A 62,839-nucleotide genomic window follows, 5' to 3' on the forward strand; every position below is an offset into this window, starting at 1 on the left:
AGAGTGACTAAATTAGTAGACCAGTGAAATACTGTCAACATAATATACTTAGATTTCAGCAAGGCATTCGACAAAGTAGACCACAACCTACTTCTTCGAAAGATAGAAAAAAGTGGGATAAATAGCTTCACCACTTGATGGATTGGCAACCGGCTGACAAACCGTACTCAACAAGTAGTCCTTAATGGGGTCTAAGTCTACATGGAGAGAAGTAAGCAGTGGGGTGCCACAAGGTTCTGTCTTAGGCCCAGTACGCTTCAATATCTTCATAAACGACTTAGATGAGGGAATAGAAGCGGAACTCACCAAATTTGCAGATGATACTAAGCTGGTAGGAATAGCCAACACACTAGAAGATAGGCTCAAGATCCAGATGGATCTTGACAGACTTGAACACTGGGCCCTATCTAACAAAATGAAATTCAATGTAGAGAAAAGTAGAAATGTAGAGAAAAGTAGTCTCACTTAGGTGAGAAATACCAAAAGCACACATATAAACCAGGCTTAATAGCAGTGACTGTGAGAGGGATCTTGGAATCTTAGTGAACAATCAGCTAAATATGAGCCAGCAGTGTGCAGTGGCAGCTAAAAAAGCCAATGCAATCCTAAATTGCATTAATGCAGGGATACAATCAAGTTCAAGTGAGGTACTAATACCACTCTATAAAGCCCTAGTAAGACTACAACTAGAGTACTACATCCAGTTTTGGTCACCCCACTATAAAAAAGATGTTGAGACTCTAGAAAAAGTGCAGAGGAGAGCAACCAGGATGATTAGGGGACTGGAGATTAAAACATATGAAGAACGGTTATAGGAACCGGACATAGCTAATCTAGTGAAGGGAAGGACCAGGGGAGACAGTGTTCCAATACTTGAGGGGCTGCCACAGAGAGGAGAAGGTCAAGCTGTTTTCCAAAGCACCTGAAGGCCAGACAAGGAATAATGGATGGAAACTGACCAAGGAGAGATTCAACCTAGAAATGAGGAGGAACTTTCTGACAGAACAATCAACCCATGGAACAGCTTGCCTTCGGAAGTTGTTGAAACTTCATCACTGGAGACTTTCAAGAAAAGATTGGACTGCCATTTGTCAGAAATGATATAGGGTCTCCTGCTTTAACGGGGGGGGGGGGGGGTGGGTTGGACTAGATGACCTATATGGTCCCTTCCAACTCTGTTAATCTGTCACCCAAACTGGCTCTCATGCCTAAGGCAGGACTTGAACTCAAAGTCTCCCGTTTTCTAGCCTAGTGCGATAACCATTAGACTAAACTGGCCCTCTATTCTGGTTTATTACAGTGTGTGTTTTCTTCCTGAAGAGTATTCTCATATACTGTAGCTTTTTTATCTAGTACACGGCTGAATTGTTGCTCTTAAAGTGCTTGATTGGTGCTGGTTGCTTTTGCAATAAAATGGATCTGTAGTTTGCTATTGCTTTCTCTGCTCATACGAATATCCAGGAAGAGGAATCTGCTTTTTTCTCTTTTCTTCTGAATTTAATTCCATGAAAGGAATCAAATTAGGGAAAAGTAGGACCCTAATGGTGATGCAGCAAATGGATTGACTTTTAGTTGGTATCAGCAATTTAGGCTGCTCAGAAATGAAGTGCCATATAAGTTACAATAAATGAAAGTTTAGTATATCAGTAATATTTCCTAACTTTTATATTTGTACACATATACACACACATACAGACATACTGAAGCAATACATGAAAGTTTAGATAGATTTCTGTCCACTTATTTGCTTTTATCACTGAATAAGGGGGAAGTGGTGGTCCGGAGAGTCAGCTACAGTTACTGGATCTTAGGCAGTTGGTCCCACTGCATAGCAAAACTGGTACAGAATGGCCAGAGAGAGCTGCTGTAAATATGTTTCCAGCCAAAGGGGAGTAGAGGCACAGCAGCCTTGCTCAGGAAGTGGCCTTACAGGGTTGTGTTAGTGCTCTGATCCTCTGTGGTGGTGCAAGGGCCCTGAGCGGCCCCTCTGGCCTGGGGCAGCGTTGTTGAAGGTTCCTCATTCAGGATGTTGCGCAACACAGCACTCAGTGAGCGCCAGATTTTAGCCTTGAAGTCTTGGCCTGCAATGACATAGATGATGGGGTTGATGCAGCTGTTGGTGCTGGCGAGAGCCACAGTCAGAGGGTCCAGCTGGTTCAGGGAACGGAAGAGGGGGCTCCTCTGAGTCTTACTGGCCAGAATCAGGCCAATCCCATGATAAGGAGCCCAGCAGGCAAAAAAGCCCACCACAACCACCAGGACCATTTTCAGGGTCCTCTTGGAGCGTGTGAAGTGACTGCTGCGCACACGCAGAACCAGCAGCCCGTAGAAGAGGCTGAGGGCTACCGAAGGGATCAGGAAGCCAGTGAGGAAGCGCGTGACCGCCACAGAGACCTCAGCAATTTGGTGATTTACACCAAAGAGGCCATAGTCAACCACACAGATCGTCAGATGATGAAGCTCGTAGTATTGTGTTCTTCTGGTCACAAAGGAGGGCAGAGTGAGGAAGGTGGCAAAAACCCAGGCCGCACCACACAGTTTCCAAGCTAAGTGGGTCGAACGGTGATTCTGGCACCAGACGGGCTTCACCACAAGGGCACACCGATCCATGCTTATCAGGGCCAGCAGCAGAATGCTGGCAAACATGTTGAGGATGACGATAGAGGGCAAGAACTTGCAGGCAAAATCTCCCAGGACCCAACGATTCTCAGAGCCAAGGGACACAGCCAGAACAGGCAAAGACAGGCAGCAGAGAAGGTCTGCTACCGAGAGGTTAAGGAACCAGACTGAGCTTACTGTACGCCGCATCTGGAATCCCACCACCCAGATGACAGCCCCATTGCCCAGTGTGCCCACTAGAAACACCAGGGCATAGAGAACAATGGCCACCAAAACAATGAGACTCAGGCTGCTCTTCTCTACGCTGAGAGGTTCCTCTGTGAAGTTTGAATAATCGTAGCCAGAAATGTTAGGAAGACCTTCCATAAAATAATCCATCTCCAAGTGGTGGGGAGTTCTGCAAAGGAACAAGAAAGAGAGGAGGTGAGTGTTGCCCCCCAAGAGATGGAGACCAACTTCATCTGTTTCAGGAAAAGGCAATTGTTTTTTAAACCCAGTTTAGACGTTTCTCTATTCTGGTGAGTTGTCAGTTGTTGATAAACTATTCTAAGAAGTTTTTAAATGGTTATAAAAAGCCGGTAAATGGTAATGGGGAAGATGAGAAATAAAACTGATAGAGAAACACATACTCAAAACATGTCATGGTTGGAAAAAAAAACCCTCAAGCAGCTGAAATAAGGTACAATTAAAGTAAAATGTATGGTTTAAAAAGCATGGACTAGTCTGAGAAGAAGTCAGTGACACAGCAAGAGGCAATGTCTCCATATCTAATATTTAGAAATAGTGGCTGAATACATATATAGATATTTTAATCCCACAAACCCACAGTTCACATAACATGCTAAATCTAGATCGGCAAAGTAGAATTGCAGGGTTCCTAGAAGCCGCAGCATGCAAGCAAATACACTGAATTGTGGCTTCGTAGAACATCCTGGTCCTCAAAGACAGCTGCCCTCCTACAAACAGCTGGACTACACACGATCCACCGCATCTTGGTCTCATCAAGTGTGCTGGCAAGTCCAACTATTTCAAAAAACTGTCACTACATGTTCCACAAACAATATTCCACTCCTTCACAAACTGTTTGCAGGTCAGAAGATCTGTATGGCAGAACAAAATCAGAACTGTACAAGAATTTCAGGCAAAATATAGCGCAGTTGCCCTCTTCCTTCCACTTTTGTTTTTAATTGCCTTTTAATTTACATCCTTTTAGGTTTTGAATGGCCGCAGTGCCGCTGCCTAATTTGTATATGGTTTTCATCCAACATTTTATCTGATTTTATTATATATATATTTATTTCAATTGTAGATTTTAGTGCATTTTATTGTAAATAGCCCAGAGAGTTTCAGCTATTGGAGAGCTTTTAAATATTAATAAATAAACAAACTTTGGCAAATTGCTTCTTCTACCATCTTTACCAAGGCCCAGTGAAATGACAGTCTTAGTTGACAGCACAGCTAACTGTGCTGTGAATCTCTTGACTATTTTCTCATTGCTTATTTTTGTTCTTATGTTCTCTGTAATTTAAAACTCAGAATCTTTCTTTTTTAGCATTTAGTGGAATCCTAAGGAAAAGGATATCCAACTTTAAATTTAGAAGACATTTAACTGCAAATGGCTTCAGACAGCTTACTTTGGTACGTAGGATCTAGTTTCCGTCAAAAGTTCTGCAGTCATGGATGGGAGGGAACAACTAGAAAGAGTGAGCAAATCTAAAAATATTAATCTACAGATTTTTTTCCCCACAAACATTGCCCAATCTGACAGCAAATGGTAAAGCAAATGGACGCTTTTCTTCGGTGGTGTGTTGGATGTATATATTTGAAGCCCAAAAGATCCCAGACAGATGAGAGTAAGGAGTGGGTGTCTCCTAAAGATAACTCCCACCACAGTTTTAAGAGAAGATCTTTGACCCAGTTTTAAAAACTAAATCTGACTCATTAAATCTTCTCAATTTCTCTGATTTATAGCCAAATTTGCCATTAGACTAGATGAGATTATTGGGGTCAGTAGGGGCAGTTGCCAGACCTGTTTTGCTCAGGATGGCCCAGGAAGAAGCTTTGCTGCCCAGGAATGGAGTGGTCACTCTATTTGGTCACCCTGCATTTAGCTCCTTCTTCTCCTTGGCTTTGGGAGGGGGGAGCTCCCTCCTGGAATTTCCCTCAAGCACTTGGAAAGAAAAATCAGTGCAGACAAACCCCACTTGGCTCTTGTTAATCATTTGTATTCAAAGGACCGGAAAGATCCCTTGCGATTCAAAAGTGCAAGCGGATTACCAAACAAAGCAAATACACATCCTTCAAAGATACAGAGTTTAACAGGAAAATTAATCCAATGTGTAAAGGCCTGAAAGAAGAGGTCCCCATCCTCCCTCACCTCTACATAGTCCCAGGTGGGAAAAAAGACAGAAACTGCACTTACGGTGGAGACGTTGCTGTGATGCCTCTGCTCAAGATGGCAATTTTGCAAGAAGAGGCTTGGACACCCAAAAAGAGGAAACTAGACTTTATAAAAAAAGGCTTCCCTAACCAGAGGCACCAAATTAAGTCAAATATGAATAGGATATCCTTGTGGTATTTATTGAGTACCTTCATCTCCTAAATATTGATCCTACAGATCTCTGTTAGGTCAGAAATGCTAGTTGGCCCCTAAATAACTACACCTTCAGGGCTCTGGGAGAGCAGATGAGAGACATGCCTTCCTTGGCCCCTAATGACCCTCAGGTTTATGCGTGTGTCCTGCAGGCTGCAGAATGAAAACAGGCACCTGCCTATTGCTGAGGCTATCACCTTAAACCTAGCCTCTGGCACCAGCTACTCCAAGTCAGAGAAGGGCACTCTAGGGTCAGAGTGGGGTTTTCCCAATTATCCCAACACAAGGCATAGCGTGCACGGAAGAGCCACCTTTGGGACCAGCCCTATTGCATCTTTAGGAGCCTGGGGACTTTGGAGATTTGTAAGCAACCAGAATGGTGTGTCTACGCAACAAGTGTGGTACAGAATGATCACACCTTGCCAAAGGGTGGCCAGGAACCACGTTTCATACGGCCAGGCGGAATCCTAAGAAAAGAGGATTCTCCAATAATTTGAAACACCCACCCTGGTCCCAGTGGGACATTTTCTTGTAGCTATCATCCTGCTGAGTTCTTTTTCTGCCAGCTCCTTTTCAGATGACTACAGGGTATTACAGTGGGGATGTGTTTCTTGGATAAACTATTGCCAGCCATGTTCTGGGGATGTCAGCATGCAAAATGCCGCACATGAAAGTAATCCTGTGCCTCTTAAGAATGCATAGACCAGTGATGGCTAACCTTTTTGCCATTGCGTGCCAAAAGTGGGGGGAGCGGGGGGTTCACACGCACGTGTGCCCACATCCATAATTCTATGTGCCCCGTCCGCCCATGCTCCCCCTGCTTTTGGCATGTGACAGCACGTGGGCCCGGTAGGCCCATTTTTCGCTTTCCCCAGGCTCCAGAGCCTTTCTAGGAGCCTGGGAAGGGCAAACACAGCCTTCCCCACCCCCCACAGAGGCCCTTCAGAGGCCAGAAACAGCGTGTTTCCTGACTTCTGGTGGGCCTAGAAGGCCCAAAAATCAACTGGCTGGCGCACGCATGTGTGCCAGAGCTGAGCTCATATGCCCACCAATATGGCTCCACGTGCCACCTGTGGCACCATGGGCATAGACTGTCATTGGGGTAAAATGTTCACTGAGCTATTTTTCTACCAACATTGCAGGTACAAGAAGGAAGTGTGGAAGGATGTCACTCCACAAATAGCACAGAGCATTACTAGGAAAGAGACAACTCCTGCAAGCCCAGCTACCTTCCAGTACATTTGTTCACCCCTTAGGGCCACCTGAACAGAATTGCTGCACCCCTGGCTGCTGCACTAGGCAGCAGACTACCTGTGGATCAGGTATAATTAAGGGGAAAAGTCAGTATGGACTCCTGACATGAGGCCACTTACACCACTGTACGTCATCTCACCCTGCTGGAGCACATATTTGAATCGTGGCTGTACTCATTCTCTCCTGGCTCTCTGCCCAAAGCAGCCTGCGATGCCACGTGCATCAAGCCTTGGCCTTCTGCAGAGGGAGAAGAGTCTGGCCCAAATCAATCCATCTCTGCTCAGATTTGCTTCAGGTCTGTTTGCTTATTCATGCCAGAAGCATGACAATTAAGATAAGGCACAATACGCGACATAAAATTTAAAATATAAAATATAAGATTAAAGTACGTACAAGTTAAACAGATCCTGCCCAGAAACTAGCAACATTGTGTTGTCGCACTGCCATGAGGTCCTCAAGTGTGCATTGGTGAGGGCACAAAAGACAGGTACCCAGTACGTATGTGTTGTTGTCTGCATGTCACCACAATCTGCAAAGGCAGAAGCCACCAAATAGCCCCCTTTGTTCAGAGTGCCTCTGGATCTTCTTCTACCCATGCACAGTTTGTTCAACAATTTTCATCTTTTCCACTTTCGGCAGACCCAGATGTCAGCTCCATCACGTGTTGGTTCTTTGTACCTTTCCATGTGTCCTCACTGCTTTTAAGTTCTTTTAAGTCTTCCATCGACCTAAGGAAGCTTTTCCTAGATTTTAGTCTCAGCTGAGCTGGTTGCAGGCCATAGACAGGGTGTTGACTGTCTAAATATGGATGTTTCGAGCCTCTCTGTTTGCTGCTGCTTCCTTGCAAGCAGCAGGCAGGGCAATGCTGGCTAAGTGGCAGATCTTATCTAGAAGGGTAGGTTTAAGGCATCTGGTAATTTTGTTAGCTTCATTCAGAACAACATCTACTTTCACAGCAGGTGTTGATTTAGATTAGACCGGGCAGGTGCATTCGCCTGCTGAGTAGCAAAGAGCCAGAGTTGTTGCCTTAAGGACCCCTGGTTTGGCAACCCAGATGGAGCTTGTTAATTTCCTGAGGCTGTTATTTCATCCACCCACCTTTCAGTGGTGAAATCAAAAATTTTTTACTACAGGTTCTGTGGGCATGGTGTGGCTTGGTGGGCATGGCAGGGGAAGGATACTGCAAAATCTCCATTCCCACCCCTCTCTGGGGCCAGCCAGAGGTGGCATTTGCCGGTTCTGCAAACTACTCCAAATTTCCGCTACCGGTTCTCCAGAACCTGTCAGAACCTGCTGGATTTCACCCTTGCCACCTTGAGTTTAATGTTAGCTGTCTGCTTATATGTTAGGGTCCTATTTAAAATGGTCCCTAAATGTTTAGGGTTGTAGCAATGCTCCAATAACATCCCTTTCCATATAACAGGCAGCTTCCTAGCAGCCTGCTTATTGTGAAGGTGGAAGGTCCATAGCTCAGTTTTTACTGGATTTGGCCTTAAGTGGTTAGCAAAATAGTATCGCTCCAGCTCTAAAAGGGCTTCAGTTAAAACATTGTTGAACCTTCTCAAATGTTTGTCCCTGTATAGTCATTGCTTGATTGTCAGCGTACATATCATCATTACCTACAGGAAGCAACTGATCATTGGTGTAAATATTAAAGAGTGGGAGACAATACACTATCCTGTGGTAAGTCATTCCTTTGATTCCTCCATCTACCTCACCTTCCCTGGAAGTCCACAAAAAAGTGGTTCTGAAGCAGATTCTTAAATGATATTTGTAAGTTTAAAATCTTTAGTCAGATCATAAAATTCCTGCTTCAATGTTCCAAGATCGATGATACTGCATACAGCCATGAGATCTATGAAGTTACGTTGCCCTTTTGGAATCCATTTTCAAAATACAGGGTTAAATTAAGGATCTGTGCAGGGCAACTTTTTTGGGAGCAAAATCCAACCTGCTGTTCTATGAGAAGGGGTTCTTCAGCTACAGTGAGGCAATTTTGTAGGTATTTATTGTTTATTTATTTATTGGTTCAATTTATATGCCGCCCTTTCTCCGGAGACTCAGGTATGGCACAAGAGAGAAATTGGGCAGTAGTTCTTAGGGAGATTGGCCTCTTTACCTGGTTTTAAAACTGTTCCAACTGTAGTCTTTTGTCAGACACCAGGAATCTTACATTGTTCCAAGCATTTCTCGTAACCACCGTCTCACTTTCAATCCAAATTGCTTTATCTGTTCAATAAAGATGTCATCCAAGCCTGCAGCCTTCCATGGCTGAGTCTTCTTTACAGCCTCTCCATTTTTCTGTAGTAAATGGAGAGCTTTTCAAAAGACAAATGGACTCTTTTGGTTTTCAAGACCAAGAAAGTCCAGTTCCCTGTTGAAAAGCACCTTTGGGGCAGCCGTGACCTGAATGATTAGAAAACCTCCGTAGACACTTACATTGTTCCATCCTCATTTCTGTTGATCTTAATCGTGTTTTGGTGGCCTTTGATCTGAGTTGCCGTTCTTAAGAAACTACCTGGTTGTTTGATTTGCAGTCACCTTGGCATAAACTCTAGAGCAAGTTGGATCATTATTCAGGCGATCAACAACCTCGATGCTTTGGACTTCCAGTGGCTCCGCGGACGTCGAGGATGGTCTCCATTGACCGCCAGTTGCGTGATGTTAAAACCGCCCTGACAGCGCTAAACTGCTGTCCAGCGGTTTGAAAAAACTCTCCTTCGGGAAAAGAAGGAGAGGAGAGCCGGAGGGGTGGGGAGAGCTCCCCGAAAGTCCCTGGATTAATGCCAGGGGCTCGGAGGGTGAGAGCTCCCCAGTTCAGCCCTCCCATCGCTCTGGATCTTTGGTGTCTCTGCTAGCCAGAGCCAGACGTCGCGTCCAATTCTGCCGGCAAACAGTGAGTTTTAATGATTACTAAAGAGGCAGACAGAGCGGAAGCAAGAGTGCAAGCACTTTAAAAGAAACAGAGCTTAACTCCATGTATACATTGTTGCAAACGGAACTTTCTTGAGCTGGAGAGGAAGCCTTTGTTATGGGCGGAATGGAAAGTGAAAGTTAAAGGGAAATTGCCTGTTTAGAGCTTTCCGCTTGAAGAGAAAATTGCTGGGGACTGAGAAAAGACTGGAGAGAGGATTAACTATTTTTAAAAACTTTGAAATAAATATTGCAAGACTGTTTACAAGACTTTGTGGCTGTAAAAGGAATAATTCATTTTAAAATAAAATGGCTGCTAAACAAGTAAAGCCACCAACTTCTAAAGGGGGAGGAGGTTCCCCTGTAGTGACTCAAAAGCAACACTTCCGGCTGATACACAGTCACAAGATCTTAAAGAATTTATAATGGGTGCCCTGAACAATCAGGCAGTAATGATGAAAGAATTCTCGGAGGAGTTAAAGAAAATTAAAGATGTGGTGGAAGAAAAACATGATGCAATAAGAGATGACATTGTTTTTGCAGTTTCAGGATTGGCTAATCATATGCTAAAGATTGAGGAGAGAGTACGGGAAGTTGATGAAGCTAATTTGGAGTTAGCAACTAAATTAGGAGAGGTTATGATAAAAACAGAGAAAGTGGATGATGAAATGGTCATGCTACAATATAGATCAATGGAATTTGCCCTGAGACTGAGAGGCTTGAAAGAAAAGAGTGGTGAAAACTTAAAGGACATTTGTTCCAATGCTCTAGCAGAGCTGATTTCAGAAAGGCCAGAAGATGTGGCAATTCAAACTGACAAAATCTACAGGGTTAATTCTTGGCTGGCAAAACAAAGGCAGCTGCCAAGAGATGTGGTGATTTACTTTACAACAAGGAGAATTAGAAATGATATCTTGCAAGCTTCTTACAAAAATAAGATTCAAGTGGATGGACAGGAGCTGGTGGTTTTGAAGGAATTCCCTCCTAAAATGTTAAGAGACAGAAAGCAGTTTGGTTTTTTGGTGAATGAATTAAGAAACCAGCAGGTGCAGTACAGATGGGATGTCCCATTTGGTATAATAGTGACATATGCTGGGCAAAGACATCGCTTAAACACAGTTGGGAAGGCAAAAGACTTTTATGCCAATGTTTTAAAGGCTGGACGGCCACCCTCACCAGGGGGTGGTAGAAAGCAATTGGAAATGACACAACAAGAGAAAGATGGAGGGCAAGTACAAACCTATGCTCAAGCTCTAGCTGAAGGATCTAACCTGGAAGAAGATTTATTGCTGAGTAGGGGTCCACCACCAACCCTTGAGCCATTAAAGAAGATAGAGATGCCAAGAGAACAACGACTGACAAGAGCCACTTACAAACAGAAATTGACACAACAGCCTCAAGATCTAACCCAAGAAGTCCAAAAAACACAAGCAGTGTGAGGAGCTAGGCCGAAGACCAAAATGGCGGAGGAGGTTCAGCTGATGCTCTCAAAGCATGGAGGGCCTAGAGATGGCAAATAAATTTTTATCTTGGAACGTTAACGGCTTAAATTCTCCACAAAAAAGAAAGAAAATATTTCACTACTTGAAGCAATTTCAGAATGATGTTATTTGTTTGCAAGAAACGCATATTAAATTTTCAGATTAAAAGTACTTGATAAATTCGAAATTAGGTACACATTTTGTGGCATCAGCACCAGAGAAGAAAAATGGCCTAGTTATATATGTTAAAAGAGGCCTATCGGCCAATTTAATTGAGGCTGATGCTCAAGGTAGATATATTGCAACTGAATTAACAACACAGAACGGGAAGTTGCTTGTAATTGGAATATATGCACCTAACCAACAGCAAGATAATTTTTTTAAATTTTTACATACTAAAATACTACAATGGGATTACAGATCTCTACTTTTAATGGGTGATTGGAATGGGGTAATAAATACCCAGAAAGATAAGAAAAGTTTATCCAAGATATCTATGCGTGCTAAGCTGCCTAAATCTTTTTTTGATATTTTGGAGGATATGGAGCTGAGAGACATTTGGCGAGAAAGGAACATATTGGAAAGTGATTTTACTTTTTTTTCAGATAGACATCAATCCTTTTCTAGGATTGACTTTATATTAACTACAAATGATCTTTTTTCTAGGGTGAAGAAGACAAAGATATGTCCAAGAACGTTAACTGATCATAGCCCGGTTTGGGTGGGATTAGAACAGGAAAGAGGGGAAAGGAGGTGTTGGAGGTTAAATGAAAATTTATTTAGATATGAAGATAATTTGAATGAACTTAAAAAACAAATGAAAGAATTTTTTTGTTAACAATATGAATAAAGGTACCTCTATGGAAATGGTATGGGATGCAAGTAAGGCTTATATGAGGGGAACATTAATTTTTCTGAACAATAAATATAGATTAAAAAAACAAAGCAGACGGAAAGAGATAGAGGAGAAAATAAAAAAGAAAGAACAATTGCTTATAACTAATACAGGAGATAAAAAGGCAAAAGATATGATAAACATTTTAAGAGAGCAATTTAATATGTTAATGGCTGGGCAAGTAGCAACCAGTATACAATATGCTAGACACAATACATTCTGTAATGCCAATAAACCTGGGAGATGGCTGGCTTACACGATGAGGAAAAAGCAAAAATCACGTACTATAGAAAAGATAGAATTTAGAGGTATGGAGATTTATCAACAAAATTTAATTTAAAAGGCTTTTTTGACTTTCTATACAAAGTTATATGCTAAAGACTCAATTCAAGATGTTGATATTGATAGATATTTAAAGATAGATATTCCTGAATTAACGCTGGAACAGAGAGAAAGATTGAACCAGCCAATAACTTCTGAGGAAATTGCTGGGGTAATTAAACAATTAAAAATAGGTAAGGCTCCGGGAATAGACGGATTAATAGCTGTTTATTACAAACATTTACAATCTGAAATGTTAGAACCACTTAAAATTCTATTTAATAAAATACAGGTAGGGGAAGGAGTACCACCCTCTTGGAAAACAGCTTTTGTCTCACTAATTCCAAAGGAGGATCAAAACTGTATTAAACCTGAGAATTTTAGGCCAATTTCACTTTTGAATACCGACTATAAGATTTTTGCTAAGATATTAGCTAATAGATTAATGCCAGTTATGCAACAAATAATTCATAATGATCAATCAGGGTTCATAAAAGGGAGACAAATGAAATATAATGTTAGACAAATTGTAAATTTACTGGAATATTTGGAAAAAAATAACCAAGTCCCTGCAGCGTTTATATTTTTGGATGCAAAGAAGGCATTCAATCGTTTGAACTGGCAATTTTTGTTCAAAATAATAGAGAAAATGCATTTTGGGGAGTATTTTACACAATCAATTAGAGCGATATACCAGCAGCAAACAGCACAAATAATAGTTAATGGAGGTTTAACAGAGGTTTTTAGAATCGAGAAAAGAACAAGGCAGGGGTGTCCTCTGTCCCCATTGTTATTTATCTTGACTTTGGAAGTGCTACTCAATAAGATACGTGACTCAGAAAAATTGAAGGGTATTGTAATCAGACATCAAGATTATAGATTAAGAGCATTTGCAGATGACTTGGTTGTTACTTTATCTCAACCCATAGAGTCGATTCCATATATATTGGATTTAATTGATCAATATGGGAAAGTATCAGGATTTAAAGTCAATTCATATAAGACAAAGATGATAACCAAAAACATGTCTGTACTTGAAAGAGATGAACTAGGAAGAATAACGGGGTTTGAAATAGTTAAAAAGGTTAAATATTTAGCAGTGTATATAGCAGCTTCAAATACAAAATTATACAAAAATAACTATGAAGATCTCTGGCACAAGGTACAGAAGGATATGGAGAATTGGAAAAAATTACAGCTGTCTTTATTGGGAAGAATTGCAGCAATTAAAATGAATGTGTTACCCAGATTTTTATTCTTGTTCCAAATGATACCAGTGCTTAAGAAAGATGAAAATTTGAGAGAATGGCAGAAAGGTGTTAATATTTTTATTTGGGCTGGGAAAAAACCCAGAATAAAGATGAAAAGTATACAAGATACACATGAAAGGGGGGGGTCTTAAAATGCCTAATTTAAGATTATATTATGAAGCAGCGGTCTTATCACAAATTAGTGATTGGTTTAATTTAACTGAGGGGAGAATGTTGAATCTGGAAGGTTATGAATTACTATATGGATGGCATGCCTATTTGTTATATGATAAAAAAGTGGATAAAGTATTTAAGGCCCATATACTTAGAAATGCTTTGTTGAGGGTTTGGAAAAAATATCAATACAAGTTAAATTATAAGATACCTGTATGGGCAAATCCTAGACATGCAATAGAAAATATAAGTATAGAACAAAAACAGGAGGTGATTACTTATAAAGAGCTTCTTGTTATGGAAAGGGGTGTATTATATTTGAAATCTTTAGATAACATTGAGAGAAGAAGATATAATTTACACATGGTTTCAGTATGGTCAGCTTCAAGCTAGATGGAAGGAAGATCAAAAAATTGGCTTTGTGCAAAATGAGGAAAATTTGGTAAAACAAATTAGAGATCAAAAACAAATGCATATCAAAAGGTTGTATAATGCCTTATTGGAAATAGATTCTGAGATGGAACTGGTTAAAGATTGCATGATTAAATGGGCACAAAATTTTCAAGAGCCAGTGATGATGGAGACTTGGGAAAAGATTTGGATTAGAAATGTAAAATTTACACAAGCACAAAATTTAAGAGAAAACTTTTGTAAAATGTTTTATAGATGGCACTTAGATCCCAAAAAGCTATCATGTATGTATCCTAATGTGCAAGCTAAATGTTGGAGATGTGATTGTGATGATGCAACTTATTATCATATATGGTGGACTTGTAAAAAAATCAAAGCATTCTGGATAAAGATTTGGTGGGTGATGCAGAATATTTAAAAAAAAAGATTGAAATTTACTCCGCACTTGTTTCTACTGGGTATAACTACGGACTGTACAGTTGCAGAGACTAAACTGATCCTGAACTTAATAACAGCAGCAAGATTGTTGATAGCACAACATTGGAAGGACTTTTTGCCTACTATTGATGCTTGGATACTGAAAGTAACTAACTTAGCTGAAATGGCTAAAATTTCAGCATACTTGAAGGATCATACACAAGAAAGATATATACAGGACTGGAGAAGATGGATTGATTATATTCAAAATAAATATCAGATTAAAAAATATCAAATAGCTTATGAATGAATCTTTAATTGTATAAGCGCTACATGAGTGATTTTAGAAGTATTATATCCAAGAAGCAGGATTTTATCTATGGGGGGGGTTAAGAATTTTTTTTTAGAGGGTGTTAGTTTAGTGGATAGTTAAGCAATTTAGTTTATTGTTAAAAGTTAACTGAAATACCTTGTGTTCTGCTCTGGGAAGTCGGGGAGGGGGAGGGGGAGTTGGATGGGAGGGTTGTGGGAAAATTGTGTTTTTTCTCTAATAAAACTTTTTAAATAAAAAAAAAAAACCTCGACGCTTTGAGGCTACTTATGCTCATGTCGTTTCTCTATTATTTTAATCCAGCTTTCTTAGTTTTAGCTATAAAAGTAACTAGTCAAGCTTTAGGCACCACCATGTACTTCTGGATGCCTATTGCAGGACCAAAACAACCAGGGAGAGAAAATTCCTCTGCAATTGAGACTATCCGGAAGCCTCTCCTTGGCTCCCTATTGTTGGTTTGCACGGTGGCAAGCCTTGGCGGAGGGCAGCTGGTTTCACCAGTACAGGCCGGACTTCCTCCCTTCCAAGAAATGATTCAAGCTTTTATCATTTCCACTCCAGCAAAGATCCTCTGCGCCCACAGCCATTCCGTTCCCGAGATATGTCCACAAGGTCTCTCTTCTCTCCCCACTTGTACTTCTGAGAGGACCATGTGGCAAGCAGGAAGACAAGACACACGCAAGCTTTATTGTCAAGAAATTATTTACTTCATACATAATAATGGAGAAGTCCATGATAGGAAGGGCCTCACACTCTCCCAGGGCCCAGGTCACTCCTACACAAAGGACTGGGCTGGAGAGATGACACTACTTTTCCCATCCAAGGAAGATTGCAGAAGGCTTGGGAGCAGAGCTGCAGGCCCCACTTGTCCATGATTTGTGTGTTAAGAGCACTAAAGGGTGATGGGGGGGGGAACGGCAGCCCAAACTCTGGAGAGTGTTCAAGAGTGGCACACACATGCAGAACGCATGTGCATGGCACAACTGTACCCACAGCTCTGAAGGTCTGGCTCAAGTTCTCGGCAGGCTGCCAGTTGCATTCCAACCAGCCTTGGAAAAGAACCATCAGGGTGCAGCCTCTGGTGCCTCAATCTCCAAGTGCTCCTGGTGGGCAGGAGAGAAAAAGTCACCAAGCACGAAACAGCAACTGGAAGGTGGCTGGCCACAGGGAAAGGCCTGTTAAAAGGGGATCCTGAGATTCTCTGAGACCAAGCAACACTCTTCGGCTGATGACCAAATTAACTAACCTTTGATACTTGTGCACTACCCAGAGCCACAAACTAACCAAGCTAACTGTATTGGGACAACATGCCAAGTCACAAAACTTAAAATGAAGCAAACTGAGCATATTCTGCAAATGGGCTGTTAAGTTTCAAGCCAAGTTGGTTAAGCAGGGTCTTCGAACTCAGCCTAACGCTTTTGGAAAGGCTCTGTGCTTTTGAACTGAAATTGTTCATTTACTCATTTTCTTCTTCTTCTTTCCAACTTCTTAGATGGGCAAGAATTGTTATGAACTATTCATTGTTCTGATGGACTTTCAGGCTGAAGAGCAGCAAAAATGCCCCCCCAAAATAATAAAATGCTGCATGTATATTTTAAACCTTAAGCTAAAATCCCAAGTATAACTCTTATTTTGATTTCTAGTCATCAGCACATCAATAATTTTAAATATCACAAACACATTAATGCAATGTATGCCTGATGACTCTGCTATTAAATTAAGCAACTTATCCATTGACAATGGCAGTAGTGCTTTCCTTGAAATGTTAGCCTAATGGAGCATACAGTCCCTCCAGTGAAGCAAAGGTTTTTGTAGGGGGGTGGGGCAGGAGGGGCTGCCATTCATCTCCACTTCTTCCTTCCCCAGATCAAGGTCCAACTGCCATTTCCTTAGGAAAGGAAAATCAAGCTTTTCTGCCAGACTGACAACTGCCCTTTTGCAACCACTCATGAGAAGAGAGTCCCTCAACCTGCAGCCGTCAAAGCAACAGCTGATCCTTTTTGTCTTTTGCACCCTTTGGTGGAGTTCAATGGGGACCACCCGTGATGCTGCCAATGGTTGCCTCCCTTCAAAGTCTGCACAGGGCTAAACACTCCCTCTCTCTCTCTCCCCTCTCTCTCTCTCACACACACACACACTCTCCCCAAGTAACCAAGGGGTCGCAGATGCCTGCAGTGTAAAAGGAGGAGCCCAAGGAAACCTACAGAGAGAAGCACTTTTAAGGAAGCTATAGAAATGAGGCAGGCACACACTTCTCCAAGGCTTAAAGGATGCAGAGGACCCCCTTGGCCAGGTCCTTAAGGCAGCCCTGCTGCAGCTTCCCAAACTGGAGGTGGGTTTGAAGCCTTTACTCAGAGGATCTTCCAGCTACAGTGGACTCTGTAGGGAAGGAACTGTGGCAGGTATTCATTCCTTCCTTAATTATTACTTAAAATAATTCCACCAAAACTCTGAAACAAAAGCCTGGATCAAAAGCAGCAGGCAGCAAACTACTGGGGGTGGGGGTGGGGCGCACTGGAGCTCCTTCCCTGGGCATAGGGAGTAACAGGAATGTTGGAAGACTAAAAGTGCATGATCTCCAGCTCCAGTGAGCTCAGAGGGGAGAGGAGGCAGGCCAGAACCAGTCCCTAAAGGAGCACACAATGCCAGAGTCTACTCACCCCCTTCTTCCACCTCGCTTGGCAAGCCATCTCTTTGGGCTCCGGCATTTCTGCATCCATCTTTATCTCTGCCTCCAGGACTCTGGGTGCAGCAGAAGCTGCCCCTCCTGCTGAGGGGTCCATAGGAAGGGATCCCTGCGCTGCCAGTGGTACTAGGGGACCCACTCCTGCAGAAAGAGAAGAACAGCACTGAGCAGCATCCCATAGTAAAATACACCCCCCTCCTGCCCCACATCTCCAGGGTTGCCTGAGGAGCCCTCCACCTTCAGGACGACTCTGTCCTTTACCAGCAATGTCAACAGGCAGTTCCTCCCTGGCCGCAGCCAAGGGGCTTTGGCTGCTGTGGCTGGCCCTGGGAGAGCACATCTCCATCTCTTCCCCCCAGTCAGACACAGGCTCGTATCCCTCTGCTGGCCCCAAGGGGGTCATGGGCGCCCCCTCTGTGGTTGCAGCCTCTCGAAGGGAAGCAGACCGAAGGGTGGGCTGTTGTCTGGGTTTCCTCGGAGGCAGGGGGGAACAAGACAGAGGCGGCCCATCTTCCTCCAAGGAATCCTGGCTGCTGTTAGCTTCAGCTTCTTCTTCTTCTTCCTCTTCCTCGCTGACGTCCTCCCACTCATCCTCTTCCTCATCCTCTTCTGTCACTGCTACTATTTGTGGCTCTGTCTGGGGGATCACAGAGTGGGAGAGAAAAGGATCACAGGGGAGATCTAAGAACCACTTTTGACTTAATCGTGGACCACAGTTGGCTAGGGAAGAGGCCCACCTGGGTCTCCCAGACTGATTTGGGGAGCAGTAAGAAACACTGCCCACATGAAGCCCTTCCCACCTGCAGCACAGAGGCAGCCTTCACCTTATCGTCCCCCGCAGATGCAGGCAGCGTCCGGTCTGCTTCCTCCTTTTCCCACCGGTTGTCGTGCATGCTACAGAGACAAGCCAACACTGAGCCGGGAGAGAGCCGCGCCAGGGCAGGATGAGCAGAAAGGCCCTCCTCCGCTGCAGTTCCCACCCTTCCACCCATGTTCACCTGTAGGACTTGGGAGGACTTCCTCGGGGGCGCCCATGGCATCGAATCTTCAGGTGCCGGTCCCCAGGCTGCCCAACCATGAACTCCCCAAAAGTGGGCAGTTTGGGAGGGTGCTTGGAGTGCTCTACAACAGCAAGGAAATCAGAGAAGGCAGAGGCTCTCAAGTGGGGCCCAAAGGGAGGTGATGCTTGTCAAATGCCCACGGTCTGTCCCCAGAGAAGAGGAAGCACCCACAACTCGTATTCCCTCCTTACCCTCCTTGTCAACCAATGAGCCTCGAGGCTCGCTGCCTTCTTTCAGCCTGCAGAGAGGAGAAGCCAGAGGTAAGGGAGACACTCCCACTCCTGCAGTTGAGCTGCTCCAGCAACCCCCTCCTGGTCCTCTTCCCAAAGAAAGTCAGGGCACCTACCCGGGATCTGTCTTCTCAGCGTCCCATTCTCGGCGCCACTCCCCAGTGGGCTGGCGGTGCCGGGCCAAGCGATCCCGGTCAATCTGCTCCCGTTCCTGCTTCCAACGAGTGTACTCTGCCCGTTCGCGGCCAGTCATGGAAAGCGTCATATCCAAGATCGTCTTAGGACCCCTGCGCCAGCCACTGCCCCGGCCCTGCCAGAAGAGACCAGATGAGGCCAGGGCCCTCCTACACGCGCACACACACACACACAAAAGGGTTGCAGGGGGGGCGGGTGTCCAGCCGGAAAACGTCCCAGCTGGAGGTGCAGAGAACTGTCTTGCACTAGCCCAGCATGGAGGATTAGCGACCCCAACGACTGCCCCACATACATACATACACCCCTTCTCAAACGCACCAGCGAGGACGGCTCTTTGTCTGGCTCCAGGCCCGTCTTGACCTTATCAAAGTCGGCGCCCCCCCAGTTCCGGACGTGGCGGCGGCTACCCTCCCGCCGGCCGGCCTCGGAGAAGGCGCCGCTGCGCCGCGGGTCGTCCAGGAAGTTTCGGACCGGGTTCTTCTCTTGCAGCCCGTCCTACCCAAGGGAGAGCAGCGGAGCCTGAGCCGAGGCCGGGGCCGCCCGCCACCCTCGCTCCCCCACCCCCGGCGCCCCACTCACCCGCTGCCCGCGCTCGTACTCGGCGATCTTCTCCATCTCCTCGTTCATCTGTTCGATGTTCCGCCGCCGCCGCTCCTCCCACTCCTGCGGGGGGGGGGGAAAGAGCCCTGCAAGTGCCGGCCGCCGGATACCCCCCCCCGCGGGCCGCCGGGCCCCCTCCGCCTTACCTGGGAGCGCCGGTCGCCTCCGGCCATGTCCGCTCGGCCCCGCGGCCGCCGGCCTCGCTCGCCTCGCCCCCGCGGCCCGCCGCCCTCTCCGTCCGCGCCCGGCCCTGGCCAGCCAGCCTCGGCTCGCATGGGGCGGGCTCCGGGCTGCGGCTCTCCCCGGCCCCCCTTGGCGGCGGCAGCCTTCCTCCCGAGCGCCCGCCGGTCCTGGCGAGAGAAGCGGGGCGCGTGAGGTTCGCCCGGAGGCGGCTCCCCTCCCAGCCAGCCCGGCCTTCCCTCCGCCCGGCCTCACCTCGTGCGCCGGCGGGACCCGCCCCGCGAGCTTGGAGGCCTCCGGCTCCACTCGGCGCCTCTCGGGCTGCCCGGCCGCCTCCGCCGAGCGGGACTTCCGCGCTCCGGTCACGGCGACGCCCTCCCTCTCGGCCTTGCGCCGGTCCTCCTCGATCTCCTGCGCGGGCCAAGGGAGAAGCGCTGAGCCGGCCCGCCGAGCCCCCCGCCCGGAGCCCCCCGCCCGGAGCCCCCGCGCCCACCTGGTAGCGCCGGATGAGCGCCTGGTTCTTGCGCCGCAGCGCCTCGATGCGCTTGTCCAGCTCGGCGTCCTTCTCCTCCCGCGACCGCAGCTCCAGAGAGGCGGACTGCGCGGAAGGAGAGCAGCGGGAGAACGGCTGCCTCTCTCCCCCCGCCTCCCCCCCCGCGCGCGCCCCCCCGGCGCCGCCCCCGCCTACCATCCTCCGCGCCGGACCCGAAGCGCCCGGGCGCCCTGCACGCGCCCCCCCGACTGCCGCGGACCCGCTTCCGCTTCCTTCCGGAGAAGGCTGTTCTTGCTGCGTGCCGCGCCGTCCCTCGAGCGCCACCCCTCGGTCGGAGGTCTCGGCGTCGCCGTAGACGGCCGCCCCGGGCAGACGGCCGGGTGAAACGGCGCCCGTACCTCCGAGGAAGGGCCTACCCAGAAGGTTCCCGTCCCGCTGGAGCTGCCGGTCTAAAGTGCCATCACCTGCCGGCCGCGGTCGGCCATCAAGGTTAATGGCCAGTGCGGAGTTCCAAAGTTTAATTATATCTTGCATTTTATAGATCATTTTTCTCTCTCCTGATTCTTCCAGGATTCTAATTCATTTGGTAACCTCTTAAGTCTAATATTTTGGGAGGGTGAAAATAACTTATCCTTGTTTACTTTACCTACATCATGCATAGTTTTGTAGCCCCCACCATTGTTCTCCTTGCTAAACTAAAATGCACCTTTTTGTTGCACCCTTTCCTCTTGGGGAACACACTCTGACATCGGGATCATCCTCTGAACTGTCTCTAACTCCACTATTTCCTTTTGGAGATGCAGCAATGGCACATAATATTCCAGATGACTTTAGCTACATATCAGCTGCAAATTTGGTAAGCATTTATTCCATGCCACCCTCACTAGAATGGAGTCTAGTGATCCCATCACACTTCCAAGACAATGCAGGACCATTGACAAGCAACCTGCAGGTGGGCTCGTCAACGGTGCAAATTGAACACACTGCACAGTCTCTAACCTGAACAAGCAGATACTGAGAAACCTGTGATCTCCCATTTCCACTGTCCGTTGGATGGCTAATTTAGAAAAGTCCTCTCCACATCCGTTCTCAGTAGGTGGCCCACAAGCCTGCCACTATTGCTTCTTAATCATTGTAATTGTAAAACATTTCACAAATGCTAATGGAAGGCAATATTTGTAGCTCAGGGTTGAACTGTGGGGTACTCAGTGCTCTCTGAGCTTACTAACTAGGTAATATGGATATTCCTTAGTTGTCTAATGAAACATCTGGCAAGCTCAGAGAGCACTGAGGACCCTCCACAGTTCATAGGCACATAGGGCTTCTTTACATACACAACTACTTCATCACATTTCTTCAGAACAAGGCTGTGACTATCCTTGACGCTCCAGTCACCTCTCTCCTCCCAGCAGCCTTAGGCTTGCTGGCTTCCCCCATCTGGGTTTGTGTCCCTAATTCCTGCTCTTTTGGGCTGGCTATTTTCACACTGGGTGGCCTTTTTGCCATCTCCTGAGGCTGGGCGCTCATACAACCATGACTCCATCAAGCCTTACCCAGGTGCTTTTAAAGAGGGACCACAGTTGGCTGCATTCCAGGCAGCCCCTTCCTCCCCGCAGTTCACACCAAAGGTGGAGCCAATCCCAACCGCCATCCCAAGCAGCAGCCTGGATGGTTCAAGGGGATGGGCGGCTGCAGAGCACCCAAGGAACTGCCATTCCCTCTGATCCCCTCCGGATGTAACTTTTGGAAGACCACAACCAGAGGAAGCTCTTCAGCCGGCAGAGGCTGTTGCAGCTGTGCCCCGGGCCCCAGCCCCATAGCATCCAGCTCTCCTCTTCCTGGCTGGGACAGGGGGCTCAGACCTGCCCCCGCCCGCCCGCCGGCCTTCTGGGCCAGTTGCTGCTGCTTGGAGGAACAGCTGCGGATGCTGTTTCCATGGCAGTTGCTTTTCCTGCTGGGATGGTCAGCCCGGATTGGCTGCAGCGGTGGAGTGGAAGAGGGTTGGAGGGGCGGGAACCAAACGCCGCCGCGCTTCTGCTGTTGCTGCACCGGCGGCGAAGGCAAAAGAGGGGCGGGGGGCGCGGCTCCCTCTTGAAAAGGGTTGGGCTGGCGAACTGCAAACGGAATGTCGGGGCCCTAGAGATGCTCTCGGGCCGCTGAGCCGGGATTCCGCAGCCCTAGAGTTCTCAGGAACACCGTCTGGTCCCTGATGCTCTCGCTCTAGCCGGCCAGCAGGCATCAGAATCGGGGAGCGCCGCTCCGAGGCCCGCGGCTGTAATTGCCGCTGAGTTGGAGGGCCTGCCACCCACCGGACCCCACCTTCTCCCCAAGCCCACCGTGCAGCGAGGCGAGTAGCTCGAACTGTCTCCGGCCCGCGAAGGTGCGGCCCTTAGACCGCCGGCTGCCAGCGCTCCTCGGGCACCGCAACCGGATCCAGCCAGCCCCGCCCTGGCCTCGTCGGCTGGGGGGGGGCGTGATCGCACCCGTCAGCCGCGTGTTGCCTGGGTTCTGGGCCGTCGGCAGGCGCTTTTCTGTGGAAACAGGCACCTGCCGGCCGCTGAATGGTTGCGCACCATCCTCGACTGCCAATGGAAACTCCCGGCGCCGCGGAGGAGCACAAGGCGACCAAGCGGAACCGGCGGGGTCGCGTGACCCAGCGCAGGGAATCCCTCTCGAGACAGCCGCCTCCGCACTTGCTCCGCGACACTCCCCTGACATCCCCTAATGCCTCTCCCCGCGGGCTCCGAGGTTAGATCATGGCACGTTCGGAGCGGTGCTCCAACTGCCAGGTGTCCGCCTTCAAGGCCCCGGGAGATTCCCGGCCTCGCCGCAGCGCTCGGACAGTCAAAAACGAACCGCCCCGCATTCTTTGCGCGGACGGGGTTCAAAGGGCCAATTACGCCCGCCTTAGGCGGAGAGCGCGGCCAACACGTTCGCGCGGATCGCCTCCGCCCCGCCAGCTGGAGGCGGACGAGAAGGCATGGCGGGCTGTCCGGGTAGCCTTGGCGGTGCCTCTCCCGGACCATCCCCCAGTCCCCGGGGATGACCTCATCGCGAAGCGGCGTGCGCAGGGAGGGAGGCTGTCACTAGGCAAATTCACTTGCGCCGCAGCCGCCGAAACGAGGCGTTAGTCCTGACCAGCCCGGCGCATGTGCCAGCCGAACCCTCCCCCCACCCACCCCCGGCCAAGAAGGAATAAACAGTGATGTCAGCGTGGGGGGGGGTAGGAGGAGAGAGACCGCAACAGAGACAGCAGCAAAAGCGCTCCCACAAACCCGCCGCCTCGCGTCGCCATTGGCTGCTGCCCGGCTCCTGTCCCGGCGACGCGGCGCTCGTTGGCTCGGCGGTGCTGGGGCTCAGCCAGCCAGGCGGCGGGATCCCTGCACCGGAGGTCACGCGAGCAGGAGTTCGGAGGAGGGGCCAGGCGAGCGAGGGACTGCAGCCCTGCTCCGGCGCAGGGCCCGCTTGTTCCTGGATGCCGCGCGACCTTTCGCTGCGCTCCCCTGGGCGCTCCCTCGGCAGCTCGGAATAAACAAACGCTTCGGCCGCGCCGAGTCGAGGGCTGTCCTCTCCGGAGCTGTGCTCCGTGCCCAACGCCTCTTAAGGCTCAGCCCGGGCCAGGGAAACGGTCCGGCGGGTTTGGCGGCAGCCGACAGGCGGAAGCGCTGCCCCTTCACCGCCTTCCCAGCGCACTGCCCTGTGCTGGCGAAAGGCGCGGGCGGGCCCCGGTCCTTGCCTGGAGAAGAGCCTCCTGTTTCGGCCTAGTCGAGGGCTTAGCAGCGTGACCAGAACCGGCCCCGCGCCCAGTTGGGGCAAAGAGGCTCTCTCGCTGTAGGGCATCCCCACAAAGGCCCACTAAACCCCAGCGCCTTTCCCAAGGGGTGCCCGGCTTAAACAACCTCTGCTCGTCCCCCAGCGGAGGAGGCCTGGTCGCCCCTCTGCCCATCTTCACAGGGAAACCAAAGGCGGCGGGCTCTCAAAAGCGGTCCCGGGCTGGGAGGCCGGCCTGGCCCCCTTGCTTACGGACGGCCTCCCGGCGCTTCCCGTCTTGAGGGTTCTGCAGGAACCTGTGCTCGGCTCAGGGTCACAGAGGCCAGTCGCCTTTGTCTGCCCTTTCACGTAAGAAACGGGGCTGGAGGGGCCAATCGGCCCTAGGTAGGCGACTGCCCCAAAGACTGGGAGCACGACCTCAGGTCGATGCGGAGCCCCTGCTACGGAGCACCCTCGCGAGCCCGGCCCCCGGGTCCCGCTCTCCCTGCGCTCTTGCCTTCAAGGCCGCAGCAGCGGGGCTGGCCAGAATAGCGGGCTGGTGGGTGCCCCGCCCGCCCGGTCGGAGACGAGCGCTGAGCCGGAGAGGCGGCCGGGAAGGGGCACCTCGCCCCTCCCGCGGGGGGATCCCCGGCTCTTGCACAAGGCCGAACTTTCCTGGGGGCGGGGTCGGTGACGTCACGACGGGCGGGGTCTGCGGGCTGGCAGCTCTGCTCCGCGCGGCTGCCTGGCTCGCAGCGAGGATCGTCCCGTCGCTGCCGCGTCCGCTTACCCTGCCTCGCTCGTGCCGCCGCTTGCGCCGCCCGTGCCAGTTGGAGCTCCGCGACCCCCGAGCCGCCCCGGACGGTTCATGCAGCTGCAGTAAGTGTGGGAGGACGCCGCGGCGGGGCGGCGGGACTCGGTCCGGGCGGAGCACACGTGGCCGCAGCGGGGTTGGGATCAGGGCGTTTACTGCTGTTGGAGTGGGGAGAGACCCCGTGCCCAGGACAACCCCGCAGCCGAGACAAGCCAGGTGCCGAACCGCCGCTTGGTTTGTTTACAAACACAGGGCTTGGCGCGGCCGTTCTGCTCCGCCCCTTGGCTGGGTCGCCGATCTTGTGCCGCGTTCTCCCCGGACAGGCGGGCGGTTCGTCGCTCTGTGCCTTGACCGCTCTTTGCCCGGCAGATCCCCCCGAGCGCCATGGCTAGACCATTGCAGGACCGGAGCCTCGCCGAGCCGACAGCAACTATGTCCCGGAGCCCAACCTTCCCTGTGGGGGGGACGCTGGCCCTGCCGCCCTCCGTCTGCCGCCCGCCGCTCGCCTTGCCACCCGGGCTGAACTGTCTCTATCGTTGCGGGCGGGCACGGGAGCCTCCCGGGAGCGTCCATGGTGAGTGGTTTGGCTTCGCGTGTCGGCCAGGGTAGCTGATGGTCCCGCCGCTGATCCTCGACCAGTTTGCCCCAAGCCTTGCCTGGAGCGAGGCCTGACTGCTCTGCTTCTGCCTTGCTGCGCCTCTAGCGGAGCTTTTTTTCTGGGAAATCTCTCCTCGGCCCATTCTGAAGCCTGTCCGGCTTCCCCAGCCCTCTATGAAAGCCGCACCACCACCAGGCCAGTCCTCTGGAGCCCGGGAAGAGGCTTGAGAGGGCGGGAGCAGTGGCCGAGTGGGCGGTGCCCGCAGCCTCCACTAGGTCCTGCCAGGCTCTTCCTGGCTCTTTGCTGAAACAGGGGCAGGCAGTGCCCCTGCCCTACTGGCATGGGGATCCCTCCTGCCTGCCCTTAGGATCTCAAATCCCCAGCCATGCTGAGTGCAGAGAGGAAAGCCCTGTCGGGAAATACTCCCCTTAAGCTGCAGCAGCCCCAGTTGCCAAGGAGATAGGAAACCACACTGGAACTGGCCCTGTGCCTCCTGCTGCTGAGTCCCATCCCAACTTGCCAGAAGGCACCCTTGCCCTCCTCACCTCCCTTTCCTTCTCTGCAGCGAGCATGCAGCCAGCAGCATCCTACACCCAAGAGGAAGCCCCCACGGAGCCAGAGCAAAGCGCAGGGGGCCCTAATGGACACCTCCCAAGAACCCCACTCAACCTGGAGCAGGCCATTGGGGCTCGGCTTCGCCACATGGGAGACCGTTTCCATCAAGACCACGAACAGAGGGTAAGCTTTGGGGGTAGAGCAAAGGGTGCTGTGCGCTAGACCTGGCCCCACATCTTTTCCCCCTTGGGGAATTTAGCTTCCTGGCTTGGAGTTGCTGCATCCTGGGCCAGAAAGAGACCAACTGGGGCAGCCCCCCCCTCCTTCAGTCTCTTTAGTCATGGACAGGGCCGGGCCCAGCAGCAATTCGGAGTGTATAACTACTTGTGTATTTGAGGCAGCAGCTGGACAGGGAGCTGGGTGTGGTCAGCCCTGTCCCTGCTTAACAGTCTTTTCTTTTGTCCCCTTCTGGCACATTTAGGAACACAGGCCTCGGGGTGCCCTCTTGGCTCACTTGTACCATTTCGTCTTCCATCTACTGGGTGTCTTGGACAACTTACCTGCCAGGGGGTGACAGACAAGTCTTGGAGCGAAGAGCCATCCACTGAGCTGCTTTGCGACTTCTCTTCCTGCTGGCCAGGAGAACAGCAGCCTCAAAGAACAGATGCCCGCAAATAGCTGGCCTCGAGCCCATCGTGGTGGGCAAACAATGCCCTGCTCTGAGTTTGCCCCCAGCCCAGCAGTGCCTTATGGGGAGCTGCACAGATGGGTAGGGGCGAGACAAGTTAGCACTATATGAATATTTTTCACTGAGCCTGTACATGCGGGTTGGGAGAGAACAGAATTGCACTTGCCACCTCAACTCTAGAGGGACAGCCTACAATGTCCACTGTAAGTACGGCCTGGACTCGTATAGATATGTGGGGAGTGGGGGTGGCGAGAGAAAACCTGCACATTGGTGCAGCTGCTGCTGTGTGCATATACAGTCTTCATGCCTGTACATAGAATACAATTGGGTGCTACCTGTACATATCTGAGGGGTTGGTTGTACGTATCTTGTGAAGAGATGAAAATTTTTTTTGTACATTTCCTTTTCAATAAAACCTGATGAAAGCAGAAACGGCACCAGCCTTTTTTATCCTACAGAGCAATGTAGGCCAAGGTGTCAATGGGTGAGGAATCCTTTGGGCATCCTCCTTGATGATGCTTGTGGGAGAACAAGGACTGCAAGAGGTCACAATCCTCGCCAAGGAAGGCTCTGGTTCCCCCAAGAGCGGGAGAGGGAGCCAGGCAAGGCTCAGCCCTGCTCTGGAAAGCTGCTCCTTCTCTCTTAACATGGAATCTGAACTCCCCCGCCTGAGCCCGAATCAGCTCTTTCCCTCCCAAGGAAGCCTTGGACACCGAATTGATCCAGAAAGCTAAAGGCTGGCTAGTGACAGCTGCCATGGAGACTGTTCTTCCCCACTCTCTTGCAGTCAGGCTGAGCCAGGAGGTTCCGCTCAAAGCAGCACCAGGCATTGTCTCTCTTAAAGCCGGACCTTCAAGGCTGGAGGACCCTGCTCTCCCCCCCCCCACATTTAAAGGGGATATTGTGGAGAAATCACTGCTAGAGATTTGGTAACCAAATAAGTTTTTATTTGGGCTAAGTTGGAAAGAGACATTATGAGGGGTGGCTGTTCAGGAAGGGAATCCGTAACTGAAGACCCATCTCCCAAGTCCACGTAGTTCAGGATGGGAGGTTGGGGGCCAGGCACTCTACCACCCCACTGCCCTTCTCGCCATTGAAGAAGAAGAAATTGTTGAGGGGAGGGTCCCGCTGTGAGAGAGCCTAGGAATAAGACAAAGTATAGGCAGTATAAGACAGGCCTGGAGGCAGCAAGAAGCCCACTACCCTTTGTGCCCCTTGCCTGTCTGCCAACGAAGACCTTCTGCACCTCTTGATACGAAAGGTCTGCAGAGCAAAAGGATTTACTTAACCAGTGCTTCAACCCATCCCAACCCGAAGCAGGGGGCGCCTTTGCAAAGCTGCAGGCAAACAAAGCCTTGGGTTGGGAGATGCTTTCCCCGGGAAAGGCTCTGCTCCCTTCAATTCAGGGCCAGAGGCGCTGTGGGGAGAGAACATACCTTGACAGCCTCCTGGCTCAGCACCCCACCAACCACAGCACAAACCGGGGCCATTTCTGAGAAGCAGCTGTTGATATCAGCAAACAAGGAAAGGTCAGGCAGGGGGCACAAAGCCTATTGCTCGCAGGGAATACTACATGAATTCAAGAGTACATGAACTGTCACCTCATCTCCTCCTGCACCAGACGTGCAGTTGAGGCAGGCCCACATCAGCTACAAGAGGTGCTCAGATAGTTCTACTAAGGGTATCTACCCCAACAACTTCCTTCTCCTGGCCTACTCAAAGGGAGGCCACATCCTTTTCTGCATTAGATCAGCTGGCAGGAACTGATGAAGGTGAGCAGAGAGGGAGGAGGAGTTTCCCCTGCCACTTCTTCCCTCTTAAGGGCTCCCCAGCCATCGTCCTTCTCACAGAAGGCCTAAAGAAGAAATTGGGGCCAGCATCACCACTGCTACCCCTTGGCTGCTGGGCCCCACCAATGGAAACTAGCATCTGCTTGTTGGCTCGCACACAGCATCCTGAGCCAATTTTTCTACAGGATGTCCATCTATTGCCAAGACCACATTTCGCTCTTTGGTCCCAAGCCAGGGGGGGGAGGGGAGGGGAGGGGTTGTGCCACGGCAAGGCTGGCTCCCTAATCTGGTTAAAGGAAGAAAGGAGGCCCCTGCCTGGCAAAGTCATCAGCAATCAGGTCAGTTCCAACACCCAAAGAGGCCAGCACAGCCAAGCGCATCTGGCGCAGCGCCTCTGCATCCTCCAGGTAACTCAGGGGGGAAGGGTCTCGCCCCTTTTCTGTCCGGAATTTGAAAAGCACTGTAAGAGGAAGAGACCACAAATAGTCTGTTTTATAAGACATACAGCATGACCAGAAGCCTGTATGACTGGCACCTAGCTCCCCCCTTATTTCGGGGGCACCCATCTCTATTCCCCTTGATCTGTCAAGAACCGCTGCTAGTAAGTCAAAAGGCAGTGACCACACTGTGCCAAGATTCATCCGGACCATCTCTGTGCTCATGTAGCCAATCTGCAGCATATATACGAAAGCATGTTTCCTGCCCTGACCCCTTCTGACATTCTTCTTCCCCAAAAGGGTAACTCCAAACACCACAACCAATGACCCCCCCCCAAAAAAAAAAGAGGACCTGCAGATCACAGCAAACTGCTGTGACTGAAGAACAGAGGAATCAGACCAAAAAGCTACTTTGGTCTAGTGATGAAGGCACCAGGTGGAAAACTGGTTCAAGTTCTGCCTTAGGCATGAAAGCCACCAAGAAAGAAAAACATTTGTAATTTAGGGTTGAAATGAGGGATCCTTGCTGTTCTCTGAGTTGGGTTGTTTTCTTGCAGACATTTCAGGACCAAACTAGGTAACATCATCAGTGCTGGTGAAAGCATGAAAGCCACCTGTGAGACTTTCGGTCAGTTATTCTCTCTCAGCCCAACCCACCTCCCAGGGTTATTGTTCCAGGGAAATAGGGGGATGGAGAACTATTAGATATGTTCAATGTTTGAATTACTTATACAAATATTAAGTTGGGATTAACAAAACCTTTTAAAAAGGCACATAATTTGGTTTCTCATTTAAGCCAAGTAAGAGAGAAGATGCGACTGCTGCCCCCCCTCCACCCCAAAAAAACCAAAATGCCTATGGTGAGGTTAGTATACAAAGCACAGATTTAATCTGGGCAGCCTCAGAGTCTTCTCTTGCCAACTGAACCAAGTTTTGGGCACACCTGAGGCTTTAGGCTCCAGCCACCAGGGCAGGGAAACTGGGGCAGCCCAGCTTCTAAAGCCAGGCCCCACATCTTGCAATGTGCACGGCCCTCCATCTCCATCTCCATGGTGGAGGGAGGGGCCATTGCACTCTCTATGAATGGCCTGGTCTGTTCTAGGGCCAATTCCCAGGGTGCTTTGCTTCAGCTCATGTCCGCTTCTCCCTTGACCACAAGGAGCTCACATGCCCATCAGCTGGAGACTCCTCCATTGTCTGCTCTGGTCAGGGATCACATGACCCAGAAGGAACACTCGCCTCCTAACCTGCTGTCCCACTGCCAGGCTAAATCCTAGCAGAGGCTTCCATCTCAGCTGCACCTCTCACCTTGCAGCAGGAAGTAATCGGGGGCAGTCCGCTTCAGGGCTGCTTTGGCCCCTTCACTGCTCCAACCAAGAGTCAGGGCATCTTTTAGAAGGCAAAAATGAGCTTTCTGGGAGGAAGAAAAGGACAGTGAGGCAACAGAGGCATTCCAATAGCTTCACTTAATCCGCAAGATGCTTTCAGCAGGTACTTTCCCAGAAACTGCAGGGAGCTAGTAGAACTACAGAGATGCACCAGGATCCAGGAGTTAAGGATTTTCACTTGGCTTTATTGACACTTTAATTTTATTGTAACTCTGCTTTACTGTACAACTTGTCTGGCTTTCTGCATCATTTGCTCTGTTCACAGGCAGCTCTAGTGAAGGGTTAGGGTTAGGGTTATAAAGCAAAAGCAGTATTCTGGAAGTTGCCAAGAGGATCTCATCTGTCCGAAAGAGATGGGGCAGTGGCAGCCCTTCCTCCTGGCAGAATCCTGGCCCTTTCTAGCAAACAGGAATGTATGGGTACAGATGCAGATGTATGGGCGCTCCCTCCTTGGGATCCACAACACAAATGCAAGATCACTAAGATCACCAAGCATTCAGTAGAATAAAGATATCCAAATAACCAGTAGAAGATCCCGCTTGATATTTTTCATTCTACCATTAAACAGAAACTGGTTTTCTAAAATCCTATCAGTGTGATGACATATTGTTTTTTGAAAAAATTGAGGCCAGAAATTTGGGGGCTTCAACTAGAAAAACTTCAGAAGCCACCAGGGTTGTAGCCCCTCATTGGTTGTATGTCTTCAAACTCTTTTGAGGGGGTCACAGAGACTGCCATCTGTAATTTTTTAGAGGTTAACTGGGGTATTCACTTTGCAATCCCATTCTTCTCTACTATTCTATTCTATTCTCTACTATTCTATGTCTATGTCGATCCAAGTTCAAATTGGCACAGAAGCCCAAATGCATAAACCATGGTTCTCAACTAATAAATGCATTCAAGTGCATTTTTGCACTTTCTATTTCAACCCTTAAGTCCAGGCACTCCTTGATGTCATTACAGGTTTGACTGATAGGTCAACCTTCCTAGAATGGCAAGCCATGACCAACTGAGGAATGAACTGAACAGTGTGCAACAAGTTTCCCCATGAAGTGGAAAGTTCTCCTTTGCAGCAGGCTTTCAAATAAGCTTGGCTGGGTCTGTCAAAGACGCTTTAGTAGATCATGCAGGGATTAGACTAGTTGACCTTCTCAGGTCCCCGAAAGGCCAAAAATAATTGTGACATGGGAGGCCAAGCAAACAGTGAAAATCTGCAGGACAAGGATAGCTTGCCTGAAGGGACTCTCAGCTGCAGGGAGTCCATTTATAGCTTGGCTATGAAATGCATAGAACCTCCTACACCACAAACAGAAGTAAAACAGGCTCTGAAAGAAGCAGCTAAATGGTGGAGTCAAGATTTCCTGGCACAGGCCTACCTTCCCATCTTCTATACTCCACAGACACAGACTTCACCCACCTTCTTCACCAGGGTTGTCTCTGCAATATCCAGCTTGGCTTTCTTTGCATCAGAGCCCCCCTGCCCTTCCTGGCTGGCTTTGGTAGCTTTTGTCTTTTCTCTGTAAAGCAGGGTGAGGGAGAGGCCAAGGAGTTTAATATATTAGTTTCTACCCATTTCAGCCAGTAACTGACCTACAGAATGGCAGCCTTCTTGTCTTCCAAATGGCAGCCTTCTTGTCTACCCATAACACACACACATCCCAAGGATATTGAACAAGTTGTCTCATTCAGCCCCAAAGACTTCAGATACAGGTGTCAGCCTCAGATTCCAAGCCAAGAGAAACTCACTCAACAAATTCATGTTCACCCAGGTTGGCAAACATGTAGCCATGATAGCCAAAGACATCACCAGTGAAAAACTTGATGCCGTGTTTCTTGCATATTTGATCCACCTTCAGGAGGACTTCCTGAGTGCAGCATGTCAGGCAGACCTGGAAGACAAAAGACACCAGGGAAGACTTTGTCTCTGTGCAAGTGACCAAAACAAGATCTTAACCCTGGCCCAAGCCAGGGTACCGTATTTTTCGGTGTATAAGACGCAACTTAATTTTGGGGGAGGTAAACAAGGAAAAAAGTATTTTACCTCTGCCTACCAGCATTTAAGGTGGGGCCGCCCTCCTCCTCCTCCTCCTGCAAGCGAGAGGCACAGGGACTACTCGCTTTCCCCCAAAGAGACCCCTCGCATGGTCTGGGGGGAGGGACAGAGCACAGCCTGAGGAACAAACCTCTTTGGGATGGTCGGGGGGGGGGGAGGGGCGAATCTGCCCCCCCCCCAGACCTCCTCCTTTCCAGCCATCGCTGCCCAGATTCCCCAATGCAATTCTCAAGAGTCGTGCTTCAGGTGGCGGCCAGTTCCCCTGCAATGTGCAGTGGGGAATTGGGAAGTGCTTTGGATTCGGAGAGGAGATTGTAGCACTGCCCCCTGAAAGTGTTTTTCTGCACATTGCAGAGCTGCGCGCCCCCGTCCTCCTTCTCAGCAGACTCAACTTCTCCTTCCTCCTGGCCAGATCCGCTGCCTGTGCACTTTTTTTTTGTCTCTGCACACCCTATGTTTGGAATCGGGAAGGGGATTGCGGGTTCGAGCGTTTCCCTTTAGGGGCTCCCATTCAGCTCGGCTTGGCTCCTGGGCGCAGAGAGGGCTTAGGCAGCGGCGGTGACTCCTCACATTGCTGGGGAGTGAAGTCAGTGCAGCCAGAGGGGTGACCAGCTGCAAATCATGGCACCCACCTTGTTCCCTGAAGCTGCTGGGCAGATTCCCCCCCCACCAACCGTCCCGAAGAGGGAGGGTTGTTCCTCAGGATGTGCCCAGACCCAGATCCGTGCCACCTGGAAATGGCCGAAAATGGCCGAAGGGTGGGGGCTGGCGGGTGGGCAGGGCTACATTCGGCGTATAAGACGCACCCAGATTTTCACCTCCTTTTTGGGGGTAAAAAGGTGTGTCTTATACACCGAAAAATACGGGTAACTGTTTTCTCTTCCCTTGAACAGAAGATAATTTCCAAGGGCCTTCCCAGACGGTTCTCAAGCCTCAGAGAAAGCCATAGCTTGCTCACCAAACCTCTGCTCAGCTCCAGCACTCCACACCAAGCCTTGGTGGACGGACGGGGAGAGAGAGAGAGAACCCTCCTGGGCCAAATGGCACAGGTCTGCGGGAACTCACCACATCAAAACCAGTAAAGAATTCCTCCGGTTTCTGCTCAATATTCTCGGGGTCCGCTTTCACCTCAACCATGGGATTGAGGTCCTGAACGCGCTCCAGGGACGCCTCCGCTCTGTTCTTTCCCGGGGAGCTGGCTGGAAGCAGGAACTGGCCTCGGGCGTCTTCCAGGGACACCTAGGAGGAGGAGGAGCGGGCGGGTCGGAGCAGCGGGCACCGGGCACCTTTCCCCTCCCACCGCTCCCTTCCGAGGGGAGAAGCCTCAGCGCCTGCCAGGCTCCCTTCGCCTGCGCTGCGCTTCCCTTCCACCTTCACAGCCGCCGAAGCCTCCTCGCGCTGCTCGGATCCCAACGCGCGGCGCGGCCCGGCCTTTGGCCCTCTCTGCCCACCCCGCTTCTCCCGCCGGCCCTTCGGACCCACCTGGCGGTGGTCGAGCAGCGTCAGCGCCTTCACGCCGGCCAGCGCCAGGTTCTTGGCCACCTCCGCGCCCAGTCCGCGCAGCCCGGCCACCAGCGCCCGAGAGCCGCGCAGCCTGCGGGGGGAAGAGAGACGCGCGTCAGGGGCGGCCGAGCCCTTCACCGCCCGGCCTCGGCCCCCCCACTGGGCCCCGCGCTACCGCTTCTGCGCCTCCAGCCCCCAGAGGCGGATCTGCCGGTCGTACTGCGCCGCCTCCTCCTCGCTGATCCCGCCGCCGGGGCGCCCCTTCTCCTCCACCATGGCGCCCGCGCAGCCGCCCCTCCCCCGCCTTCCTCCCTTCGCGCCCGGCCGGCTTCTTCGAATGGCGGCGAGGGGGCGGGGCCGGCTGAAGAACCATGCCGCGCTCCGCCTTCGGGGGCGGTGCGGCCGCTCGGGCGCGGCCGGCAGTTTCCGGCGCCGCTCGGGCGTTTCCGCCGTCGGCCCTGCCCCCGCGCTCGCCGCCTCGGGTCGGGTCGGGTGTGGCCGCGCGCGCCGCGCCTGGCTGGCTGGCTGGCTCGGGCGTCGCTCTCTCTCTCTCTCTCTCTCTCTCGCTCGCTCTCTCCTCTCAGGCGGGCCGGCGCCATTTTGTGTGGTGCAGCCTCGGAGCCAGCCTGCCGTCCCTATCGCCGCCGCCGCCTGCCTGCCTGCCTGCCTGCCGGCCAGCGAGCCCACGAGCGAGCGAGCGAGCGACCGAGCGCGGCGCCAGGCCCGCCCGTACAGTGACTGTGCCCCGTGCCCCCGTCGCGCCCGCCCCCCCCGGCCCGGCCCCCCCATGGCGGTGGAGAGCCCCAGCGTGCCTCCGCCCAGCAGCCCCCACGCCAGCCCCCCGGCCCCCTCTCCGGCCGCCGCCGCCAACCCCCTGCTCCTGCACGGCCCCTTCGGCAGCCCGGGCCTCGGCGGCGCTGGCGCCCGGCCGCTCCAACAACACCTCCTCCTCCACGGGCCCGGCCCGGACGAAAGGTCCAGTACCCGCCTCTCTTTTCTCTCTCTCTCTCTCTCTCTCTCTCTCTCCTCTGGGTCTCGCGGGGGGGGGGCGGGGGGGACGGGGGCCTCGCGGGGGGACGGGGAGGGAGCCCCCATCAGCGCCGGGGCGAGGAGGGCCGGCCCGGCCGGCGGTAAGTGGCAGCAGCCGCGCCCCGTTTCCTCTCCCGCCGCGCCGACCCAGGGGTTCCTCTCCGGGGACGACCCCGCCGGAGCCGGCGTTCGCTTCGGTCGGGTGAAAAAGCCCGAGCCCGCTGCGATGCGTCCGGGAGCCCCCGGTGGGCCGAGTCCGCCTCCGATCCGTGGTTCGGCTGAGCTCGAAGGAAAACTGTAAGCAGCCGCGAAGTGCGACAATCACAAGAGTCCCCCAAGTCACCACACGCTCCCTCGCCCCCTCCCTTCCCCCCCGCGCGACCGAGGCGAGCGTGGCCGTGTACAGTACAAGCACCCGAGCGCCCCTGTTGTGGCCCGTTGTTAACCACACACCGTGAACAGTCCACGCTTTTCCCCACACGAGATCAAGGAAGCCGGGTCCTGCCCATTAGGTTAGCCCCGAGCCCCGTCCGCTCCAAAACCGGCCCCCAGTCTGGTAGTTTTTCTTGTAATCCAAGGGCATAACCCTGTTCCCTGGCACACTATTTTCTTTTTTTCTGAGTGGGGAGGAAACCACTCTTTTGTTCATCTAAAATAATGTTGCCTTATTTGTTCCTCTTTACTTGCCTACCAAGTTAGTGTTGTACTCATGTACTAGAAAACCTAGATTTACAAAACAAGGAAATATGTTGGGCATTTTAAAAAGTTAACATACAGTAGTAATGCACCATTAAGCCAATACCTGTATAGTTCTTTGTAATTTCTGCCTCTTTAATGTGGTTGTCATTGAATTCACACTGTAGGGTCAATCAGGAATTCTTGGCAAGCATAAAATGTCCTTTCTGGTGCTAAAACCTGATGGCCAAAACAAGAGTAGTTATCTTGACTGATGTTTGTAGCTGGGGACGAAGTAGATTTCACTCGCATACTTTATTTTATGAAGCAACAAATACACATTTTCTCAAAGGACACATTTCAATGTTTGTAACAGCTCACTATAATATAGATGAAACATTTAGCCATTTTACTTCCGCTTCAACCGACCTTTTAGAAATTTCCATAACCCAGTTGACTTTTGCCCATTATTTCGTAGGAAGCTTGGGTCCGCAGGAGAGCGAGGCAGGGAAGAGCGACCGAAAACTGCCATTTGACTTGCTTTCAGTGGATATTGCTACCTTGCCGCTCCAGATTTATCATTTTAAATTAATCATTAAGAGTATGTGTTGATGGAGCTTTCTCTTAGCACTTAAAATACTTCCTTGATATTTCTAAACCTTAGGTAGATAGGCCAGAGCTTCTGGAGCCCATCAGAATCTTTTTCTTGATAGTGGTTATAAAATGGGGCTCACATAGGAATACACAGAGAATAGCATACCAAAAATTCATATATTGTTTTACACTGTAAATTCTGATCCTTTGCCCAGTAGTTTGGTATACACTCCAAATATGCTAGTGACAATGGTCGATGGTCCACAAAGCTGTTTTGTTTTGCCCTAGATAGTTTTGCAGAAAAAAAGTGGGGAAAATCAGAATTGGGAGATTCCAGGGTTAGGGGTCAGCTGGGCCAGCTGGCAGATTCCCACTCTGCTGCTGTTTTGAAGTGGCATCTCCTGACTTCACACTGGTCGTCTGTTCTAAGAGAACCCTGTTGAATTTGGCACGTGCCCTCTTGGAAGAATTGGCTCACTGGTGAATCTTGTGAGTCAGCAGAATTCTATAGGAATGCAGCACCTTTAGTTTTCTGGCCTCTTCACTCAGGCATTGTCCAGGCAGGCCCAGAGGTCGCTTGGCATTGAATGGCTTCCATAATTGCAGCGGTTCTCCGGGAGGCAACAGCTGCAGCGGAGAGCTATAAAGGGGCAAGTGAACTGTATTCCATATTTGGTCTTGGAGGCAGGGATGGCCTCGATTTTAAGGAAAACAAAGCAAAACTAGCCATCCCAGTGTCATAGTATGTGACCCTGCCTTTGAAATTCTCCCATCGAAGACAACGGTGCTCCTGGCTCCACCATGGAAGTGAACATCCAAAGTCAAGTTAGTCTCTTGAAGCTCTGCTGGGATGTAGAATTGATTAGGCGAATTGGCGGAAATCAGCAGAATATAGTCAGGCTGAGCAGTTAGGTAGAATTGTGCTTTGTCTACTTTTTGGTAGAAGCAGCCTTTTGTATGCTTTTACCTATTGAGTGAAGTGCACTTTTAGAACAGCAGGTAAAAATCTACTTTGTCCATTCACAATAATGTTCTTAAAATGTTACCGGTTGTGAATGTTGCTTTTTGTGTAGCTGCAATTATGGTCTGCCCTAGTTTTGTGGTTCAGTTCAAAGCAGGCTAGGAATTCTGGTGCTGTAGCTGTATTGCTCTCATCTTCCTTTATGAAGAAATCCCACTGTTAATGTTGCTGGCCCCAGAGCCTTGGGGGTCTGGTGTATAACCAAAGGTGGCTTTGAAAGTGCGGCTCAGCAGCCTCCCCTGGCTTGAGCTGGCACTTCTTGGATCCTCCTGGGCACTTTGAAAGAAGCACCGCCTCCATTTTGTGGCAAGGCAATCCTACCAGATGATCCGCGAATGAGGCTTGTCTGGGGAGGGTTTCCACAGCTTTCTTCTTCAGAGCCACTAGGCGGCTGCAGAGACAACCAGCTTTAAAAGAAAACAGGATTTGAAAAGTTATTTCTGTCTAGTTTTCAGCACAAAGGTAGAATAAACCACCTAAAGTATGTACTTTTGATACTAACATGAAATAACGTATTGAGTCTTCCATTTATTTTTCCTATTGGAACTAAGCCAGAGCATGAAGTTCTGTCAGAGATTCTAGTCTGTGGTATTTTTTTAGGAATACAAATACCTTTGGCCAAGTGTGATTAGAGACACAAGGAATTTGTCTCCAGCACAAAAGCACTCGGTGCACTTGCACCAAACGATAGAATCAATCATATAATAATCATAGTACCAGTGACATCGCTCCTCTCTGCTCGTCCTTTTCATTACCCCTTCAGCTCTGCATTATGTTCTGTTTAAGCTTTGTGATTGTTGAGTCCTTCCTACCCTTTTCCAGCTCTCATCTTGGTGCCTGGACCGTACAGCTTCCCTGCACGTTTGGTTATCCCCCCCTTCTCTTTCTCCTTTGAGCTTCTGCCAAGGCTTCATTGGTCCTCCAACAACCAGACGCTAATCCTTGCCGTGAATTCTGCAATATGTGGTGCAGCCAGTGTGAAAACTGCCTGAATTAGTGACAGGAGAGGGGGGAAATGCCTGGACCAGAGCCAGGAGGAGAATCCCATGCTGGGCTGCTGGCTGGCTCCAGTCATGTGATCTGTGAGCTCACACAGGTTGACTGTGAGGCTGAAGAACATTCTGCACAGGTAGGCAAATGTAGTCCCATGGTGGGCTAGCCACAAGACTAGCAATTCCTCTAATATCAGCTTTACCCTGTGAAAACACCATAGCTTCATGGCAACCATGTTGCTTTGCTCTGTAGCCAGAGTGAAAACGTTTGGCAAGTTGGAAGTGGCAGAATCGTACACTTTTCAGTAATAATAATTTTACTCAGAGTTGTAGTTAGTAGCTTGCCGCACAGCTGTAAGCCAACATGTGTTTGTTCTTCTCAGATTATTTTTGCTTTGACATTGCAGTCTTAAGACCCAACACTTGACAAGTCCCATATTTGGGAGCAGTCCCCAGTGAATGCAGAATATCTGAGTAGGCATGCATTTGAGGGCCAGTTTGGTCTCATGGTGAGACCGTGAGTTCTAGTCCTGCCATGGGCACAAAGCCAGCTGGGTGACCTTGCTCTCAGCCTTAGGAAGGAGGCAATGGCAAACTGCTTCTGTAAAATCTTGCCCAGAAAAATGCAGAGACTTTCCTGATAATCTCCAAGAATCAGACAAGATGGAATGGAAGGGAGAAAAAAGGCACGCTTAGGCAGGCTGCTCTTCAACCCGAAAATGTGCAGCAGAAACTAGGCCTAACAGCCTTGAGACTCCGGTCATCTTTTCTCTGCTGTCTTGCCAAAACATTCATTTGCTGGAAAGGGGTTCTGTTCTTTTCAAAAACTGAACAATTCAACCTGGTAAAATTGTATCACCTGATCTAATTCTGCTTTGGCCATGAAATCATAAGTGCACAGTTTCGCTGCTTGTTGTGGTCTGTTAATAATTCTGGAGTTAATTTCTTGCTTTGATCCTTTCCCAGTTTGAGATGAAAGACTCATGTTAGGCTTAGCAGCAGAAAATATAGAGATAAAGAAGTCAGGTTGAGAACGGAGTTCTAGCCGCATTTGACAAGCTCTTTGGGGGGAAATTTAAGGGCCCCAAAGAGACAAAACAAGTAAAGGGAAAGAGCTAAGCTGGAGTGAGGCACAAACATACCTCAAGACCGGAGAGAGCTTACCTAAGTTTTGCTTCCTTTTTTCATTTTGATATTGATAAAACCAACTTGTCAATAATCGCAGGAAGAAATGTCTTAATTTGATTTGTATTCAGATAGTACCAGTAGCTTCCTGCAAATTTGCTGGCTTGTAGTATAAAAGATATTGGCTTCTGTATTTGGCATTTCTTTAGTTTCTGAAATTGGGACTTTCCTATTTTAGAATTCTGGAAACTAGACTTTTAAAAAGAAAATGGTTTATCACCAGATTTTATTTAAAAAATTGATTAGGCTCACTCATCATGCTAAGCCAAAGCCTACCGTATTTTTCAGAGTATAAGACACACCTTCCCCCTCCCCCCAAAAGGGTGAAAATTTAGGTGCATCTTATACACCAAATGTATAAATGTAGCCCCGCCCACCCTTTGGCCTCTGCCTCCCAGCAGTTTACCTCCTTGCAGCAAGAAAAAACAGCTCGTTTCAGCTTCAGCACAGCCTAATTTGCTGTTTGCTGCAACAAAGCAAAATTGCTGGGAGGCAGAGGCAAGATTACTTTTTCTTGTTTTCCTCACCAAAAAAGGTAGGTGTGTCTTATAGTCCAGAGTGTCTTATACTCTGAAAAATATGGTAGTTTGTTGTGCTTCGTATGTTATTCAAATCCATTGTTTGTAAGCTAATTTATTGCATTGTCTGTTGCTGTTGCCAATAAATTGTGGTTAACTAATTCTGCTTCAGAATGATTGTGAAGCTGTTCATATTAGATGTATAATAGCAAGGGTTAGGCGGTCAGCTGCCAGGGATGCTTGAGAAATCCATATGCCATATCTAATGGCTTTTGTGATTGTGCAGGTGTCAGGCACGAAAGGCCAGTTTTATACGTGAAGGTCCAATTAATCTAAACAGCTTATTAACAGGAATCTTCTCAACTGACAGTGCGTTTGGAGTTAGAGAAGGATCCACGGAATTCAAGTGGGTTGGATGGGATTTGCCCACTCCCTGTCCCTTGTAAAGGGAGGAGGAAGAGGGAATGACCTTGAGGGACAGGAGGAAGAGCTGCCACCAAGGGGATACTCGGATAAAGGAGTCCTGAGCCCAGCCCAAGAATATAACATGACAGCTAACAGACAAGCTCTCCTCCTCCTCAGGTTACATGAAGATGGAGGGAGGGAGGAAGCACATTTAGACATGAAAGATTCGAACTCGTACTGACCTGCGTGGCATCAGTTTTCTAGTCTGGCCTTCCCTGAAGGGCCAACTCATCTTTTCCAGCAGGTTGCCCACCTTCCATTTTCTATAGACAACACTACAAAAATCCTTTCATGTTGCTTTTAATTTCTCTTGAAGGATCACATTCTTTTATATTTTTGCATTCCTTACCGTACTTCTGCAGATACTACCTGTTTGCTGATAAATCTCATTAGTGATTACTTTTTATTTATAGCTCAGTCAAATGCTCTGTCTGTCCACAACAGGTGTTCCCCATTTTTTTTCTCATTGTATGTCAATTGTGTGTCACTGGGAATTGAGTGGCATATAAATGATGATGGTGATCATCATCACCATGATCCCAATCTATTCATTTTCCCTTTGCCTTATAAATGTCCAGGGGTTTAAGCTCCCCTAATTATCTGGTAATTGATTAAAATAAATATTATTTATCTAAGCTCTCCTAACTCCATAACTGAACAGATGTTGGCTTGTATCCAGACTTAATTATAATTTAAGTAACTACATTCAAAGAACTGGGCCTTAATCATCGTATGTAGCTGATGTCCCATTGTTTTTAATGAGTTTAAATGTGAACTATTACAGTAATTGCATTTTATTCGTAAGTTTCAGTGTTACTCCTTTTTTGTGCACCACTGAATTTCATACACTGATCATACGTGGGGTTAATTTGGCTGTCTTACACTTTTTTTCCCTGCCAAATGAGCTAGGGTTATTGATTGATGATTGATAGTTACCTTGGCCTTTAAAGAAAAGCTTTAACAAACTTGAGTTTTCAGACAGGCCTGAATGTTTTGTGATTCCTATTGATTGATTGATGGCTGATTGGCTGGCCAGTTGGAATTCTTTGTTTATTTTCACAGTGTGCTATTTGGTTGTGTATTATTAGAATGACTATATGCTGCCTTTTGATTTGACAGTATTATAAATCTAATATATCATTATTATAGTAAGACCCTGTGGACCAAAGAAAGGCCTTGGAAATCCAGCACTAAATTCTCCTAGTCAGCAGTTATGTATAGGAGCTTCTTTCTTCTTACATCTGAAGGCGGAAGCATAATACAGCTATCGTGATCAACCTCCTCTAATCCACTCTCGAATCTGTTGTTCAGCAATTGAGTCTTACCGTATCCTCAAGTGAACCCTGTGGACCATCTGAGTGAGCGACGGGGTAAAGAGCGCCTGCTATGAAGATGCTTGCGGTCTTAGGGCCTTTGGGCTCCTGGCCTTCAGAGAGAGGCTCTGTGGTAGAAATAAAGTAGAAATTGGATGATGCCACATTTTACAGCATCCAGGTCTGGAGTTTTAGCTCACAAAATCACCTGAGGATTAAAAAGTCAGTCTTGTAGTTCTGCTTTTGGAGAAGAGAAGTCTGATGTTCTGCTGTGGGAAATACAGTGAGGCAAAACAGAAGGCTTTTAAAGTGCTGCTGTCCTCTGTTGAACATGAAAAGCTGCTGGCTGTGAAGCTTACTCCCTGTTTTTAATCCCTTGCTGCATCAGAATAGGGCACATTATATGTCTATATTCCCAAAGATGAGCTCAAGTAGGAGTCTGGTGTGAAAATGCCAGAGAATTTTAGGTTAACTTTTGGAAATAAATCCAGACAACTTTAATCATAAATGAAGAAGCTAGAAACTGTTGCAGCGGAGTGTGAATGTGAGATGAATTTACATACTGCCCAGACTTCTTAGGCCGGGAGGTTCATCTTCCAGATTGCAAAATGAATGGTGTTTTCATCCAGAACCCCAGGATGGAATTTCTGGTAGCTGAAGTGAAATGATTTCTCATTTTTTCTCCAACTAAGGCAGGTCCAGTCTCACCATTAAAAAATAGCCAGTAAAAAAAATCCTTGCCAATGTATTCAAATCATTCTGTAGGTCTAGGATTATTTTTTGGTCCCTTAGGCCAACTTCACCAAACTTCTGGCTTTCTTTCTTCCAGTGTCAGTCATGGGAATAAGAAAGATGCAGGTTTCTGATTTTGGATTTGAAATGGAATTGCTTCCTAGTGACAAATTTTACATTGGAAGATACAGATCAAAACTATTTCAGTGTTATGCATTTGTGTGCAGTAAATGATTTCATTAAATCTTTGGTAATTGACCGCTGAAGGTTGATTATGAAGCCAATTTTACTTTCTGTTTGGGTAGCAAAGCATTTAGTAAGTGAAAATTTGGCGTTTTCAGCCACAGATACGTTTTGCATAATAGAAAAAATCAATTGTTTTTGGATTGTACTGTACTGCTTTATATCTAGTAGACTCTCACTGATTTATCACTTGCCAAAATAGACGGAATTAGTCAATCGCAGCTTATCGAACCAAAATATGTAAATAATAGTGCAATTGATAAACCATCTATGTCTGTAGGTAAGTTTCTATTCTCGGGTAAATATTACAGGGATCTGCTCTAGCTAACAGGTTTCTTTTTTCTTCCCCCCCCCCTTTTGTTATTGAATTGCCCAGAGGGATTTTCAGAAAAAATGGAAATATTTTATAATTGATGTGATTCTCAGTTTTGAAGCCTAGCTTTGCTCTTTTTCCTGCTACTTCCAGTTATTGATTTGCTACTCCACCTTTTCAGGGAGGATGGTGAGTTGGAAGAAGGAGAATTGGAAGACGACGGGGGTGAGGAGCCCAATGGTGCCTCAGAGACACATGAGAAGAGCAGGAAGGAAAAAAATGAGAAGCACCACAGTGACTCGGACGAAGAAAAGACGCACCGGAGGAAAAGGAAGCGTCGGAAAGAGAGGGAGAAGGAGAAGCGGAGATCGAAAAAGAAAAGAAAATCTAAACACAAAGTGAGTAATGCGAGATGAGTCTTGAGAGGCTAACCTGCTTTCCCTCTCCCCTTGGAAGCAGGAGATCGAGATGTCTGTCTGGGGGAACAAAGTGCAGGCTGCCTTCCTGTGCCTCTCACAGAACCAAACTAGTTGATTGGTTAGGGAATGGTGCCATTTCCAGGCCCCTTCCTCTGCACGTGGCCTGACAGAGGATACCAAATTCCCGCCAGGGGAGGATCATTGCTGACCTGGCCATTTTCCAAGCTTTGGACAGAATTTGGGGATAAGAACTCAAAAGGACTGGGGGAGAGAGCACCTGGTTGGGAGTCAATGACTTCTCTTTCCTCGCAGCGCCACGCCTCTTCCAGCGAAGATTTCTCTGACTACAGTGAGGATTCTGACTTCAGCCCAAACGAAAAGGGGCATCGGAAGTACCGGGAGTACAGCCCCCTCTACTCCTCTGTGAGTGCTGAGTGTCATCGATAAGGGTGGCCTGAGGGTGGGATCCCCAAGGTAGATAAGCCTGTCAGATGTCTGAGTAGTTTAGCAGTCAAGATGATGCTGTTTGGTTCTCCATGTTGGATTTAAAATGGCAGCAAATCAACATGGTTGCTTCTGCTCATTGTGTAAAAATGATGCTTTACAGAATAATGGTTTATAAAATGGGTCAAGCTCCACTTCTTCTTTTGGGGGTCCAGTTCAGCTTGTGTCCTCTTTTTTGTCCAACCATAACCATTTGTGTGTTGCCTCCAGTCCCATCAGCAGTACTCATCCTCTCACAGTGCCCCAAAGAAGGGGTATCCTAAAATGGAGAACAAGAGCTACCCTCCCTACGAAGAATACGAGAACGAGGGCTACTGTGACTACGAGGGGGAGGAGGAGGAGGACATGGGGAAAGAAGAGTACGATGACTTTGCAAAGGAGCTGAACCAGTACCGGAGGGCAAAGGAGGGGACGCACAGGGGACGAGGTACACTTGCTTTTCCTTCAGCCCAGACACTGAGTGAGCGAGAAATCCAGGCCCCTCCTGAAACTGTAGCCATCTGTACGTAGCCATCCGTGGGGAGTGTGTGCTGCCTTTTTAAATGACCCAACAGCTACCGATTTCTGCTGTGGAGTGTCGAAAAGAACAGAGACGGACCATTCTGGTCCTGCTTTCTTTCTTCAGCAGTGAGGAACTGGGCACCTCTGCCTGTTGAGGCCGTCCCCATTTGCATGTAACCCATCCAAGTCCCAGTTGACTCTAGTTCCAAAAAGGCACTCAGCTCCTGATAATGCAATATTTTCAAATTAATGCTTTTTCTTTCTGGATTTCTTTGAATTGGGAGCTGAATTTTAGAAAGGCAGCATGCAGGTGTATGTGTTATCTCCATTGGTTTGTAGAGACTAGTATACGACATTGCATGAAAACATAGTTGTCTCTCAAAACTGGGAAGAGATATCAAATGCCCTTGTGCTTCTCCCCCTAAACAGTGATCCCAGTTAAAAATATTGCCCTGAGTTGTTGCTTTTTCTCACAGCACTAAGTAAAATTCTTTGAACAAACCATATTGGCTCAGTTCCCACACCACACTAAACCAGTCAGATCATTCAAAACCAGTATAGTTTAGTGTACACACAAATGCTGGAGTCTGATCAGTTTGGCACCTTCTTTGGTTTGTGTCAACAGGTGGCCGTGGTCGAGGGCGAGGTTATCGTGGACGTGGAAGAGGTGGAATGAGAGGACGAGGCATGGGCAGGAGCAATCGAGGCAGGGGAAGGGGAGAGCACCCTGAGGAGGAGGAGGAAGAAGTTTATGACGAGGAGATGGAGGTGAACATTGAGATCTGTCCTTGCTCAGCCTGGCTTTCTGCCACGGTTCCTTTTGGCTAATTTCTCCTCTGTCTGCCTGACAGTTCTGCGAAGGGGAAGAACCCATGGGGGAGGAAGACTATGATGATTATTCCAAAGAACTGAACCAGTACCGCAGAAGCAAAGAAGGAAGAGGCAGAGGTAGGTGGGTGTAGGGAGAAAAAGATGAGCCCCCCCTTTCCTCCCCTTGGAGCCTTGGCTGCCCAAGGCCTATGCCAAGCAGACGGTGAGACGTGGCTTTCCGTGGCTGGGCTGCAGGATCAACTTGAGTGATGTTGTTACAGGCATGGGACGTGGCCGAGGCCGTGGCTCCAGGGGGCGAGGAGGCAAGGGGATGAGCCGCGGACGTGGTCATCGTGGCAGATCAGGCCTAGGCAAAGCGGGGGCGCTCAATGAGGAGGACGACTACTATGAGGATGACCTGGGGGTAAGTGGCCTAGGAGGCCCCTCCCTGGCTTTGGGTCTAACGGGCTTGAGATTGGACGGAGGTCAAGAAGCCGCAGTTGGGCAGCATGGCAGTGAACTCCCTGGGAGGCCGAGATGCAGCCAAGCATCTTCCACCTGCTAGGACTGGGGCCTCAGTGGTGCCCTTTCCAGGATGGATAGAGCTGGGCTGTTCAATGCAAACATATCAGAAACTTCCGGTAATAAAGAAAATAGGGCCAGGCTGAGGATCCTCCGTTCCCATTGGCTCTGGACTGAGTGTAAAGCAGTGGTCTCAGCTACACATCTAAATCCTTAAGTCCTTGGCAGTTGGGGCTATTCAAGAAAACTCCAGAGTTGCATGGATCTGACTGACGTGCAGCTGCAGAAGGATGGATGATCCAAGTGGGAGCTTTGGCAGGCTTTTCCTTTTATTCACCTACTGTAGAAGCTATTTAGGATGCCAAATTAATTTTATCTGGCTTTTATTCTTGCCACTATTCTTTCTTACACATTGTTTTAAGTTTTTTCACAAGGGCCTGCCTAACATTGACATACAAATCAGTCTAGTGAATATTTTTCTTGCAATCTATATAGGATGGAGGTGGCAGCTGTGGAAGTTACAGGCGGAATGATCACGAGAAATCTCACCAGTCAGATAAGAAAGGAAAAGTCGTCTGCAAGTATTTTGTGGAAGGAAGATGCACTTGGGTAGGTGCAGCTCATTTACGGCGCTTTGATCCCTACAGGATCAATGAAGCAGCTGCCCAATTTGGTAGTCCCCATTGAACCCAAATTGCTGCTGCTAAGCAAAACATTTGTTAAATGAATCGCACCCCATTTTTTGACCTTTCTTGCCACAGTTGTTAAGTAAATCAGTTATTAAGTTAGTCACGTGGTTGTTAAGTAAATCTGGCTTCCCCATTGACTTTGCTGGTCAGAAGGTTGCAAAAGTGGATCACGTGATCCCAGGACATTGCAACCATCATAAATACATGCTGCTGGTTGCCAAGCGCCAAATTCTGATCACATGTCCATGGGGACGCTGCAACTGTCGTAAGTGGAAAAAATGGTCAGAAGTCACTTTTTTCTGTGCTGTTGTAACTTCAAATGGTCACTGAATAAATGGTTGTAAGTCGAGGATTACCTGTAGGTGCCTTAGAACAGGAGTCTGGGGGCTGGTGCGGGGTTTTTGTTCCTGTATTGCCTGGGATGCCGGCTTCGTTTCCTGTGGCATACGGTGGAGGATGTGGGCAAGGAGTGCCAGAACGGCTTCTTTCATGTGCATCAGTGCCGCCCCCCCCCCCCCCGCCAAATTTGTTCTTGTGGTCCCAGTGTTCAAAAAGGAGCTGCTTAGCACTTTTCACTTAGTTCTTTGTGCAGTGAATCCTCTCAGCAATGTTAAGTCCCATGGTTGATTTAAAGACTTTGAGACTGCCTTTCAGATCAGAGGTTATAAGAATAATTTACATACAGTTAAAGAAACAGTGAAGAATGCCCAAAAGGCCAGCAGCCATATGGTTCATTGGAGCTGATTTTCCATAATCAGCAAATTCTCATTTGCCTGCTGCAGGCCGTGGTAGCTCCTCTTTGCCCCACTGAGGCACATACCTTAATCTCTGCAAGGCCCTTGCCATGGGCTTCTCCCTTCATTAGACTCCACTGCACAGGTGAGGGGACTCCCCCCGGCTTCATTGGGATATTTTTATTCAATAACAATAACAGACTCAAGGGTCTTGTGGTCCAACCCCCTGCTTTCCTGCAAGCTTTACTTTCTGCTGGAGTCATTGGTCAATCTGGCCTCTCTTGAAATGCTCTTGAATGTCTCTTGGCTTCTTTGCTATCCTATCTCCCATTCTGTGTATGTTCCCCCACGAAGTCATACTTTCCCCAAAGCTGCAGTTGTTCTTCCCCAGTTGCGAAAGGATGAAATTAACCGTGGACCACGCTCACCCAACCGACTGAGGGAGGAGGGGATAGGACTGGCCTTTGAATTATTGCTGTGGCTGTGACCACCAGCCCTTCTCCCAGCGGCCAGGGTGAGATGCTTTGCATCCTGTCAGCTGATGTTCTGTTGTGCTTGTGGCTAAGAGGTGTGCCTTTTGTATTTTTCCTGCCAGGGGGAGCACTGCAACTTTAGCCATGACATTGAACTACCAAAGAAGAGGGAACTCTGCAAGTTTTACATCACTGGTTACTGTGCCAGGGCGGAGAATTGTCCTTACATGCATGATATCCTTTCCAGTCGCTTTTGTCCAGCGTTTTTAGGACAGGGTTTTGGGAGGTTTTCGGTCCCCTGATCTGCCTCTCCTTACTCGGAGGACTGGCTGACCGCAGGCCAGCGTTTTTCTCAAAGGGGAGCTATCGGGGAGCTCTGTGGAAGCAAGAATTGTGAAATCTTGGATCTGATGCTGGTGGGTCCCTGTGGCTTTTTTCTTTTTCTTTTTTGCTTTCCTCAACACCTGGCACGGGACTTTCCTTGTAAACTGTTTCACACCACTGGGAACTGCATTAACGGAGATGACTGCATGTTCTCGCACGAACCGCTCACCGATGAAACTCGGGAACTCCTTGATAAGGTAAAGGGACCAAATGGGTACCAAGGTTTGCCTACTCTGCAGAGAGGCCTCAGCCAGCTCAGCACGGTGGGAAATGCGGCTGGAGAAACTGACCCCCAGCCTTTGCCTTGCCTCTTAGATGTTGGCAGACGACGCAGAAGCCGGAGCAGAGGATGAGAAAGAAGTGGAGGAGTTGAAGAAACAGGGCATCAATCCGTTGCCCAAGCCACCTCCTGGGGTGGGATTGCTGCCCACTCCCCCACGTCCCCCAGGGCCCCCAGCCCCAACCTCCCCTAATGGCCGGCCCATGCCCGGAGGCCCCCCTGCCCCTCCCCCTCCCCCACCCCTTCCTCCCCCAGGGCCACCGCAGATGCCTCTCCCACTCCACGAGCCCCTCTCGCCTCAGCAGCTGCAGCAGGACTTGTACAAGAAGATCCCTTCCCTCTTTGAGATTGTCGTGAGGCCAACAGGGCAGCTGGCAGAGAAGCTGGGGGTGAGGTAAGTGTTGCCTTCCATCTTGGAAGAGGGGATGCAGAGGGGGCCAAAGCAAAAGAGGAAGGGAGGGGGCTTCTGCCACAGTTGGTGCGGCCCAGTCTCTGCTCTAGTGGAGGGCAGATCCAAGATGCCTGGGCAGCACAGCTGGCCTGTCCATTATTGGCCGAAATGAGATGCTTTATTGAGATAAAGGGCCCGCCGGCATTAGGAGGTGCCTGACCCCATCCCTCTTTCCCTCTAGGCACCCTGGCCCATCCCCACCTCGGTTTCCCGGGCCTGGGCACCCGGAGCTGCCTCCCGACATGCCCCCCGACATGCTTCCAGACCTGTGTCCAGACATCTGTCCTGATATGCCAATGGGCCCAGGGATGAATCCTGGCCCTCCATTGGGCCCTGGACCCCCCATGATGCCCTTTGGCCCCGAAGAGATGCCCCCCGGCCCCCCAACACAGGACTTCTATGACAACTTCTACTTGCACCCAGAAGGTCTGGAGATGGACCCCAGCCTTATGGTTGGCCCAGGCAAGTCTCGGGTTGGGCCAGGTGGCTTTGTACGCCTGGGGCCATTGGGGCAGGGAGCTGGCTGAGTTGCTGCTTTCTGTTCCAGTGCTCTCATTGCTGTTCCCTCCCCCCCCCTCTTCCTGGTAGAGGGCTACCCAGGCTATGAGGAGATCCCTGGGGAAGGGCTTTTCCCCGACCCTTCCCTGGAACCAGATTCTTTCTGCGATGGAGGCCTCCCACGGCTGCAGAAGCCCCCCAGCAGCATCCCAGACTTCCTGCCTTCCACCCAGAGGGCTCTCTACCTCCGCATCCAGCAGAAGCAGCAGGAAGAAGAGAGGGCTCGCCGGCAGGCGGAGAGCTGCAAGCAGGATCGAGACCACGAGGAAGGCAAGGGCCGAGGGGGGGAGGGAGGGGCTCCAAGAGGGGGAAGCTAAGCTTGCTCCATGTTGGGCATGTTCTTCAATGCGCTGGTAGGGACTGGAAGCCCTCAGGGAGGCAGCCTGGCAGCATAACCCAGGCGTAGCCACCGTTCTGGCAGGGTCAAGGGCAGGGTACACATATTACACTGCCCAAGTGTGGTGGCTTATGCAACCACCACAGGGACGGTAGAAAACTGCCCTTGATTTTTCCTACTGAAACTGTAGGGTCAGACTCTCATGGAGAAGGGCTCCCCTAACCCCATCCCTATGAAACAGCACCTGTAGACAGTGGGAGAGCCCGTGTGGTCAGCTGGCTAAAGTGCTGGACGAGAATCTGAGAAACTGCAGGTCCATCTCTAGCCTTGGAATAATGGGGTGACTTTGGGCCAGTCCTGCTCACAGGCTGTGGTCATGGGAAGTAAATGAAACAGGTTCCACTAAATAACTGACTTGAGCTGCTGGAGGAAACACGGGAAATGGGTCTCCCTTAGAATGAGGAAAGGCCCATCCGTGGGGTGCTCTCCCCCCTCCTTGTCAGGGGAGATAAAGGCAATTGTCGGCCGTTGTTCTTTTCTGCAACTTGGTCAGTCTGGAGAAATCTTTTTGCCTGGGTCAATGACTTTCCATGAATGAGGTTCCTCTTTAAAATGTAGAAATTATTCTTGGTTGCTTCTTGAGATAGCCAGTATTTATTTATTTATTTATTTATTTATTTATTTATTTATTTATTTATTTATTTATTTATTTATTTATTTATTTATTCATTCATTCATTCATTCATTCATTCATTCATTCATTCATTCATTTATCGATCGCATTTCTATGCCGCCCAACTCCCAAGGGACTCTGGGCGGCTTACAACAAAGAATAAAACAATGCAAACAATCCCATAAAAATGTTAAAAAGAAAAACATTAAAACTTTAAAAACTTCAAAAATGTTAAAACACATGCACTCCAATTTGTGGCCAGGTCACTGGCCAATGACCTGGCCACAGTGAGTATGGGCTCACTGCCCTCTCTGTCTCTCTACCAGGTGATCCTGGCAACTGGTATTCCAGTGATGAGGATGATGGAGGCAGCAGCAGCGTCAGCTCCATCCTGAAGACTCTACGGCAGCAGAGTTCCAGCAGACCCCATGAAGACCCTTCTGGAAGCCCCATTCCTGCCTCAGGCAGGGCCGATCCTCGCCTTCAGAAGAGCCGACCAGCCGATCCGCGCCTTCTGCGTGACCCCAGACTTTCTCGAAACCTGGAGCCTTCTGGAGCTGGAGATGCAGGGCCCACTGATCCACGATTGGCACGGCATGGCGCAATCTCTGCCCCCAAAGCAGCGGATGTTCTCCATTCGAGCCCTTTAGTCAGCCAGAAAGCTGTTCCTGTCCCAGAGGAGGAAGAAGGGGAAAGGGCCCTGCGGGACAAACCGGTCACCATCCCTCTGGACACCCTGCCAAACCACTCTCTGAGGGACCCTCGCTGCCAGTTGCAGCAGTTCAGCCACATCAAGAAAGATGTCGTCCTGCTCATGCCCAGTTTTGCACGCATGGTGCTGTGGAGCCCCGAAGACTTGATCCCCCTGCCTGTTCCTAAGCAGGAATCCGTTCCTGTCCCAACTGCTCTCCAGGCCCTGCCTGCCCTCGATCCACGCCTGAACCGATCTCAGAATGCCAGCGTCTCTGACCCCAGGCAGCGAGCTGGCTCCCAGCCAGAACCCTCTGCCAGTCCTGGCTCCAGCCTTCCAGATTTTGAGCTGCTATCCAGGATATTAAAGACGGTCAATGCAGCAGGCAGTCCTGGGCAGAGTGACAAGCCAAGCGATCCCCGTACACGGAAAGCACCTGTGGACCCCCGGTTGCCCAAGGCTTCTGAGCCAGGATCCTCAGGAACCGCCAAGCAAGCTGAAGTCAGCCCCCCGTTAGGAGTGGGTGCAGAGGCTGCAGCCAGCATAGCCCCTTATGATCCCAGGCTACTGACGGCAGGAGGGTTGAGCAGGGGCCCTGGCCAAAGCAGTGTCCTCAGCGGGATCAGCCTTTACGACCCAAGGACTCCGAGCCCCGGCTGCAAGTCTGCCGAGTCTGCTGGCGAAGGGAGCCCAGCCACCAAAAGTGCCGAAGGCAGCAAAGGTGGCAGTGGCAACAGAGGGAAGGAGCCGCTGTTTGTGCGTCGGTCAGCTTTGGACCAGCTGGAAGCCGAGAAGCCCAGCCCAGAGCCGGTGACTGATCGCTACAACAGCTACAATCGGCCACGGCCCAAGGCAGCTCCCTCTGCTCCTACTTCCGCTGCGCCTGTTGCAGATACAGCTGTCAATCAGCCTGGCGTCCACAATCTCCCCGTGCCGCCTGTGTATGGCATGGTGAAACAGGCAGCCAAGTCGGGGGCAGGCAGCCCTTTTGCAGGGAACAGCCCTGCCCAGGAAGGGGAGCTGCAGGATGCGGGTTCTCTGAAGGATGTTTTTAAAGGGTTTGACCCAACAGCCTCCCCGTTCTGCCAGTAGTATTAAGAGACTTGTAAATGCAGCCTTGTGTCCAAAAGAAGCAGCAGTGTTCTTCACTTTTTAAAAATTCCATGAATTGCCATTGACCGTGTACCTCCATCCTTTGAGCTTTGCTGAGTGTAATTTCCAAGCGACCTTGTAGGAGAGTAACAAGGGTCTTGAGCCACCTCAGGCAGTATTGTGTCATGCCCCCTCTGCGTTCCGTTGCGGACTATTCTGAGGTCCACTCGGAATCCTTCAGTGTCTTCAAACCTGGCCTGGCTAGTTCTGCCAGCCCTTCCCTCCTCTTTGCACAGTGGCTGGGCCATGTCTCCATCCCCCCTGCTTCTCCTCTTCAGGTATTTATTGTCTGTTGAATGGAGGATGGAAGGATGACAGTTTCTTAGCGTGCCCTGTTAAGGGGTGAAGCTGTCAGCCATGCTGATCTGTAGAATATATATATCTTTGTTTCTAAACTGTAACAATATATGTGTATCATAGCCTTTTTTAAAAAAGAATCTAGCGCAGCAAAAATTATTATGGAAAAGTAACCATGATGAATTATTTTTGTAACTATTGAATTTTGTTTTAAATACCCTTCTGCCGTTTTTTGGGTTGCCGGATTCAGATGTGATGCAGCCAGGAAACAATAGGCTGCTTCTGCCTCTGGTGGGTGGCCTCTTGAAGAAGTGATGCCTTCTACCAAAACAGAGTTTGTAGTATTGAAATTAAATTATTAATAACACTAATTTGCTTGTATGTCTCCTGCGCTCCTCTAAAAAGCAAGCAGAAGCCCTGGTGTTCAGAAATGAGAGGTTTGTCATTCCTGCAAAGAAGCATTTGTTCCCACAATCTTCTATGCAGGGGCAGCCATAGCCTTCTGGCATCCTGGAAAGCCCTGGCCCAGCACCTATTTCCTTACAAACCAGGAGGGACAGTTGGGGGAGAGGTTGCTGTGGATGAAGGGCCTTTTTTGTAACAACCAAGAGTAGGTCCGCAAATTTGGTCTTTCCAGAATTGCTGAACAGAGCCTAGAAGCCTGGCCTGTTTCTGTCCTTCCAGTGTTTCTAACCGATGGATTTGGTCTCTTCTCAAATGCAGAGAAGTCAGTTAGGCTTGTTTGTCTTCAGAAGGCTGCTTCATTTCTCCCCCTGCTCTTCTCTTGGTTAGCCTCTTTCAGAGCCAGACCTTGTTTTGGGATTAAAAGCACGGACGTTTTGCCCTGATCTGGCCTGGCGAGAACCACCTGAAGGATGAGCATCCATGTGCACTGGCATGCTCTTGAGGCAGGCAATTTGGAGACTCCCACTGTATGGCTCTTCTCCCTCTCAGCAGTGGGCAAAGCTGCATGGGCTTATTGGGGCTAAGAGGCCCGCCCCTTTTCTGCCTGGGACATGACTGTGTCATTGGAAAAGGTCCACTTTCCCCACAGAGCAGATAAGCAACCGCAGCTGCAGCCCAGCTGCTTTGGTGTCGGGGGATTGCAGCTGCAGAAAAGAAACCAAGGGATAGAAATCCTTTGGCCAGGATCTTTGCAACCTGACAGACTGCAGGGCGGGAGTGACAGGAGCAGGGTTCATGCCCAGGCTTAGCAGTGTTTAATCTGAAACGGATAAGGGGGTCAAAACATTTTGCAGTGTATTTTTTTTCTCTCTCTGCCTTGATGATTCCTACTCTTCCAGGCACCTCCCTTTTTTTGCCCTGGTGGTGTAATACAGTGTAGAACTCGCTTGGAAGGGAGAGAAAGTTATGTCTTTTTGGTATAAATGCAAGCTAGTTTCTTGGAAAGCCAAGCCTGTTTACCAGTTTCCAGCCACTTACCTGTATGCAGACACACTGAAGTCCAGAGATGTAGAAGGGCTGGAGCAGATTTCCAAAGAACCTTTTGAAACTTGTCCAGAGTGGCCAGGATCCTGTGGAGAAGCCATCCTGGTCCTGGAACCGATGAACAGCTTGTCAAGGAATGTGCTCTTTGTGAAGTATTCTGTCTTGTGAACCTGCCTAGGTACATAGATGCTCTGTGACATTTGTACAATCTGACTTTTGTAAATCAAGATCCATTCACTAGACCCAAATCTTTGTTATTAATGAAATTTGCCAGCGCTTTATAAAAATGCTATAAAATGTAGATATTATTTGAAAAGGGATTTGTATATATTGTACTGGTATTTTTACAGTGATTTTTGGTTGCATGGCTGTTTGCTTTTTTTTTTATCACACATGCGTCTTCCAACAATGTCCAGACTTGAGAGACCGATCGTTGTACTGCTGGCATTAAATGATGCAGTGATTTTAAAGGTTGCCACACAGCTTACTTTGGTATGAAATTATTTCAAATATTCCTGTTGTGAGGCAGAGGGCTGCAATCAGCCATTCTACTGTTTATAGCTTTGCAGCCACAGTAAAATGATTTGCAGGGAAGAGAAGTGGGGGAAAGGGTCAGAGAAAACTGACCCTGGAAGAACCAGCAGCCTAAACCCTGGAAGGGGGGGGGGGCAGAGAGTGCTGACTAAGAAGAGTCTGAACAGTTGAGGCCAGGAGACTCCTTTCCCAAAAGACAATAGCTGCTGTTGTACGTTTGACCAGAATCAGGGCTGCAGGAGATGCCGGAGCATGAGCATAGCACTGGCACTTGGAATATTTTTACTCTTATGGTCTCCCTCCACTGCCCCCCTTCTAGGTCTGCTGAGCTCAGAAAGGCAGCACTGGCATGGCCATCAAAGAGGTCTTGGGCTGGCCAAACCTTGGCCTTGGGCAGGTCATGCGTTGCCTGGAGAACGAGCCTGCCTAATCCTAACAATGAGATATCAGCAGGTGCAGGAGGCCCATTGGGCATCCCGTGAATGGCTAACCTAGAAAAGAAGCAAGCTATCACCCTTTGGTGATCCACTGTCCCAGCCTTGGTCGATGTGCTGCTCTTAGGTGCAGCTCCCAGTCATGGGATGCCCTTTTCCTCCTTGCACATGGGGGCAGAGGCAGGGCAGCTGCAGAGCTGGGGAGAGTTGTCCTGATCTCCTTACCCACTGCTTCCCCAATAGCAGCTGCAGAGGTGGGTACACTTTTTGCCTTCCTGGTATTGTGAGTTGTTGTATCCCAGCTTTTTAGAAAAAAAAACATTTTGTTGCTGATAGTTGCGAAGTCGTGTCCAACCCATTGTGACTCCATGGACCACGTTCCTCCAGGCCTTCCTGTCCTCTACCATCCCCCAGAGTCCATTTAAGCTCACACCTACTGCTTCAGTGACTCCATCCAGCCACCTCGTTCTCTGTCATCTCCGTCTTCTTTTGCCCTCAGTCGTTCCCAGCATTAGACTCTTCTCCAGTGAGTCCTTCTCACTAGGTGGCCAAAGTATTTGAGTTTCAGCTTCAGGATCTGGCCTTCTAAAGAGCAGTCAGGGTTGGTCTCTAGGGCTGACCAGTTGGATCGCCTTGCAGTCCAAGGACTCACAGAAGTCTTCTCCAGCACCAGAGTTCAAAGGCCTCAATTTTTTGGCGCTCAGCCTTTCTAATGGTCCAACTTTCACAGCCATACATTGCAACTGGGAAAACCATAGCCCTGACTATACACACTTTTGTTGGTCGGGTGATGCCGTGTTAAAAACATTGTAAAAAACATTTACAATAGCCTAAATACACTTCTGTGTGGGGGGCCTTTGGTCTGTTGTGATGGAATGGGTCCCAAAGGAATTCAGTGAGACTCACTGCCTTATCACTAGTCAAAGATGAGGGCATTTGTGCTGGGCTTGGAAAGAACCGGTTGTGGCTAGAGGCAGCCTGGGCTTGACTGACTACTCCAAGAATAGGCTGCACTCGAAGAGCCCTGCCCCAGAAGCTCCTCCTGTTGTGGATTGGCATCTTGGAAGTCCTTCCAGGAGGAGAGGGTCCTCCCCCTCTCCCAGGGAAGATCCTGAGTGAATGAATCATGGCAGCCAGACTGGCAATACAAGGGAAACCCAAATTAGGATTTCAGGCCAAAGTGAGCTCTTCTCCCTTCCCTCTTTCACCCTCACACCTCTGAGACTGGTCATTTTCACAAAATAAATAATTTAACTGTTTGGGGGGGGAGAAATGTACAAAATCAGTTTTTATCAAAATAATTCAATGGGAAACAGGCCCATGTGCAATTCTACAAGAAGACCACAGGATGGCGCTGGCCACCTGCATCCCTAAATTCCAGATAAGTGGCAACCACCTTCACTATAATGACAAAGATGTTAAAATGAAAACCAGTATTAGGTCTGCGACATTAAAGCCCAGGATCCTATTTCTAAAAAGAAAAAAATCCTGGACTTGGATGGAACAGGAAGTAAATCAAATCCCTGATGCAAATGCAGTGAACGGGGTTGGACTAGAAAACCTCCGCTGTCCAGCCCTTGATTCTATGTTCTAGAGAGACCTACCTTATTGTATGAGAGGTCTATCTTTAGTGCTAACATAGCTGTCCCATTGAACCAGGAAGCTAAGAAAAGCACTAATTTATATGACCCTCACTTCCTTTATTAGCATTGCTGAAATCAATTTAGAAAAAGGGATAGAAATTGCCTGCCTGCTTGAGGTCAAGCACATTCCACAGTCCTTTCAAAGAGATGAGATGAAAATACAGTATATGTTAGACTCCAGTCTGCCCTCTAGTGTTTACTAGGATTTTTAGAAGAGCACATGGAGAAAACTAGCTCACAAAAGCTGATCACTTTTAATTACACATGCTAGTCTGAAAAATTTCTGCCAGACACCTCTTGGTTTTTAGTAGCAGGAGGTAATTTGGGAAGGGGGCTCTTTCAGACAAAGCTTGCACTGTAATTGGGGCACTACTTTGCTTTGAGGAGGAAAGGCAAGATCCTTTAGCTAGGCTAAGGGCCTGGGGGTGGAAAGCACAGGAGCTCTTTACAAGCACCATTTCAGAGTGGGGAAGTAGAAGAGAGAAAAGGTAGCAGGTGGGATTGAGCCAGAATGAGATTGCATTGTGGTTGGGCTAATAGGGACCCAGACTCCTTCATGAATTACTGCCTTGTAGTGGTGAAGGGGCTTGCATAACTCAATGAAGCTATGAGCTATGCTGTACAGGGCCACCCAAGACAGGTCATAGCAGAGAGCTCTGACAAAACATGATCCACTGGAGAAGGAAATGGCAACCCACTCCAGTATCTTTGCCATGAAAACCCTTCGGACAATACCAAAAAGCAAAAAGATATGATGCTGAAAGATGAGCCCCTCAGGCCAAAAGGTGTCCAATATACTACTGGGGAAGAGCAGAGGGCTAGTACTAGTAGCACCAGAAAGAGTCAAACGACTGGGCCAAAGCCGAAAGGACACTCAACTAGGGATGCATCTGGTGGTGAAAGAAAAGTTTGATGCTGTAAAGATCTATACTTCATAGGAACCTGGAATGTCAGATCCATGAATCAAGGCAAGTTGGACGTGGTCAAACAAGAGATGACAAGACTGAACATAGACATCTTAGGAATCAGCGAATTAAAATGGACAGGAATGGGTAAATTTAATTCAGATGACCATCAGGTATACAACTGCAGGCAAGAATCCCTCAGAAGAAATGTAGTAGCCTTCATAATCAATAAAAGAGTAGGAAAAGCAATACTGGGATACAATCCCCAAAATGACAGAATGATCTTAGTTCGAATCCAAGGCAAACCATTCAATATCACAGTAATCCAAGTCTATGCCCCAACCACTGGTGCTGAAGAGGATGAAATTGACCGGTTCTATGAAGCCCTACAGCACCTGATAGAATTATCACCAAAAAACGATGACTTTATCATCATGGGGGATTGGAATGCTAAAGTAGGAAGCCAAAAGATAACCGGGATAACAGGCAAGTTTGGCCTTGGAGTACAAAATGTAGCAGTGCACAGACTGATAGAATTCTGTCAAGAGAATACAATGGTCATAGCAGACACTCTTTTCCAACAACCCAAGAGACGACTCTACACATGGACATCAACACAGAAATCAGATTGATTATGTGCTCTGCAGCCAAAGATGGAGAAGCTCTATTCAGTCAGTAAAAACAAGACCAGGAACTGACTGTGGCTCAGATCATGAGCTTCTCGTTGCAAAATTTAGGCTTAAATTGAAGAAAGTAGGGAAAAGCACTAGGCCACTCAGGTATGAACTAAATCATATCCCTAGTGAATATACAGTAGAGGTGACAAATAGATTTCAGGAATTAGATCTGATAGACAGAGTGCCTGAAGAACTATGGACAGAGAGTCGCAACATTGTACAAGAGGTAGCAACTAAAACCATCCCAAAGAAAAAGAAAGGCAAGAAAGCAAAATGGCTGTCTGAGGAAACTTTGCAAATAACTAAGGAAAGAAGGGAAGCGAAAGGTAAGGGAGAAAGAGAAAGATACACCCAATTGAATGCAGAATTCCAGAGAATAGCTAATGCCTTCTTAAATGAACAGTGCAAAGAAATAGAAGAAAACAATAGAATAGGGAGGACCAGAGATCTCTTCAAGAAAATTGGAGATATGAAGGGAACGTTTAATGCTAAGAGGGGCATGATAAAGGACCAAAATGGCAGGGACCTAACAGAGGCAGAAGAGATTAAGAAGAGGTAGCAAAATTACACAGAAGAACTATACAAGAACGAGCTTAATATCCCTGATAACCACAATGGGGTGGTCACTGACCTTGAGCCAGACATCCTAGAATGTGAAGTCAAATGGGCCTTAGGAAATCTGAGCAACAACAAAGCTAGTGGCGGTGACAGTATTCCAGCTGAGCTATTCAAAAGACGATGCAGTAATAGTGCTACGCTCAATTTGCCAGCAAATTTGGAAAACTCAACAGTGGCCAACAGGAGAATAAAAAAGAAGATACATCGATACAAAACCATTTGGATACAATGAAGGCCTATGCTAGAGGTATAATAATAGATTACATAAAGAAAAGGAATGTGAAAAAAAGACAAACTTTTACAATATTAAAGAATGAACATAAGAAATTTGAAAAGGAACTCCAGAAAGATCCACATAAGAAAGATGTTAAAATGAAAATGGATATGTTAAAACATAAAATGGACTTACTGGAGAAGGAAGAGCTAGCCCAAAAAATAAGAAGTGCTAAACAGAACTATTTTGAAAACGCAAATAAACCGGGAAGGTGGCTAGCATATAAATTGAAAAAAGAAAGGGAATCAAAAAAAATAACGCAACTGATTGATGATCAAGGACAAAGTAAACTTGGAAATAAAGAGATGGGAAAAATAATACAAGAATACTATAGGCAACTTTATAAAAGAGAGCAGGTTGAAGAGGGGAAAGTTAAAAAATACTTACAGAATGCAAAACTACCTGTGATCCCTAAGAACATTGAAGAAATGCTAAACGGGCATATAACAATGATGGAACTAACAGAAGCAATTAAGAAACAAAAAAATGGAAAGACACCAGGACCAGATGGATTGCCTGTTGAATATTATAAGACCTTACAAGAATCCTTATGCCTTCCACTTTTGGACGTCATGAATGAAGTAATGACAAATAAAACAATACCCCAATCATGGACTGAGGCTTATATTACACTGATTCATAAAGAAGACACAGACTCACAGCAAGTCAAAAACTATAGGCCTATATTCCTGATGAATTCGGATTATAAAATCTTTGCCTCAATACTGGCAGAAAGACTTAAGAGATACTTGAATAACTTTATTCATTCAGATCACAATGGATTTCTTCCAAAAAGACAAATTAGAGATAATATAAGAATAATTTTGAATACTCTAGAATATTATGAAGCGCACCCTGAAAAACAAATGGTTTTGGTATTTTTAGATGCACAAAAAGCATTTGATAATGTGAACTGGTGATTTATGATGTTACAAATGGAAGAGATGGGCTTTGAAAGGAAATTTATTCAGGCAATTGAAGCTATATATACGAAACAGACAGCAAAGGTAATGATTAATGGAGAATTGACCGATGCTATTGAAATAGAAAAAGGTACTCGACAAGGATGTCCCTTATCCCCATTGTTATTTATATTGACGTTGGAAATGTTGAATAGAAAGGTTAGAGAAGAAAAAGAGATAAAGGGAATGAAAATTAGAAAGGAAGAATATAAATTACAAGCCTTTGCTGATGACCTGGTTTTTATTATTGAAGAACCACTAATATCAATAAATAAACTGATAGAAAAAATAGGCGAATTTGGGGAGGTTGCTGGTTTGAAAATTAATAAAGAGAAGACGAAGATAATGACTAAAAATATGTTAAAAAAACAAAAAGAAGAACTGATGGAGGTCTCTAAGATGCAGGTCACAAATAAGGTAAAATACTTGGGGATTCAATTAACAGCAAGATGTAGTTCTCTTAAAGAAAATAATTATAATAAGCTTAAGCAACAGATAAGACAGGATTTGGGGAAATGGGGAAACTTGCAGTTATCTTTGATTGGTAGAATTGCAACTATTAAGATGAATATTTTACCTAGAATTTTGTATCTTTTTCAGATACAATTCTGTATTTTCAATTCCTGTAAAGCTGGGTAAGGAATTTTTTACAGATTTAAATAAAATGGTTTTGAAATATGTTTGGCAGGGAAAGAAGGCAAGGATAAAACTTAAACTGTTACAAGATGCTAAGATGAGGGGTGGTTTTGGATTACCGGATTTTGAATTATACTATCAAGCGGTTTGTTTAATGTGGATTAAAGAATGGGTGATATTGAAAAATACTAGATTATTAAATTTGGAGGGACATGATTTGCTGATGGGATGGCATGCTTTCTTATGGTATAAAGGAACTAAAATTCAGGGGTATTTTAGAAGGCACCAGATACGTGAAGCTTTGTTTTTGACATGGGAAAAGATCAAAAAGTACCATTATCTGAAGATTCCAGTCTGGGTATCCACAATTGAAGCTTTTTCTTATCCAGTGGTATTTGAAGGGGAACAAATTGTTAGATATAATTAATTATTGGATGAAAAGGGTGAACTTAAATTGAAACAAAATTTAGAAGATCAGGGAATTAAGATAGATTGGTTTTCATACACGCAAATACTTTCCAGATATCGAGAAGATTTTAAACAAGAACGTATTTATAGTATTTTGACTGGTTTAGACAAGATATTAATGGGTTCAGATGAACATATAATTAAAAAGCTATATGGATATTTACTTGAAGCAAAACTGGAAGAAGAACAAGTTAAAGAATCAATGATAGCATGGGGAAAAAACTTTGGTTATAGTATTGATTTAGAGAAATGGCAAAAATTGTGGTCACATAATTATAAAATGACAATGTCAACAGCATATAAAGAGAATTTGTATAAGATGTTTTACAGGTGGCATCTACCCCCGACGAGAATAGCCAGGATGTTTAAGAATAAATCGGAGAAATGTTGGAAGTGTCATCAAACTCCAGGATCGTATTACCATATGTGGTGGACATGCGTGGAAGCAAGGAGATTTTGGACTAAAATACATACGTGGTTAGAAAAAATGACAGAGAGACATATTGACTTTAAACCAGAAATATTTTTATTAGGAATCTTACCAGAGACATTTAATAAAGAACTACAATACTTAATTGTGAACATTTTAACAGCGGCCAGAATTGTATTTGCCAAAAACTGGAAAGGAGAGAAGATAATTACCGATGAAGACATTATTATAAAAATGTTGGACTGTGCTGAAATGAGTAGATTGACATTTGAAATAAGAGAACAGGAAGATAAACAATACTATTTGATATGGGAGATATTTTATCAATGGTTTGATAAAAAAGTATGGAGATGAGATAGCATATATGAAATGTTTAAATATGTATTTTTAGTTTAAGTAAAGAATAATTGTTATATGAGGAGATTTGGAGAATTGTAAGCACGAAATGATTTTAACCGATTGAGATGCTGTCTATGATCGTTTGTAAGGATGATATTTTTATGTTATTGTTGTTGTTTTTTTTTTTTTTTTTTATTTTATTTTTAATCTAAAATAAAACTTTTTTTCAAAAAAAAAAAAAAACAGTGGCCACAGAATTGGAAAAGGTCAGTTTACATTCCAATTCCAAAGAAAGGCAATGCCAAAGAATGTTCAAACTATTGCACCATTGCACTCATTTCACATGCTAATAAAGTTATGCTTAAAATCCGACAAACTAGGCTCCAGCAGTATGTGGATCGAGAACTACCAGAAGTACAGGCAGGATTTCAAAGAGGCAGAGGAACTAGAGATCAAATTGCCAACATATGCTGGATCATGGAGAAAGCTAGGAGTTCCAGAAAAACATCTGCTTCATTAACTATGCTAAAATCTTTGATTGTGTGGATCACAACAAATTGTGGCAAGTTCTTAAAGAGATGGGAGAACCAGACCATCTTATTTGTCTCTTGAGAAACCTATCTGCAGGTCAAGAAGCAACAGTGAGAACTCGACTGTTGAGAAAGAACCACCGATTGGTTCAAAATTGGGAAAGGAGTCTGGCAAGGTTGTATACTGTTGCCCTGCCTATTTAATTTATATGCAGAGCTCATCATAAGGAAGGTGGGGCTAGATGAATCAAAAGTTGGAATTAAGATTGCAGGGAGAAATAACAACCTCAGATATGCAGATAATACCACTCTAATGGCAGAAAGTGAAGAGGAATTAAAGAGCCTCTTGATGCGGGTGAAGAAGGAGATTGCAAAAGTTGGCTTGAAACTTAACATTATGAAAACTAAGATCATGGCATCTGGCCCTCTCAATTCCTGGCAAATAAATGGAGAAGAAATGGCGGTAGTGACAGATTTTATTTTCCTGGGCTCCAAGATCACCGCAGATGGGGACTGCAGCCAAGAAATTAAAAGACGCTTGCTCCTGGGGAGGAAAGCCATGGCAAATCTAGACAGCATACTAAAAAGCAGAGACATTACCCTGCCAACAAAAGTGCATATAGTCAAGGCTATGGTTTTCCCAGTTGCAATGTCTGGCTGTGAAAGTTGGACCATAAGAAAGGCTGAGTGCCAAAGAATGGAGGC

At 48.1% G+C, this 62,839-nt stretch overlaps 4 protein-coding genes across 6 annotated transcripts; 1 reads left to right on the forward strand and 3 right to left on the reverse strand.

The window, feature by feature from the left end:
• Positions 1-1,771: 1,771 nt before the first annotated feature.
• C5AR1 (complement C5a receptor 1) lies at positions 1,772-2,997 on the reverse strand. The gene has a single exon (XM_070949810.1). It carries the CDS (start codon positions 2,995-2,997, stop codon positions 1,927-1,929), a length of 1,071 nt encoding a protein of 356 aa, XP_070805911.1. The 3' UTR covers positions 1,772-1,926.
• Positions 2,998-15,343: 12,346 nt separating this feature from the next.
• CCDC9 (coiled-coil domain containing 9) lies at positions 15,344-21,765 on the reverse strand. 3 transcript variants are annotated; one of them, XM_070949575.1, is made up of 13 exons: positions 20,300-21,763; positions 20,105-20,209; positions 19,867-20,022; positions 19,578-19,781; positions 19,411-19,494; positions 19,150-19,326; positions 18,753-18,946; positions 18,598-18,644; positions 18,344-18,467; positions 18,146-18,239; positions 17,607-17,982; positions 17,320-17,486; positions 15,344-15,762 (listed from the first exon to the last, which is right to left on the reverse strand). In XM_070949575.1, exons 1-13 carry the CDS (start codon positions 20,648-20,650, stop codon positions 15,724-15,726), a joined length of 2,118 nt encoding a protein of 705 aa, XP_070805676.1. In that variant the 5' UTR covers positions 20,651-21,763; the 3' UTR covers positions 15,344-15,723. The 3 variants fall into 3 exon arrangements, with proteins under 3 accessions (XP_070805676.1, XP_070805677.1, XP_070805675.1); XM_070949576.1 differs by having other exon boundaries at positions 18,170-18,239; positions 20,300-21,761; XM_070949574.1 differs by having other exon boundaries at positions 20,105-21,765.
• A 5,669-nt stretch (positions 21,766-27,434) lies between these two features.
• On the reverse strand, positions 27,435-33,956 carry SAE1 (SUMO1 activating enzyme subunit 1). Its single transcript, XM_070949425.1, has 9 exons — positions 33,856-33,956; positions 33,660-33,771; positions 33,243-33,416; positions 31,871-32,013; positions 31,542-31,641; positions 30,045-30,150; positions 28,615-28,759; positions 27,946-28,012; positions 27,435-27,649 (listed from the first exon to the last, which is right to left on the reverse strand). The coding sequence occupies exons 1-9, from the start codon at positions 33,954-33,956 to the stop codon at positions 27,548-27,550; spliced, it is 1,050 nt and encodes a 349-aa protein (XP_070805526.1). The 3' UTR covers positions 27,435-27,547.
• Positions 33,955-54,158, forward strand: ZC3H4 (zinc finger CCCH-type containing 4). The gene is given in 16 exon segments (XM_070949430.1): positions 33,955-34,041; positions 34,043-34,442; positions 34,445-34,655; positions 42,942-43,158; positions 43,492-43,602; positions 43,894-44,110; positions 44,810-44,952; positions 45,036-45,132; positions 45,276-45,418; positions 46,012-46,125; positions 47,535-47,646; positions 47,884-47,993; positions 48,112-48,470; positions 48,709-48,989; positions 49,116-49,355; positions 50,422-54,158. Coding segments are annotated over 16 exon segments (4,299 nt in total). The 3' UTR covers positions 51,879-54,158.
• The last annotated feature ends 8,681 nt before the right edge of the window (positions 54,159-62,839 follow it).

The sequence above is a fragment of the Pituophis catenifer genome, unplaced genomic scaffold (assembly GCF_029215685.1).
Source record: "Pituophis catenifer annectens isolate HBS135680 unplaced genomic scaffold, rPitCat1.0.hap2 SCAF_9, whole genome shotgun sequence".
NCBI classification, from domain to species: Eukaryota; Metazoa; Chordata; class Lepidosauria; order Squamata; family Colubridae; genus Pituophis; species Pituophis catenifer.

Bases quoted from the DNA above. Each gene is read 5' to 3' on its own strand.
- SAE1 (XM_070949425.1), bottom strand. From the start codon at position 33,956: ATGGTGGAGGAGAAGGGGCGCCCCGGCGGCGGGATCAGCGAGGAGGAG. The intron at 33,772-33,855 runs GTAGCGCGGGGC...TTCCCCCCGCAG, and splicing joins GGGCTGGAGGCGCAGAAGCG to GCTGCGCGGCTCTCGGGCGC. The intron at 27,650-27,945 runs GTATGTTCTCTC...TCTTATTCCTAG, and splicing joins TGAGCCAGGAGGCTGTCAAG to GCTCTCTCACAGCGGGACCC.
- C5AR1 (XM_070949810.1), bottom strand. From the start codon at position 2,997: ATGGATTATTTTATGGAAGGTCTTCCTAACATTTCTGGCTACGATTAT.
- CCDC9 (XM_070949574.1), bottom strand. From the start codon at position 20,650: ATGATCTATAAAATGCAAGATATAATTAAACTTTGGAACTCCGCACTG. The intron at 19,327-19,410 runs GTGAGTGGGGCG...TCCCTTGGGTAG, and splicing joins AGTACGAGCGCGGGCAGCGG to GACGGGCTGCAAGAGAAGAA. The intron at 18,645-18,752 runs GTAGGTGCCCTG...TCCTCTCTGCAG, and splicing joins GCTGAGAAGACAGATCCCGG to GCTGAAAGAAGGCAGCGAGC.